The 60948-nt window shown below is 51.1% G+C and overlaps 1 protein-coding gene and 1 long non-coding RNA gene across 7 annotated transcripts; one reads left to right on the forward strand and one right to left on the reverse strand.

The window, feature by feature from the left end:
• Positions 1-3761: 3761 nt before the first annotated feature.
• ELF4 (E74 like ETS transcription factor 4) lies at positions 3762-60722 on the forward strand. 6 transcript variants are annotated; one of them, XM_074278210.1, is made up of 10 exons: positions 3762-3998; positions 23610-23714; positions 46294-46517; positions 47123-47294; positions 48736-48819; positions 50416-50604; positions 53611-53691; positions 54052-54244; positions 55753-56109; positions 57560-60722. In XM_074278210.1, the coding sequence occupies exons 3-10, from the start codon at positions 46446-46448 to the stop codon at positions 58218-58220; spliced, it is 1809 nt and encodes a 602-aa protein (XP_074134311.1). In that variant the 5' UTR covers positions 3762-3998; positions 23610-23714; positions 46294-46445; the 3' UTR covers positions 58221-60722. The 6 variants fall into 6 exon arrangements, with proteins under 6 accessions (XP_074134311.1, XP_074134312.1, XP_074134310.1 ...); XM_074278211.1 differs by lacking the exon at positions 23610-23714 and adding an exon at positions 33001-33191; XM_074278209.1 differs by lacking the exon at positions 23610-23714.
• On the reverse strand, positions 36979-38151 carry LOC141548913 (uncharacterized). The gene is made up of 2 exons (XR_012484151.1): positions 38077-38151; positions 36979-37513 (listed from the first exon to the last, which is right to left on the reverse strand). It is a non-coding gene; the product is annotated as an uncharacterized LOC141548913 (long non-coding RNA).
• Positions 60723-60948: the final 226 nt, after the last annotated feature.

A 60948-nucleotide genomic window follows, 5' to 3' on the forward strand; every position in this document is an offset into this window, starting at 1 on the left:
AATAGTAAGTTGACATTACTTGACATATATTATCTCATTGGAGTTTCAGAACAACTCTGAGGTAAAGTCGCTTGCTTGTGATCACTTCTCTATACTCTAACTGGACTCTCTCCACTAGTACAGGATCAATGTCTGGCTATAGCTCCTAACTCTATCAATGACCACTTTGTGACCTTGAACAAGTCATTGACAAGGAAATAGAGCTTCTTTCTCACTGTTACTCAGTTAGTAGGGGAATCTAGCTAACCCTTTTCCAAAATGAAGCCTTAAGAGCCTCTTTAGTGGGAATTCACTGAGTAAGATCTTCCCACCAAAATATAAGCCTTTCCTGTCTAGCTTAACTAAGCCTGAAATTTCATCACTAGACACTCACTCCTTTGGTCCTTATTAAAAAATACAGACTCTCATGACTATGAACCGCTACACAGAGTTCCCCATCCCTCTGTTTTTGTCCGCCTGCATTTTTGCTTTCCTTTACAGGCTAATTGTATGCTATTTCCAAGTCCAATTCTTTTTGTACAGCAAAAGAACTGTTTGGACATGTGTACATAGATTGTATTCAATTTATACTCTAACATGTTTAACATGTATTGGCCAATCTGCCATCTGGGTGGGGGGAAGGTGGGGAAAAATGAGAACAAAATGTTTGGCAATTGTCAGTGTTGTAAAATCATCCATGCATATATCTGCTAAATAAAAACTATTAAAATACAGACTCTCAGATAACTGTATAAACGTGTATACATATATTGGATTTAACATATAGTTTAACATATTTAACATGTATGGGACTGCTTGCCATCTAGGGGAGGAGCTGGGAGGAAGGAGGGGAAAAGTTGGAACAGAAGGCTTTGCAAGATCAGTGTTGAAAAATGACCCATGCATATGATTTGTGAATAAAATGCTATAATAATAACAATTGTAAAAAAAAATACAAACTCTCTATTGCCCTGAGAAAAATAATGTCAGGCGTGTGTACATCAGTCTGATGAGTTTCAGATCCTCTCCTGAGATGAGACTTTGATAGGAGAAGAAAGGGAAAGAACCCAAAAGCAATGCTTCTCTGCACAACAATACATGTGGGATACATGGGCGAAGAACAGCTGGGAGGCCCAGGGCTAATTTGAGTCAATAAGTGTTTACTAAATGGCCAGCCCCCTCAGACCTCCCAAATCACTTTCTTTAGCCCCTTCCCTGGTGCATTTATCTGTGCTATTTGTGATTACAGTAAGGGAGCCGGGTTTGTGGCCCTTCTGTGACTGTAAGCTCCCTGAGGGTAAGATCGGGCCTTATCTAAACTTCACTATGAGTGTCTGGAAGCCACTGGGAATCCAGCCGAAGAATTGATGGTTTATCAAGAAGCACTTAGTGCATTCTAGGCCCCAAAAGTGTGAAGCACCGGGGGTACCCAGAAAATAAAACAATGAAACCATCTCTGCCCCTGCAGAGCTTGGGTTCTGCTGGGCCAGACCACAGGGGCACATACCATGAGATAAATAGATACAAACCCGATTTTCTTTGTTTTTCATTTTTGGAGAGGACCAATAAGATCATGGAGGTGAGGGCTGGGCTTGTTTGTGTACTGCTTTTTAGTGTAACAGAGTTTCACTGAGTCTTAGGACTCACTTTCCGTCTTCCAGAGCTAAACTCACCAGCCACACAACACTCAGGTGACCGATTCTATGGCCAATATACAGAATGGATGAATCGAAGGAATTAGGAGGAACACAGTAGTAGTTGGAGAAGGGGTGGAGAGTTCATGTAGAAGTTGTCAACAGAGCATCAGCTCTGAAGTCAGGAGGACGTGAGTTCAAATCTTAACACTTCCTAGCTGTGTGATCCTGGGCAAGTCACTTACCCCCTCAGGGAAAAAAAAAAAAAAAAAAGTTGTCCTTTGAAATGGAGTCTGGAAGGAAACTGGGCAGAGGGAAAAAGGAATGCATTCAAAGCCTAGGGGAAAGAGTTAAAGCCCCGGAGATGGGAAATGAAGAGCCATGTGAGGATCTTGGAGGGTCTTTTTCCTATTTCCTATTAAGTATACTCAAGGTGCAGAAATGAAAATGACCCAGATGCTAACCACTAAGGAGCTTGCAATTAAGTAGGAGGGTCAGGACATATACACAAATGGGCAAGATACTGCCTGGAATATTAGTAGCTGTATTAGTAGTAGAATATTAGTAGCTATTTACAAAGCCCTTTAAGGTTTACACACACACGTTTCATTTGAAAATGTGAGATAATGTCAGAGAAGCAAAGATATCAGCCGGACAAGAAGCAAGAGAGTTGAAGAGATCCCTTTCTCCGATGAGGGAAATATATACACAAAGCTTTCCTAGGGGAGATAGATAGTGTTGGAACGACCCTGGAAGGTTTTTGGTTTGTTTTTTTTCCCCAGAGGAGGAAGGGCCTGTGTATGGAGGTGGGTGATGGAATGTCGAGTTGGGGAACCAGTAGAACAGTTTGGCTGGAACACGGCGTGCAGCGAAGGGGAGTCAAGCAAAATTGAACTGAAAAGGTAGATTGGAGCCAGAGATCCCGAGGCAGCCTTAAGGAGGGGTGGGGTGGGGAGGAGCCGGGGCTTCCATTTTTCCCGGTGGCTCCCCACCCTTTCCCCCCAGCCTAGCGAGCGGCCAGGAATAGATAGAATAGGTGCTAGAAGAACACCTGGGAATATCTGAGGGGGTCTGATTTCCGATGAGGTCAGGTGCTGGAGCTCATTTCAGAGGCTCCAAGGGGGCTTTTGCGGGGGTGGGGGGGAGGGGGGCTGATTTGGGGAGTCTGCTTGTTTGTTTTTTGAGAGGAGAGCTGGCTCCATTGGGCAAGTGAAGCTCTGGCTCTTCTCCCAGAGGGCCCAAGGCTGGCTTGGGGGGCAGGAACCTGTTCCTCTTCTGAGATAGGGGCAGGCCCAGAGGGTATATTTTTGGAAAGCCCTCCTTATTTTATAGGACAAAGCGAGGCTCAGAAAGGAGAAGGGACCTGCCCACAGTCACCCTGCGAGTGAGTGGAAGGAGGCGGCTGGCAGAACTTCCCGGCCCCATGACCAGGGCCGCTTCTCCCGCAGGCGGCCACCTCGGGGCCCCGCTCGCCCAGGGACCTAGAGCACGCTGAAGTCCGGGGACCCCGGAGCGAGCCCAGCTCAGGTGGGGACCGGGCATAGAAACAGCGGCTGCTCCAAGCCCAGACGGAGGGGAGCAGCGCGGCCGTGGAGGGCTCACTGGCCTCCGGGGCCCCTTGCCCCTCCGACCCCGGCCGCTGCTGCCCAGCAGATGCGCCAGGCCCCCTTGTTCCCCGGGCCGGTTTGCCAGAGAAGCTGCTGCTGGCTCTTGGGGACCGCCTCTGCTCTCTGCGTCCTCAGTCTCTCTAGGCTTTACTTTGTCTCACAGGATCTCCTTCCTCCCCCTGCTTGGCTTTGGGACTGCCGTCTGGGGCTCCTCCTCTCCGGCCTCCCTGTGCCTCTCTCAGTCTCCTCGTCCCGTCTCTGTCTCTCCCTATTTCTGCCTGCTGTATCTCGGGCTGTCTCTGCGTGTGCGTGTCTCTGTGTCTCTGTGTGTCGGTCTCTCGTCGCCGCCTCCCTCCCTCCACGTCTGTGCGGGTGTGAGTGTCTCCCCCGGTATCCGTCCCCTCCCCCCCCGTTTTCCCAGGCGGGGCGCCCCCGGCTCACCTGATATTTGCATACTGCCCTCCGAGTAGCCAGTGGCGGCCGGGCCGGTGGGAGAGGCGAAGCCGGAGGCCGAGCCTCACCCCGACCCGCCCGCCCGCCGGGGCCAGGAGGTGAGTCAGAGGGGGAGGAGGCTGAGGCTGCACACCACCGAGTTGTAGTTCTCCTTTTGGGCTGTCCCCAGTTTTCCTTGCTGTTCTCCTTTCTCGGCGGAGCCTCGGAGGGCGGGGGGAGGGGGCGAGCCCGGCCTTGCCCCGCAGCCCCCGCGGCCGAGCCCCCTCCCGCGCTGCCCATCCCGGGCCGGACCATGGTCCCGCGGCCGGAGCCGCAGCTGCCTGAGGTACGTCCCGGGCCGCCCATAGAGGAGAGAGGCGGGGAGGGGAAGAGGGAGCGGGAGACAGGCTGGGTGGGGGTGGGGGGGCAATTCCGTCCTCCGGAGGGAGCTGCCGGGCCGTCGGGGAGGGGAAGGTGGGCATCGGCCGCCCGCGGGCACCGTGCCCGCCCCGTCTCGTCGCTGCCCTGCCCTGCCGCTTCCCCGCCCGCCGCCGCCGCCGCCGCCGCCACGAGAGCTGGCTTTTCAGGGTAGAAGTCAGGCCAGCCCACCTGTGTTCGGGGGAGAGCCGGGGCTGGGCTCCAACCCCTCGGTCTGGGGCCGGGGACCCTCCGGGGAGCTGCAAGCCCGCCCCGGGTCATCTGGTCCGGCCCCCCGCTCCCGTACTCGGGGAAGCCGAGGGCTCCGCTCGCTGTAACTGACTTTCTCGGGGTCCCGGCAACAAGTAGCCGAAGAGGGAGCCTCGGGCGGGCGCTCAGGTACCCCCCCGCCTCGGCTGCGGGGGCCCCCCTCCCTCGGGGAGAGCCCTTCCCCGGAGCTGCCCCGGGGACCGGGGGCATTTCTCCCCGCCCCCACCCAGTGCCAGTGCGGCGGATCTAGTGCTCGCAAAATCCTAGTCCACGGAGTTGCATTGAATGGCTAACTGATCGCCGGGGCCGCAGGCCTGGGGCGGGGGCGGGGGCGGGGGGCAGGCCTGAAATGTGGGGAGAATCGGCCTGAGGGGGGGAAGCGGCCTGAAATGTGGGGTGGGCCCGAGCTGGGGGGGGCAGGTGTAAATGGGAAACAGTTGTGAGCTGGGAGGGGAGAAGGTCTGACTAGCTGATAGTGGTCCGTAACGGGGGTCCTTAGCCCCAGTCCTGAGCCGCGGAGGGAGCTGTCCCGAGGGGGGGGGGGGCAGTAGACCTGAACTTGTGGGGGAGGAACAGGGCACCTTGGCTAAGATAAGTTGGTCAGGTTCTCAATGGCCGGCTGACTTATCCCACACTATTTACACAACAGCCCTTCCCAGGGCCGAGAGCACACGCTCTTCCCGGGGGGCACGCTGCCATTCGTCCCCTTCCTCTCCCCCATTTGCCAGGCAGAAAATGAGGGTTTCCGAGCGAAGGGCCGCCGAGCCCGCTTAGCACTGGGGCCTTTCTGCCTCCTCTCCCGACAGTCCCCGGGGCTGGGCCGCCCAGCGCTGGGCTCTCGGGTCCGGGCTTCCAGACCCCCGCTCCGTGGCCTCAGGATGCGGGAGTCCGGCCTCTGCCCCACTTCCTGTCCCCGGGCCGCTTTTCCCACCAGCCTGGCCCACCTGGCAGCCACCTCCAGGGCGCCCCGTCCATGCCCCGCTGAGCACCCTTCCCACTTCCCAGCCTCCCCCAAGTCTGGCCGCGGCATTCTGTCCCTCTTCCCTCCGCTCAAGACAGAGGCCCGGCTCGTCCCGAGGCTTCTCCGGGTTAATGTTTGACAGCTCGCTGTGGCTAATCATTTTAATTAGCTCTTAAAGTGGGGAGGGACAGTTAACCTTGGACTCCTTGATTCCAGGTTGTAAGGGCCTCAGATGGGTGGGGGGGGGGGGGGGAAGAGACAGAAGCAGACTCGCAGGCGGCCAGAAGGAGGCACTCCCTCCCAGCTCCTCGTTCCTTGCCCCCGGCCCCACGCGTTCTGATCTCAGGCATCAGTAGCTGGGGAGGGCCAAGGGGGCTGCCCCCCAGTGCTGGGAGAGGAAAGGAGAGGGCAGCTGGGGGGGGGGGGGCAGGCCGAGAGAGGAGACAGGCCCGCCCACAATCGCTAGCCCGGGTCCTGGAGAATCCCGCTGGAGGGCCTGGGCGTCCGGACTGTGTTGTAGGAAACACCGGCCCTGCCCTCAGGAAGCCTCCCAGGATATGGAAGGCGGCCAGCTCGGCCCTCCCCTGGCGAAGAAGTAAATACAAAACCTTTGTCCTTAGAGAGGGCCTCCCCCCTCCCCCCCAGTCTGCTCTGGGGAGACTCGGGCCCTGCCCTCAGGAAGCCTCCCAGGATACTGGAAGGCCCCCAGCTCTGCCCTCCCCTGGTACAACAGAAGGTACAAAAACTTTGTCCTTGGAGAGCCCCCCCTCCCCCCCCCCCCCCCCCCCCGCCTCTTCCCCCCCAGTCTGTTCTGGGGAGACTGGGGCCCTGCCCTCAGGAAGCTGGCTGGGCAGACAGTAGAAAGAGAGCCACCCCCTGCTCTATCTCCCACACCGTGAGAACTCTTTCCAAAATCTCCAAGCGCCCCAGGGCCAAAGTGTCCTAGCCGCGGAGTGGAGTTCTATCCGGAGGGCTCCCGGCCTCCCTTCGGGAGGCCCGGGGGAGACTTCTCCTGCTTCAGGCTGCAGCTTCCAGGCCGCCCTGACCTGCTGGGAGCTGAAGGAGTGGCTTGTTTGCAGCTATGTCTGGCATTCCCCCCGTGAAGGCCTTGTGTTTGCTCGGCTGCTCCAGCAATTAGCATCCACCCCTGAGCAGGCAGGGGCCCAGCCCTGGGCCTCTCACCCCGGCTGGCTGAGTTGCCTGCTGGGACAAGGAACAAGGTCTGTCTGAAGCTCAGAAGGATCCTTAAGAGAACAGTTAGACTCAGTCCCTTATATTACAAAGGGGGAAACTGAGGCTGGGAGAGGCTCCAGCTCAACCTCCTGAGCTGGGAGCAAGAATAGATTTCTTAGAGACTCCTTCCTCCTCCTATCCCTCTCCCTGGGCTCCTCATCCCCCCCTCACTCCCCCCTCACTACCCAGATGAAAGATCAGGAAGGTACAGTGCAAACCCATTCTCACCCAGATAAACACAGAAGGCCTGTTATAGTGGCTTGCCCTTTCTCCTGAGACAGACACATCAAAGTGGAGGGAGGGGGCACTTCTGACACCTGGCTTGGGCTTTCAGGGATGGACAGTGGCCGGGCAGAAGCAGGAAAATGGCCTTCCCACTCCCGGGCTGTTTTAGGATCGGCTTCGATTTTATTTTCAAAAATTGCTATTTTTTGTTTTTGGCTGCCCCTTCCCCACCTCCTCGACCTTCCCCCTCCAGCCCCCCCCCCAGTCACCATCGCGGTACGTCGCCTGGCTCTGGCCATCCCCTTTCTCAGAGCAGGGCAATTAGGATGCTGGAGGGAAGAAGGGGCAGGGATCCAAACCCCAAAGAGAAGCCTCTTAGGCTTGCAAAGATGAAGACAAAAAGGGACGAGACCAATAGTCTGAAAAAAAAAAAAAAAAAAAAAAAAAATCCCAAGGTGCTTGGAGAGGGGAGTCCAGTTTGGGAGCCAATTAAAACCCAAAGCGGCCTACTTTTCTGAATAGGCAATTATAACATCTATGGAACTCTTTACCCATCTGTGGAACGCTTTACCTCCAAGAGACAATCCAGGCTAAAACCCAAAAACAGTTTCCTAAGAGGTCTTGATAAATTCCAGGAGGGCTAACGTAGTTGTGCGGGAGGGCGAGTGGGCCCGGCCAAGGACAGAATCCCGGGATGCTTAAGAGGCTCCCGCTTCCATCGCTTCTTTCCAGGCGATTCCCATCCCAGCCTCCTCACCCGTTCCCTGCATCTCGGGAAAAGTTTTTGTTCCTCAACTTCTTCCTCCATAAAATCAGGGGTTGAGACTGGATGCCTTCTGAAAGAATTCCCTCCCTGTAAATCCGGGATCCGAGGGGCTGGGGTTTTGGCACAGAAAAGGGAATGTTCTTCAGAGTTGAGTGATGTGGTTCCCAGAGCCCTGGGCTTAGAGGCAAAGGCCTTCCATTTGAACCCTGGCTTTGTACCTCACTGGCTGGGAGAGCTCAAGAGAGTCACTTCTCCTTGGGCCTCAGTTTCTTTCTCTGTCAAGTGAAGGGGTGGGACTACATGGCCTCCGGGGTCCCTCACAATTATGGGATCTAGGATCCTCTAGGCCAGGGCTTCTTGAACTTTTTCCACTGGCAACCTTTTTTTTGCCAGAGAACTTTTTATGTGACATAGGTCTATAAAATAGGAATACAAATCAAAACATTTACTGAGAAGAAATCGTAATTTTGTGACCCCCCCCCACGTTTAGTTATGAGGTCCCATATGGGTTCCCGACCCACAGTTTAAGAAGCCAGGTGATATGTGACCTTGGCAAAGTCACAAGCTCCTTGGGTCTCAATTTCCTTCTCTGTAATATTAGATCGGACAAGATGGCCTTGGAGGAAAGGGCAGCTAGATGGTGCACTGGGCCTGGAGTTAAGAAGACCTAAGTTCAAAGTTGGCCTCAGATACTTACTAGCTAGGCAAGTCACTCGACCCTATTTGCCTCAGTTTCCTCATTTGTAAAATGAGCCAGAGGAGAAAATGGTAAACCCCTCTATTGGTTTTTCCAAGAAAAGCTCCAGGGGGGCTCACAAAAAATGACTAAACGAACAAGTCTCTGAGGTCCCTTTCAGCTTTGACATGCTCTAAACTGAAGTCCCTTCCCCTCTAGGCCTCAGTTTCCCCCTTTGTAAACAGATGGGGGCTGGACTAAAAGACCTCTGAGGGCTTGGCTGGCTCTTAATCTTATGGTTGCCCACCTCAGGGATTGCATTCAGTGATCAAGGTTGTAAGCTTGTGGGACCCAGCACACGTGTCTAAGTAGGCTATTAGTTCAGACCTGGGGCTGCCCCCTCCAGTTCCCTCTTTATCCCCCTTCTGTGGGATCGGCACGTGGGGCCGGGTGCTTCATACGTATTTGTTGTCCTGACTTAAGAATATATCAGAGTCATCTTCCCTTCTCTCTACCCCAGTCATTGACATCTCTACCCTCTGCCCCTATCAACAAGAGAACCAGGAACCTCAGGGCATCCTCATCTACTCAGGGCATTCTGGGTAACACTGTGCAACTTAACCCTAAACTCTCTTCTTCCATACCTTGGAGGAGAGGCTTCTGAGAACAAGTGCCAGGTCCTGAGAGGACTGAATCCAGTGACTCTTGAAGAAGGACATTTCCTCCAGGACGCCAAGAAAGGTCAAAGGTTTAAAAAGCTCGAGTTGAAAGGGGCTGGTGAGGACACACAAGAAATGAGTGGCTAAATGAGGATTCGAATCCAAATTTTCTGAGCTTAAATCCAGTGCTTTCTTTTCCAATCCAGGAGAGCTCCCAGGGTCCTTCGTGTACCCATTTGTCCTTGACAATCATCACTGTGATCATATTATACTTGAAAAGCTTTTACGATTCAGAGAACCTTTGGTTTTGACAGCAAGTAGAGTGGATTTCCATCTTGGTCCTCAAATTTCCTATCCATGTGGCCCTGGGCAAAATGCCTTCCCCTTGATGCGCCTCAGTTTCCTTACCTGTAAAAAGAATGGTCAGCACCGAATCATGTCCCTTCAGAGGGATGTCGGGAAGAAAATGCTTTGTAAAGGGTAAAGCACTCAAAGTGGGAGCTGTTAATATCGCCTCTGTCTTTGGAGGGGAGAGGGAGACAGGAGAGGAGTGGAAGGAATATCTAATGGCTTATTGAACAGCAAAGCGGTTGTCTAGGGAAAAGTGGGACCCCGAGAGCTTCCATCTCTTTCCTCTTTCTCATCCTTTTTATTAATGCGTCCGTCTTCGTCCTCTCATCTTCTCCTCTGTTGTCGTTCTCATCATTGTCATCAAGTTATTATTAAATGAGCCAGACTCTCCGCAGGCATGCATTATTTTCCCAAGAATCAGTTACTCCTGGGAACCACTGAACAGAGCTAGAAGGCAACTGACATTTCATCCGCACCTCATTCCGCTCGGCTTCGGGCTTAGCCCTTGGAAGGCCCAGGGTCTGCTTGAATGGAAAAGAGCATTGGTCTGGGAGGCAGAATCCCGAGACCTTCCTCTCTCTGCCTCTCACTTCTCTCTTCCCTAAAATGAAGGGGTTAAGCCCAGTGATCTCAAAGATCTCTCACAACTTTGGCATTCCGTGCTCCTATGGTCTTGGCCCAGAGCGGCCCCAAGGGTAGACTTAGCTCAGTCAATTGTGTTATGTACTTGGAGCCAGAAAGGCCCGAATTCAACTCTAGTCTCCAATACTTATTAGCTGTAGAACCCCAGGCAAGTTATTTAACTTCCGTTTGCCTCAGTTTCCTCATTTGTAAGATCGGGATGTTAATAGCACCTAGCTGCCAGGGTTGTTATATGGATCAAATGAAGTAACAGATATAAAGTACCTTGCAAACCTTAGGGCTCCACGTACATGCTAGCTACGATTACTTGATGTATTATTATGACTGCAATTAATATGTCTGCGAGGAGAGGAGATACTTGGGCTTCCCCTATAGTCCCAACTCAACTTCCCAGAACAGACAGCTCAGGGTTTAGGGGACCGGAGAACAGGAGGCTGGGCAATTAATCTCCTGAATTCATGGTCTGGAGCATCTACCCAGGGTCTTAGGGGAAAACCTGCCCTTTTCCCAGAATGCCCTTGACCACTTCCCAAAGGGCTTGCTCAGTTGTCCAGCTGACTCGGAAGGGTCTGCCCATGGGATGACGCTACCTTATTGGGTGCCAACATGTACAGGGTTCCATTCTTTTGGGGAAAGCAGGATAGTCCCAGACTCTGCCCTCAAGGGTCAGAAACCAATGGCAGAAGCAGATCAAGAGGGAAACAATGCTTACCTCACTATGGAGGTTGGTGTTTGTGGTTTGGATGATGGTGAGGGTCAGGAGGGAGGAGGACTGGAGAAAGAATACTCCATCACCTATATTGTTTTCACTGGAGAATGCTTGCTGGAGTGGGTGGGTGGGTGTCTTTATGGTAAGACATGAGGACATTCCAGGTCAGAAACAAGAGAGTCTACAAGGGCATGTATTGAATTGATTTCACAAGCATTTATCGAGTGCCTATTATGTGCAAAACCTTGTGTCGGACCCTGGTTCACCTGCAACTTTGATAAGCAAGGGGTCCTACCCTGATGGAGTGTACAATCCATGGGGTCAGGGAGGAGAATTGGAAACACATGGGGAATATGGATATTTCAGTCTGTTATCTTATATATGTGGATATTTTTTCCAAAGGTATACATCATCACTCATCACTATGATTCTTGCCCAAGTCTTTGAGAAATGGACACTCCCCAACCCCCAACACTTGGTTCTTTTTTCCCCTGAAGCAACTGGGGTTAAGTGACTTGCCCAGGGTCACACAGCAAAGAAACTTAAATGTTTGAGCATCCACTGTACCACCTAACTGCCCCCACTCAGTTCTTTTAAGGGCCTTCTTTCCCTGTCCCACATCTGGATAATGATGGCTTTGGCACTGAATCTTGGGAGAAAGTAATGGCTGGTAATATGCTGCCACTCACTTTCATGACGAGTCTCACCATCGCCCTTTGGGTGACCCGATAATGTGGCTCTCCACGGATTGTGGTGTCCCCATGCTCCACAGCCTCAGGGCATCACTGGCAGAACGTTGGCGTTCAAGAAATGGGCATTTGTGACAAGAAGCAGTCTAGGAGTCACCAGTTCCAGATAACTATCACATAGTAGGTGGATGAGGAAGGCAGGAACCAAAACTCTTTACTCGATCTCTTCCAGGTTCATAGTCTTGGGGTCCTCTTTGATTCTTCCCCGGACCTGCCTCACTTCTATCGAACAATTATTGATTCTTTTCAATCACACCTTTGCAGTACCTTTTTCATCCATCCCATTCTCTCTAGTCCCACCTCCCCACTTACCTAATAGAGACTGTCTCCCTGAATCATTCAACAGATCTTCCTGCCTCTCTTCTTTTCATCCCCCAGAGTATCTTTTATCCTAGATAGACCCGGTCATGTCATTCACTTCTTTGCTCAAAAATTGCTAGTTGCTCCCTATTCCCTACCTAGTAAAAGTTCACCCCATCCCTACCTGGCATTCAAGGCTCTCCCCATCATCTGATACCATACACTTTCCAGCTTTCTTTCATGTTACATTCCTTCACACACTCTTTGCTTTCAGAAAGATCTACTTTCTTTCTTTTAGGTTATACATGTACAATCATAGTAAACATATTTCCACATTAGTCAGGTTGCAAAAGAAGAATCAGAACAGAAGGGAAAAACCACGAGAGGGAAAAGCCACGAGGAAAAAAACCAAACAAACAAACAGAAACAAGTGAAAGTAGTCTGCTTTGATCTATATTCACACTCCCTCATTTCTTTCTCTGGATGTGGATAGCATTTTCCATCATGAGTCTTTTGGAATTGTCTTAGATCACTGGACTGCTGAGAAGAGCCAAGTTGTATCATAAGTGATCATCATACACTGTTGCCATTATTGTATACAATATTCTCCTGGTTTTTCTTTATTATTCTTATTCTATAGTATTTTATTTTTCTAGATACATGTAAAGCTATTTTTCAACTTTCATTTTTGTAAAACTTTGTATTCTAAATTTTTCTCCCTTCTTTCCTTACCTCCCCCCTCCCATAGACTGCAAGCAATCCAAAATAGGTTAAACATGTGCAATCCTTTTAAACGTGTTTCCATATTTGTCGTGTTGTGCAAGAAAAATGCCAAAAGGGGGGAAAACAAACGACAAGAAAGAGAAAACAAACAAAAAGGTGAAAATCCTCTGCTTTGATCCCCATTCAGTTTCCATAGCTCTCTCTCTGGATACGGATGGCATTTTCTATCCCAAATCTGTTGGATTGGCTTGAATCACGGCATCGTGGAGAAGAGCCAAGTCCGTCACAGTTGATCCTCTTATACTCTTGTGGCTACCGTGTACAGTGTTCTGGTTCTGCCCGCTTCACTCGGCCTCGGTTCATGGAAGTCTCTCCAGGCTTTTCTGAAATCGGCCTGGTTATCATTTCTTATAGAAAACCAGTATGCCATCCCATAAATATGCCACAGTTTGTTCAGCCATTCTCCAGTTGAAGGGCACCCCCATGATTTCCAATTTTTTGCCACCACAAAAAGAGCTGCTATAAATATTTTTCTACGTATGGGAAGAATCTACTTTCTTTCCGCCAAACACACCCTGTACTTTCCCACCTCAGGACCCTTGCTCCGGCTATCTTTCCAACCACTTTTTGTAGGCTGAATTCCTCTCTACCCTTTCAGACCAACTTGAATGCCTCCTTCTACAGAGAGCCTCTGCTGCTTCCTACCCATGTGGGCTTAGCCAAGGCACTTTAAACTCTCCAGGTCTCCTAAAATGAGGGCTCTGGACTAGCTGGCCTCCAAGGTCTCTTACCACTCTAATGCTATGACCCTTTGCTGATTTCCCCCTGTCGGTAAGGTATGACCCAGGTCCCTCCGCCTGAGAATTTTGCTTAGACTTCATCAGAGAATACACTGAAAAGAACTGTGGAATCCTGTCCTCTCATTTTATGGAGAAAGTAGCTGAGGTCCCGAGATCATGTGACTTGCCTAAAGTTACACAGCTAGTAAACATCAGAGAGGAGATCTGAACCCGGGTCTTCTGCTTTCAGGGCCAGTGTCCTTTCCACTGTATCATGTTGCCTGTTGTGGGTGGGTTAATTTTATTTTATGCTCTCACTGGATTGTAAACTCTATGAAGGCAGGGTCCAGATCTTGTCCAAACATTGGCTCTCCCCCAGTATCCAGTGCAGGGCTGTGGACTTGGTTTAATAATTTAATAAATGAAGACAGGCAGACACAGAGAGATAGATGGATAGATCTATCCATTGATAGATAGATAAATGGATGGATGGATATCTAGATAGACACACAGAGATTAGATGGATGGATGGATGGATAGATAAATGGATGGATATCTAGACAGGTAGATGGATGTATGTATGTATGTATAGATGGATGCATGGACGCATGGGTGAATATCCAAGACAGATAGGTAGATGGATAGATGAATGGATAGATGGATAGATAGAAACAGATTAGATAGATAAATGAATGGATGATTGGATGGATGGATAAATAGACAAAGACTAGACAGATCAAATAGGTAAAGATCGATAGATGAATAAATAGGAAAGTGAACAGTTATTCAATGGTTGAATGTTACAAGAGGTTATTGGAGGGGATGGGAGAGAGATCCTCTCCCAGCCCCTCGAACTGCCTCCCCTGCTCCCCCCTTGTAGGCTCCCAGCTTCTCCAGCCTTGGCTTCTCTCTGTGGCTTTGGCTCTCCTAAGAGCATCCAGATATGACCCTGCAGGGGTCTGCTCATCCACCCAGATACCTCGATCCTCCCTGAATTTATCCACATTTTTGAGAAGCTACTTTAGTAGATCTTTCTTTCAGGAATGGAGTTCTCTGGATCTCTTACTTCCCATTCTCTAGAATATTAGCAATCTCCTGTTGGGCCACATGGTGGTCTTATAGATGTTGTTGGTCCAGCCCTCTCCCATCTTCGCCTTTGCAGGCCAAAGACACGTCTCTTTTGTGACTGTGTTCATAGGAAGCCGTACCCTGCTCCCTTCCCTGGAGCCTTGGGATTGACCTTCTCTGAGAACCATGGAATTCTAGAGCAGGAAAAGATCTTAGAATCCAGTCCGGCTCCTTCGTGTTTCAGATAGGGAAGTGAGCCCAGAAAGTGATGGAATGAAAGTTCCACAAGAGTCAAGACCAGCTCCTTTTTGTTATCCTTAGCCCATCTTAGATGCTTCTCGGTGACCGATTAAGGCTGTCCAACATCACAGCCCCTTGGTGCACTAGCAGCAGCTGATGCTTATTTAGCATTTTAGTGGTTGCAAGTCATGGTACATCTCCTGTGAGTTTCCTAAATGCTACTGACATTTTTATCCCCATTTTATAGATACAAGAGTCTCAGGGGGCAGTGACTTGCCCAGGGTCACACGCACCTAGGGGAGGGACATGCTTTCTGAGGGAAATTCGCCGCTTTTTGATTCTGCTCAGGAGAGATGCTGGGTGCTCTAGGGCCCAGCTTCTTAAACTGTGGGTCATGACCCCAATATGGGGTCTCATAACTGAATGTGAACGTCATGAAATTGTGATTTAGTATCAGTAAATGTTTAATTTGTATACCTCCTTTATATATCTATGTCCCCAGGGAGGGTCACAAAAATTTCTCAGGCCAAATGAACACATGCTACATTCACTTTTTTTTCTTTTTTCTCTTGGGGTTTCTCCCTTTTCTGATTTTTCTCTCCCAACATGATTCCTAAAGAAATGAGTATTTAAAAAAATTAAAATGAAAACATGAAAAAAAATTGTCTCGGGTGAAAAGGGTGGAGATGGAAAAAGTTTGAGAAGCCCTGCTCTAAATCACTGAGCAGGCAGGGCTGGAATCTTGTGGCCAGAGAGGAAGACCTGGCTCAATGGGGAGAACCATGGTGAGTCCTCTTTGGGACTTTTGACCACTTTCTCGCCTCTAGTCACCTTTAGCGTTGCCAAGAGAAATCCCCTGGTTTTTGGGACTGGGGTTAGAATAACTCATGGAAAGAGGGACTGGATCTATGATTTCACTGATGTAGGGGGAACTAGACCAGGAAACTCCCTTTAGTGATGCGGATCTGTGCCTTCTCTGTAATTTCTAGTCTTAGAGGGATTAAATGAGAGGCCAAGTGACTTGCCCAGGATCACACAATCAGTATTTGTCAAAGGTGGAACTTAGTCTCCGAGATCACTCTGCTGTACTGCCTCTCAGAATAGCTTCTGGGCTTATAGATTTAGAATTGAAAGGGATCTTAAAGGCCATTGAGTCCGACACCCTCTTTTCTATGAAGAAGAGAACTTATGTTAAGTGACTTGCCCACGATCACACAGTTAATACTCTAGATAAGACCTGGACCTAGGTGCTCCTGACTCCAGGTCCAAAGCCCTATGCACATGCTGCCTCTGAGAGAATGGCAGGATTAGGAGAGACCTTTAAGATCACATGTAGTACAAACCATTCATTTAACAGGAAGGGAAACTGAGATCCAGAGAGGTCACATAACCATTAAGTAGCAGAACCAGGACCACCGCTTGCCCTTATAACTGGACCATAACGCTACTCTGCTATAACACATTTATGGTGTATGGGAAAATTCAGCTCAAGATTACCCAGAAGGCTTTTGGCAGCAGGAACCATTGTTCACCAGGCGGGTGACCATCCTGGGTCCCTCTCACAGATTTTTTGAATTACCACCTCTCTGTGCTCCTTCCACCAGTGTCTCAGTGCCTTCAGATGACCACAGCTCAAGTCCTGCTTAGACCTCTTCCATGTGCCCAGCCCAGTCCCTTAGAGAGCCTCTGAGACCTGGGGTAGGGACGGGTACCAGTTGAAGGATATCAGACAAGGAGCCCTCGCTTCCTTATGGGGATATCGGCAAAGGTCCTCGAGGGGAGACGGCACTGGAGACCTTTTTTCTTTTCTTTTCTTTTTTAATTAATTAATTACTTTTTACAAAAATTTTATGCATAGGTAATTTTCCAGCATTGACAAGAGACCTTTTTTCTAAAAAGCTTGGAAGGAGTAGAGATGGTGTTCTGGCAGGGGGCAAAGATGGTATTGGGTGGGAGCAAACAAGGGACCCAACAGGGCCACCGTAGCATGGGAGATGAGGTTGGAAAGTCCAGGCAGAGCCAGGTCACGGGACCTATACATGGGCCCATTTGAGACCAGAATAAGAGATTCCTATCTTGGCTGGCTTTAAAGATCCGAAGGCCTCTCTTGAAAGAGATATTATATTTAAGATTACAGGGACTTGGCCCAAAGGTTAGAACAAGGATCTCTGCAAAAAAGTGATAAAGGCAGATTCAGACTTCCTCTAATCTAGAAAAACCCTTCTGAGTCATGACAACTGTCCTCAGGTACAGTGACCTCCCATAACCCCTCTCTAAAGGTCTTCTGGCAGAATGACTTATAATGTCTGTGGGGAAGATTCAAGATAGACATGGAGAAGTGACTAGGAGGTAGTTTGAGGCAGGAGGGAGCAACAACTTAGGGAGGGGAGAGAATTCAGAGTCTGCCCCCTGCAGGAGGTGGCCCATCTATTAATTGAGTTTTAAAAGACCTTCATAAGGTTTCTGAGCACAAGATAGGAATAAAATGTGTATTCCATATATAGAAGGACCACCTTTTGAAGTCATGGAGATGAGAGAAAATAGGAATAGCTGGCAGGTCGCTCTGGCTGGATGTGAAGAGGAACCATGAGAAAGAAATCGAAAGATAGCTTACAGCCAGATCGTGGAATGATTTCAATACCAAGCCCAGAGGGTTGTATTTTATTATAAAGGCCATAGGGAGTTACTGAAGACTTTTGAGCAGGGGAGTAACATGATCAGACCTGTCCCTTAGATCTATCCTAGCAAGTATGTGGAGGACATATTGGAGAAAGAGAAGAGCCTGAAAGAGATCCATCAGGATTAGTCCAGTAATAGCCCAGGTGAGAGGTGATAAGGACCTCCCGAATTTCATTTCGCAAGAGATCCCAAGATGTAATCTCAAGTACTAAAGGCAGCCAGGTGGTGCTGTAGTGGCTAGAGCACCAGCCCTCTGGTCAACAGGAGCCGAGTTCAAATAAGGCCTCAAACACTTACTAGCTGAATAAAACCATCGAGTCCCCCAACGCTCCTGTCTCCCCCCCAAAAAAATTAAAATAAGGTCTTGGATACCGAGTGGCTTTAGTGAGAGAGAGAGAACAACACTTAAATGGGAAACCTAGGCGAGCAGGAGTCGGTGCTACGTGTAACAGTGACAGAGAAGTTCAAAGGAAGGCCCTATCTAGCGGGGAGAAGAATGAATTCCATTAGGGACAGACCGAATTTGGGTCGCCAGTGAGACGTGCAGGTGGCAGTGTCTAGCAGCTTTGGCAAAGCGAGCCTGGAATTTGGGAGAGCCCCCGCGACTGGCTACAGAGATCTGGAAGGCATCTGTACAGAGGTGATGAGTGAACTCATGGGAACTGCGAAGGTCACGATGTGAGAATATTTTTAGAGCAGAAGTTCTTAACCTAGGGTTCATGGAGCAGAAAGGGTCCGCCAGCTTGGAAGAGGTGGGAAATGGCAGCTTGTTTTTCCACCAACCTGTAACTGAAATTTAGCATCTCCATCTTTGGTTAGTGACAAATGTGATTCTAAGAAGGAGTTTCCTCAGCCTACTAAAGGGTTCCATGACACAAGGAGAGACAGAGACAAAGAGACACACAGAGAGATAGACGGACACAGAGAGAGTGTGAGAGAGAGAGAGAGAGGGAGAGGGAGAAAAGAGAGAGAGAGAGAGAGAGAGAGAGAGAGAGAGAGAGAGAGAGAGAGAGAGAGAGAGAGAGAGAGAGAGAAGAAAGCACAGGACAGCTTTGAGAAGTACATGTGCTAAAGTGACAGGAACTCAGCGATAATAGACAAAGGAAAATGAGAAAGATTGGTCATATGGGAGTAGTGTCGTGAAAGTCTGGGTAGGAGGAGGCAGTTGACATGTCAGAAGATATAGAAAGGTAAAGGAAAATGAGGAATGAAAAAGAGGCCGTCTGATTTCCGCAGTTAAGAGATTGTTGGTAACCTTGGAGACAGCTATTGCAGTCCACTGCCTGGAATCTAGATTACAGGGGATTGAGAGGGAGTGCGAGGCGAGGAAACAGAGGCAGTAGCATTCTTTCTCCAGGGTTTGACAGTGAAAGGAATGAGAGATGGGCAAAGACGGTTTAAGAATGGTGTCAGGGTCAAGCTAAGGGGGCTTATTATTATTTTTTTTAAGGGTAAAAGAGCCAAGGGACTGTTTGCAGGCAGCAGGGAAAGAACCAGTAGATAAGGAGAGTAATGTTCAAAGAGGCAATTCCAGGAAGAGATGGGAGGGGACAGAATCAAGGGCACAAGCAGAGGGCTTGGCCTTTGGAAGCAAAAAGACCACCGCTTTTCAGAGAACAGATAAATGGAGAAAAGAATGGGGGAGGTCAAGACGTCTCGGGGTATGGAGCAAGGGAAAAGAAGGAGCTCATCATAGTTTGCCTTGATTTTTCTCCCCCAAAATAGAAGACATGATCTTCTTATTTTGTAATTTTATGTATTTATGTGTTTATTATTTAAAGGCATGGTCTTCTGCTGAGAGAGAGGGGGAGTGGTATAGCGTGATTGGAAAGAAAAGAAAAAATTTAGAATCATCTGGGAATGTCAGAATCAATAATAGGACTTGCCGGTCACTGGTGAGGACCCAGATAAGATTGGTGTGATTGTGGAACTTTTCCCAGAAGTCCTGGAATAGGTGTTAAGAAGGCAGGTGGTAGAAATAGCTGGTGTGTGTGGTAGTAAATGTTTAACAACCAACTTTCCAAAAAAAAAAATAATAATACACATGATATTTTTACATTTAACATGGGCATTTTGACATTTTCCATCACTTTTTTAAGTCTAGATGATCAACAAAACAATAAATCGAGCTGCGATTTGCCTATTCCCAAATGTTCAGGCTGAAAATGTAACAATTGGTCCTCAAGTTGGTTCAGGATGCCTCCAGCTTGCCCCTGGTAGTTGTAACCCAGAATTGAGGTTGACAGCAGAACAAGACACAAGAAATTCAAGGCTATGTGACAGCGTAGAGCCGAACTGAGCAACGTAGGGGCCAGGCTGCGAAGGCAAGAAATTGAGGCCAAAACACAAGATTGTGGAGAGGAGGATAGGTTTAGGATGAGAGACGGGGGTGGTGAAGAGAGGGCGATTCCGGAGCTCAGAACCCCCAAGAAACCTTGTTCCAGATGAGGTGAGAGCGGACTGGGATCCTCTTAGTGGAGGTGGACTGAGAAGATGGACCATGGAGGTTGAGAAGGTTTTTGATCTGAGGGGGCCTAGGTATCGTCTCCCCAAGACGTAGCAAGTACCAGAGATTGTGTGAGATGGGGATGGAGAGAAAGAGCGTCAAGTGGGGTCCTGAGCTCCTTACAGTAGAAGGGACGTGGACGTGGAGGGCAGTAGAGGACTACAACAAAAGGTCTGAATAACCTGGAGAATGAATGTAAATCAACACATGCTAATGTTCACTTTTTTTTCCCCTTTCTTGTGGTTTTTCCTTTAGTTCTGATTTTTCTCTCCCAACATGATTCATAAAGAAATGTGTATTTTAAAAATTAATGTATGTGTATAACCAGAAAAAAAAAACAACAATAAAAAAGTAAAAAAAAAAAAAAAAAAAATAGGGGAAGCAAGGTGGTACAGTGGCTAGAGCCCCAGCTCTGAAGTCAGGAGGACAATCAGCCAGCCCGAGCTTCTAGGAGGCAGTCAACTCTTGCCCAGAGCCCTGCCCGCCAGTGCTCTCCAGCCTGGGGCAGGGCTTGGGACCAAACCACAGGGCTGTGGGGAGGCTGTCAGCTGGGTGGGGCAGCAGGGTGAGGCAAAGATTTCCCCACAGATAAGTTAGTTGCTGGCAGTCTGTAAGTGCCCTGGTGGGGGAGGGAGGCATGGGGGCAGAGGCTAGGCCAGTGATGGGTGGGGAGGGGGAAACCCCACCAAGCAGCAGGAAGCTTAGCAGGATGGGGAAACATCCTGCCGTACAGGGGAGCTGGGGGGGGTTGGTGCAGCCGACCATCTGACCCTCAGTGTAGCAGAGCGGGATTCCGTGTGCCACGGGCCGCCGTCTGGGGGCACACACTCCCCGCTTTTCCAAAAGGAGATCCCTACAAGGTGAGGGGCTTTCCGAAGAGACACATTTACACGTGGGCTCACTGGAAAGGACCTTAGGACAGAGAATAGCAGGCCTGGGAGCAATCTCGGAACAGGGGATATCAGTGCTGAAAAGATCCCTGGAAGATAAAACCTCAGGACATAGAATAGAATGGCAGAGCCAGAAGGCTCTGTACAACATAGAACACAGAATGGCGGGGCTAGAAAGGTACCTTAGAACATTTGATACACAATGGCAGCTCAGAAAGGGATGACAGAACGTAGATCATAGAATGGGCAGAGCAGAACAGAAAACAGAAGATGGTGGAGCTGGGAGGAGACTTCGAACATAGGGCTATGGGGAAACGTAGAATTATAGAAAAGCAGAGCCGGGAGGAGTCTAAGAATGTATAGTTGGGAGGGGGAAGCTTAGAATATCAAATATAGAATATTAGAACTGGAAGGAGCCGTAGAACATAGAGATTGGGAGAGGAAAACTTTAGAATATAGAACATAGAATATCAGAGCTGGAAGGAGCCGTAGAACATAGAGATTGGGAGAGGAAAACTTTAGAATATAGAACATAGAATATCAGAGCTGGAAGGAGCCTTAGAACATAGAGCTGGGTAGATGAGGGAATTTGAGAATACAGAACATAGAATATCGGAGCTGGAAAGAATCCTGAAACAATGAACAGATAATTTCAGGGCTAGAAGGCTCCCAGAATATTGGGACTGGATAGGACTTTAGGATATAGAAAAGAGGAAAACCTCAGACAATGTAAAACATAGGCCATAGAATGTTGGGATTTTAGAATACAGAATTCCAGAGCTGGAGGGGAATTTAGATCACAGAATGCCTAAACTCAAAGGCTCTTTGAGTGGGGAGAAAAACTCACAATTATTTTGTCCAACCCCGCCATTGTACAGAGGAAATCGATATCCAGAGAAGGAAATGCATCTGGCCCAGGTCACTCAGCTACTAAGTGCTAGAGGCAGGAGCCAGACCTAGAGCTTTTTCTGTTCCCTAACACTGATTGAACTCGGAGGGTTGCGATCAAAGCAAGAACCTGTCTGGATACCAGCTTGTGGGTTCACTAGGTTTGCCATAGATACTTTTCAAGATTATTTTATTCTCAAAAAAAAAAAATCCTCTGCCTCACTGTCCCTGAGGAACACTGATTAAGCACCCAATTATATGTGTCAAAGGCTGCCAATAGCACTTGGACCATGCCTGTTCTAGGCAAATAGAACGCCACTGCCTTGTTTCCCAGGATCATAAATCTAGGGTTGAAAAAGGCCATTGTGTCCATTTTAAAGATGAAGAAACTGAAACTCAGATGTGAAATCACCCAGGTTCTCTGCCCCTAAATCCAACCCCCCCTTTTTTTCTATTGTGGTTTTTAATTAGTCATCAAAATCATTCATCATTTGAGGGAAGTAGGATGTAGTGGATAAAGTTGTTGGGTTTGCTATCAAGAAGACGTCTTCATACCTATCTCAGACATTACTAGCAGTATATCAATGGGCAAGTCGTTTAACCTCTCAGCCTCAGTTTCCTCATCTGTAAAATGAGAAGAACAAAAGCGCCTGCCCGACCAGGGTGTTAAAATCAAATGAAATGATACGTGTGAAATGTCTTGTGAACTAACTTGGAAGCACTGTACAAATGCCAACTGTGATTGTTAACTGAGCTAGAAGGGATTTTTTAAAAGGTCATTAAATCCAATCCGCTTAGTTTACAGAAGAAGAAACTGAGGTCCAGAGCAGTCAGATGACTTGCTTAAGACCACATAGCTAGTCTAAGTATTTCTCCATCCGTTTCTCTCATTTCTCAAACATCCTTCACCCCTAAGGAGTGAGTAGGATAAATATGATTCTCTTCGCATCCATTGTCTCATAAAAATTGGGGTTCAGAGAGGGATGATCACTCAGCCAAAATTACCCAGCCAGGAAGGGAAAGAGGTGGGATTTGAACTCGGGGCTTCTCATTTCAGCTCTTTCCACTCCACCATTCTCCAATTGTCCCAACCCCGTCAGTACCGTCTATCCACTTGGGTTTGTAATCTCCAGGGCTGGCCATCCGAACTACAGGGACTTGTTAAAGACTTCTTACAGGGATTTGGGGGAAGGAGAATGAAGACAGGAAAGAAACTTGCTTTCTCTCTCATAAGAACTCCTCCCTGTGCTGCCAGATATTTAACAACTGACTCTCTGGGGAGAAATATATGCTGGGCACACTCTGAAGTGGAATCTGCATTATTATTACCATTTTCTCCATCACTTTCCTAAGGCTAGATGTCAACAGGACAATAAATCACTCCCTGCTTTGTCATGCTTGCCGATTTCTGTGGTGTAAATGCTCATCGTGAAAATTTAACGATGGGCAGAACTGAGCTGGCTCCAGCACAGGCCTTCTCTCCCTCCACACTTGTTGGTAAGCCGGTGCCCTTCTCTGGGCCTCAGGAGACGTGAAATCGTCTCGGGAACCAAACCCAGATCCGGATTCGGCGGCTGTCGTTTCGACAAATGGGGCCCTCGGCCTGCTAGGGGCTTCCATTCAGGGCTGGGCGGAGGTGGCCGTGACCTGGAGGAGTCACCTGGGAAGGGCTGCTGACTGTAACACAGCTCTGGGCCTTGCACCACGGGTGCTTGGTAAATATTGAGTGAATGAATGAGCAAACACACACGCACATATTTACATTGTGTTCCAGTTCAAGTAAAGTGCGTTTGTGGGCCGTGGGCCATGATGGAACTGCCCCGAACTAGGATGGGAAAGCCCTCTAGAAGCCAGGGGAGCCTTGTTGAAAAAGAATGTGGGAGGTCGTCAACAGACGATCACAACTTCCCGAGACATCTGTGAAAACTAGGTTTATTACAAGAGAAATCCAAGTGCACGTGGACCCCAAAGAGTTCACCATCCCTACAGAAATTTGCACATTTGAGATCTCCGTAGGATTTGGCTTTAGCATTTGGCCACCTATGTAAACCCGGTAAATCAAAATAGGAGGAGCCTCTCTCATTAAGTAAGCCTCCCCTCGAATCCCACCCCGATCTTTACTACTACTTGGGTAACTGGGCATTTCCCCCTCCGTATACTCGAATACTCCAATGAAGAGGTTGAATTCCCAGATTGAGATTTTCAATCCCTTCGTTTCCCCATCAGTGAGAGATGAATCTCTGCCCTCCCGCCATCCTAGGATTGATCACGGAACACGCTCTGTAAAGCATAATTCACAAGGGAAATGAGCATGAAGTCACCTGCTGCATTGTAAGTTTGGTTCCGATCTCCTGTCTTCATTGTTTGTCTGTCTTTCAGACTCTTTTCTCCAATTCAACAGGCTGTTGCCTTTTGTTCTCTCGCCTATGATGTCAGTCCCCCTTTATTGGATGATTTAAACCATTCATGCCAAAAGTTAAGATTGGTAGGCCCGTGCTCTCCTCTCTTGATGGTTTTTGTACCACTTGCTTTGTCCCCTTCCTCTTGTAAGTCAGTACTTTGTCCCTTTGACAATGGAAAGGGACTTGGAGGCCACCTGCTCAGGCTCTCTCCTTTTACAGGTGAGGAAAATGAGATTCAGGGAAGGAAAGCCACTTACTCCCATCCTCTGCCTCTAATCACCCTCTGAGTGACAAAGGTCCTCAACTCTCTTTTGTGTCCCAGACCCCTGTGACAGTCTGGGGAAGCCTGTGGCCCTCTTCTCAGAATATGGTTTTTAAGTTCCTAAAATAAAATACATAATATTCTAAAGGAAACCAATTATCTTGGAAACCACTTATCAAAATATCTATTTTTTTAAAAAACCAAACTCACAGACCTCAAGTCCTAGTCTCTAACCCTTCAGGTTTTCGATGCTTCCTCGGCTCTTTTTCTTCTTTGAAACCTCCTGTGGAGTAGTTGGAGCAAATATTACTATCCTCATTTTCTCCCCCATGTCCTCCTCCTTTCTTTCTATCTGTAGCTACCTGGTCCTCTGCCTCAGAGATGGGAAATCTGGGCCTTCTTGGAGGGTGCAAGGAAGGAGCTAATAGAAAAGAAAATGATGCTTAAAGAGGAAAGGACCAGGAGAAGATAGGGGGTGGGCATCGAGGCAACAAGGAAAGGATTCACCTTGGCAAGGAGAAAGATTACCTCTTTCAGGGAAATGGGATCAGAGGAAGGAAGACTGAGGGGCAGGGTAGACAGGTTTGTGGGAGGGGGATGGAGCGAGGGGGGAAGGGACATTGTCAAGTTATTTTTGTTGAGCTGGCTAGGGCTTCCAAAGAAATCCCTGCCCACATCTGAAAAACTCGAGGCATTTGGCCTGTGGCCATGGTGTCCACACCCTCTCCACAGCCCCAGCCCAGCCCAGTGCCAAAGTTCTTTAGGTTTCCCCCCAGCCTCATCTGATCTCTTGTGTACCACCCCCCCACACATACACACACCCTGTTCTCACTCCCTGGGGCTAGCGCTTTTTTCCCAAACATTTGTCACCTGGATTTTAACCGTATTCCATCACCAAATGCTTGCTTGGAGGTTGCACTACAAACTGGGGGAAGGGCTGGCATGAGCCCAGGTGCACACCTGGCTAATATGGCCCCCAGGATTTTTGGGGCATCTGTCATTCAATTCCATTGAATTCCACCTGAATTTATAAAGCACCTATTAGGTACGAGAAACTGTGCTGGAGAATTGTGCCCATTTCCCTCACTTGGCAGATGGTACTCGACCCACAACAGGGAGGGTTATACCACTCTTAAAGCATGAATCCTGTCTGTTCTTTCAGGGAGGCAAATGCCTCCAGAATTTAGATTTGGAATTTCATGGGATGTTGATCGTATAAAACATTTGGGAGTCTACCTGCCGAGACAAAGTCAGGAACTATCCGAACGCTACAAAACACTTTACACAAAAAAAAAGTCAGACCTAATCAGTAGAGAAAATATCAAGTGCTCATGGGTAGGCCAAGCGAATATAAAAAAGATGACAGTACTACCTGAATGAATCTACTTATTTGGTGCCATACCAAACTCCCAAGAAATAATTTTACAGAGCTAGAAAAAATAATAACAAAGTTTATCTGGAATTTCACTGGAATTGTCCTGAAGGGAAATAATCAATCATAAGGTAGTGAGTTCCATGTCACTGGAGGTCTCCAAGTAGAGACAGAACGGCTACTTGTTGGGAATGTTGTGAAGGATTTCTGACTCGTCCTCAAGATACTCTTTGGTATCCTTCTTGATAGCTAGGTGGCGCTGCAGTGGATAGAGTGCCAGATCTGGAGTCAGGAAGACTCATCTTTCTGAGTTCAAACACTTACTAGCTGTATGACCCTGGGCAAGTCACTTAACATCTATAAAATGAGCTGGAAAAGGAAGCCACTCTAGCTTCTCTGCCAAGAAGACCCCAAACAGGATCACAAAAAGTTGGATGAGACTGAACAACTGATCCTTCCTGAAATGTTGTTCCTGGTTCGCCAAATGGAAGAGGATAGAGGCTACAAATCACTTCTCCCAGTATGTTATATGGGAGATTCCTTTGATGTACAGATTGGATTAGATAGCCTCTGAGGTCCCCTCCAACTCACAAATTTTGTGATTCCTGGGCAAACTCTAGAACAAAGATTCTTAGCCCGGGTTCCATGAAATATATTTGTGTAAAAATATCGCATCACTATATTTCAAGTAGAATTGGCTTCCTTTGTGATCCTTTGTATTTTAGACACTTAAAACCATTATTCTAAGAAGGAGTCTTCAGGCTTTACGAATCTGATGGTCAAAGGGGCCGTGGTACATACAGAAAAAATTCAAACCCTTCTTGATCACATTAGTATTGTGATGATGAGTTACCATCTAGAAAAGGGATTGGCGATCACATAGAACTGGATGCGACTTCATCAGGAGATGGAGCCAAACTAATTTTATTTCCTTTTTGGATGGGGTTACTAACTAGCCCGGCAGATGAGGGTAACACTGTAGGAATAATTTAATAATTTACCCAGATTTTCCCACAGCGTTGGTTTTTTTTTTTTTTTTTTTTTTTTTTTTTAGGCTGGGGTTATGACTTGCGCAGGGTCACACAGCTAGGAGGTGTTAAGTGTCTGAGACCAGATTTGAACTCCTGAATCCAAGGCTGGTGCTCTATCCACTGCGCCACCTAGCTGCCCCGGACAGAAGTCTCTTAAGCTATTCTAGTAATGGGGAGAAATGTGGACTAGATGACAGCAGAATTGGGTGGATTGAGAAGTCAATGGCACCATATCGTCTTGGGAGGAGGGCTCTAGTGGAGCACCCAGGGATCTGTGGTAGTTCTATGCTACTTAAAAAAAAAAAAAAGTTTTATCGGTGCCTTTTTTCAAATTTGAATTTTTATTGACATCTCTGCCATTTATATCACCTTTATTGTCCGATAGGTTTTTTCCTCTCTCTCCCTGTATAACGGGGGGGGGGGGGGGGGGGGGGGATAATGGCTCGGCAAAGCTTGTTGTGCAGTCATGTCTGAACATTCACGACCCCATTTGGGGTTTTCTTAGCAAAGATACAGGAATGGCTTGCTATTTCATTCCCTAGCTCATTTTACAGATGAAGACCCCAGAGAAAACAGGGTTAAGTTACTTGCCCAGGGTCACACAGTTATTACATGGCTGAGGCTAGATTTGAACTCAGATTTTCCTGACTCCAGACTCCAGTGCCTTATCCACTGCACCACCTCTCAGCAACACTAACCAGCCAAGACTGACACATGAAGTATTCTATAGTAATGGCTAGCATTTAGATAGCTATTTAAGGTTTGAAAAGACAATTTTTTCCCTTATTTGATCCTTGCAACAATCCCAGGAGACAGGTGCTATAATTTCTCCCCATTTTACAGATGAGGAAACTAAAACAATAACTTGCCTAGGATCACACAACTAGTGAGTGTGTCCAGTAGGATTTGAACTTAGGATTTCCTGATGGGCCCGGCGCTCTATCCACTCTGCCATCTGCCCCACTTTCGCCAAGAAGGAAGGTAAATGATTGCTCGTATTTCTTCATCAGGGCCAAGCTAGGGTCATTGTAATGTTCCGACACTCAGGTTCGACTTTTTAATTGTTGATCACGTTTACTTTGTTGTTCCTGCCTAGATTGAGATCCTAGTTCTGTTTCCTTCACTCTGCATCAGTTCATATAAGTCTTCCGGCTTTCTCTAAATGCCTCAGCTTATCATTCATAGAACATATTATATTCCTATAGTACAACTGGTTCACCCACCGAAGGGTGGACACCCACTGTGTTTCCAATTTTTGATTACCACAGTTCTGTTCTCGTGGACATGCCATCTTGGACCTCCTTGGGGGTATATGCAGAGCAGCCCTGGTGCTAATGACCATTTTTATGGACTCGAATAAAGCTCTAGATAATCCACTATTAGGTTTGCTGATGACCCAAAGCTGGAAGGGATAGTTATGTATCCCATTGATGAGAAGGATGGAATTGAATAGCCATAAATGTAAAATCTCAACACTTGGGTTCAAAATCATCCACTTTTTACACGCAAGATGGAGGAGAGGAGACTAGGCATCAGTGCATTTGAAAAAGAGCTACAGAGGGGCAGCTAGGTGGCACAATGGTTAGAGCACCAGCCCTGAAGTCAGGAGGACCCAAGTTCAAATCTTAACACTTCCTAGCTGTGTGACCCTGGGCAAGTCACTTAACCCCAATTGCCTCAGCCAAAAAAAAGAAAAGAAAAAGAGCTACAGGATTTTGCCCACACACTTAACACGCATGCTCTAGCAGCCCAGAGATCTAAGTGAATCTGGGCCTGTATAAGTGAGAAAGGGTGGGTGAAGGCAGGGGGTCATTGGGTAGAGGGCACGTTATCTATCCTCCACCCTCACAACTGGAATCTCCTAGTCAGTTCTGGGAGCTGTATTTTAAGGAGGAGGCCAGTGATTATTAGAGGAGAGAAAGTGAGATGTTAACAGTGCTTTGAGATCATTCAGGTGGGAAAGAACAGAGCACCACAGGAACTGGTTGTAACTATTAGAATCGGGAACAAAATTGGGGATTTAAGCCCCAGCCATTAGTGCCGCCCAGGGATGTCTCGGCAAATAGTTTCTAGTCCCTTTTGGCTAGAGGCAAAAGCTGGATGATCAGATCTGCTATTGTAGGGGAAGTGCCTCTAGTGACACTGGGGGAGGGGGACTAGGGTTCAATTCCCTTAGCCTCAGTTTCCCCTATAAAATGTAAAGATTGTCCCTTCCGGCTCTAGGTACCCCTGATGTCCCTTTCAATCCTGGGATTGAATGTCACTTCTGTTTCTGGGTTTATGAAGATAAATGTCTCTCCAGTGTGCTTCTTCACATGTATTCCTCCTTGGATTTCCTCATGAGTCATTTCAGTCATTTCTGTTAAATCTGATTCTTCATGACTCCATTTGGAGTTTTCTTGGCATCTGCCATTTCCTTTTCTAGCTCGTTTTGCAGAGGAGGAAACTGAGGCAAATAGAGTGAAGTGATTTGTCCAGGGTCACACAGCTAGGAAACATCTGAGACTAAATTTAATCCTCCTTTATATGCAATTATCATTTTGCCCCATGTCCTCCTTCCTTTTTTCTTTTTCTTTTTTTCGGAGGCAGTTGTTGCTCTATCCACTGCACTACCTAGCTGCCCCCCTCCCTCCTTTTTACAAAAACTATTCTGTTCCCTTTGAACATGGTATGGCCTTCCAAAGGCACATTTCAGTCACTGGCACTGCTAATCTCAGTGGTAACTACATTGTCAAATTTGCTACCTTGATAATAGAAATAATCCAGGGGCAGCTAGGGGGCGCAGTGGATAGAGCACCAGCCTTGAATTCAGGAGGACCCAAGTTCAAATCTGGTCTCAGACACTTAACACTTCCTAGCTGTGTGACCCTGGGCAAGTCACTTAACCCCAGCCTCCCCCCCCAAAAAAAAAATGGAACTAATCCAGTTCAGTTTTTCAGTCATATCTGACTGTGACTTGTCCAAGATACTAGAATAGTTTAATGTTTCCTTCTCTGCTCATTTTTTACAGATGGGGAAACTGAGGCAAGTGCTATTAAGAGTCTTGGTCAGGGGAGGGCAGCTAAGTGGATAGAGCACCAGCCCTGAAGTCAGGAGGACCTGAGTTCAAATCTGGCCTCAGACACTTAACACTTCCTGCCTATGTGACCCTGGGCAAGTCACTTAACCTCAATTGCCTCCCAAAAAAAAAAAAAAAAAAAAGTCTTGCCCGGAGTCACCCAGCTAGAAAATGTCTGAGGTCAGATTTGAGCTCAGGAAGATGAGTCTTCCTCTTTTGGGACCCAGTGCTCTATCTACTGTAGCACTACCGAGCTACCACAGTAATACTAATAGCTAATGTCACTGTACTGAGCACTTTGCAATTATTATCTCATTTTCTCCTCACAACCCTGGGAGGTAAAAATGCTGTTATTATCCCCATTTTCCAAGTGAGGAACCTAAGGCAGGCAGAGCTTGTCTGAGGCAGGATTTGAACTTAGGTTGTCCTGATTCCAGGCCTGTTCTATCTGCTCTAGTACCACCTAGATGTTCCCAAGCCTTGCCTGAAGATCCCTGGTTCACATCGTTCCACGTTATGCATTTGTATCACTGGCTGTTGATTCCTGGCTCCTTTCTTGGATTTTCTCTCCCTTGGGTTTCTGGGAGTCTCCACCATCATTTACCTTTCCACATTTATTTGGTGTCTGTCTTGGTAGATCCAGAAGCAGTTTTCTGCCTTCCCCTTTCACCTTAAATCCCTTTGGGGGAGATTTTCAAGACACCATCTGTCCACGTCTACACACACATGTATGTTTGTACACACCCAGGCGTGTATACGTCCCTGTGCTTTGGCGGCCTTTAGCCCCTGCCAAGAATTGTGCATTCCCCCATTGTATTAGAAGTAATGGTCCAGAAAGCCAAATCCCATTCACTCAGACCAGGTTCTTGAGCAACAGTTCGTTCCCCAGATTTGCCTTTCTCTTCCAAACCCCTTTCCTTCGGTCGGCAGTGGTGACAAAAACACCACCTGTACCCCTGAGTTACTTCTTGCCCCATCCCTTACAGTACCGTACAGCTTCCTTTTGGCAGTATCATTAGTGCCCACATAAATCATCAGAAACGGGTTGGAGTCATCAGGCTTGGCAAGTCTTGGAAGGCCTGACAAGTTTGGAGAGGTTCTCCATCTAGTGCCTCTTGGGCCCGTGCCCCGGAAAGATGGCGGGCCCTTACTGTTGTTCTCATCATGACAAATAGGCCCTCAGCAGGGAATGGCTCCTTCCCTTCTCTGACCTTTACTGAATGAACCGTCACCCACCCGTGCGTCCTGGGCCTCCGTGACATTATTCCCTGGAGAACAAGCAGCTGCTGCTTCTCAGAAGGGTCCAGCTCCTTTCTTTGGGGAAAGCAGTTCCTAGCGGTCTTCCCACTCCCACAGGCTAGCCGAGGTACTCCTGGGCATAGGCACGTACCCCCGCTGGCTTCCAGGGAACTCAGAAGGTGTTTCCAGGGCCCCGGGGGCTCCCTGCCAATTTGGCAGCTGCAGCATGGGTGATTCATAGGATTATAGGCTCATAGATTCAGAGCTAGAAGGGACCTTGGAAGCCATTGAGGCAGTCCTCCATCTTACGGATGAGGAAGCCGAAATGCAGGGAGATGGGAAAACTTGCCAACGGCCACGCAGCTTGTTAGTATTTCGTCTTGAACCTGAAGTCAGCCATGCTGCTTCCCTAATACCTGTACCGCCTGCCCGGCGTGGTCTTTAGCACCCAGAAGGTCCCTCGGTGGAAGCTCAGATCCTTAGGACACTCTTCTCCTCCCACTGCTGCCATTTTCTGGGGTCTCCGTCTGACTAGGCCTGCACCTACAGTGGTGCTGCCTAGGTCATCTCAGTATGGTTCCACTTGTGTTAGAGACAGGCCCAGAGGATGCACTTTCGGAGCCTCCTTCTCCCTTCCCAGGTTACAGAGGAGGCAGGGCCCGGGAGGTGGGCCCAAGCACAGACATAGGACGGAGAGGACGCAGGGGCCCCAACTACATCTTTCTTTTCCTGCAGACATCACACACACAGACACACACACACACACACACACACACACACACACACACTCTCTACTGGTCATTTCCTGCTAGCATCACACACACACACACACACACACACACACACACACACACACACACAGAGACACACACACTATTGATCCTTTCCTGCTGACATCACACACATCACACACACAGTACTGGTCATTTTCTTGCTGACATCACACACATATACACACACACATAGATCTCACACACACACTCTACTGGTCATTTCCTGCTAGCATCACACACACACACACACACACACACACACACACACACACACAGAGACACACACACTATTGATCCTTTCCTGCTGACATCACACACATCACACACACAGTACTGGTCATTTTCTTGCTGACATCACACACATATACACACACACACACATAGATCTCACACACACACAATTGATCCTTTCCTGCTGACATCACACACACACACACACACACACACACACACACACACACACACACACTCTCTCTCTCTTCTGTCCCTCTCTGTACCTGTGTGACCATTGCCAAGTCCCTTTGCCTCTGCCGACGGCGGGGAGCTTCACTTGGGAAGGCCCAGGCCTGGTAGCCCCGCCCCTGTCTGTTCTCTCTGACCGGGAGGGGGGACAGTCACCACAAGGGGGAACTTCTGAAAGGCCAGGAGCAGGAAGTGGCCCTGAGGGGGCCCCTTTCCTCTGGGGGAGCAGGCAGGGGTGCAGAGAGCAGGCTGCATGAGGAGAGGGCCCTGCCCTACCCTCCTAAGAGGGGCTTTGCCCACCTTGGGGGGGAAGGGGTGAGGACCTGTCTGGGCACAGAAGAGCAGGATGGGGGGGGGGGAGAGTCTCTTAAAGGAAGCCGTACACTTTTCACAGGGAGGAGCTCTCAGGAAAGTACAGAGGCCTGGGAGGGGAGGGGCGGGGGAGGTGGGGTGGGGGTGGGGGTGGGGATGGGAATGGAGAAAGAGTTAATTGAAGAAGGAGCGCCAGTGAGCACACCAGTTTCTAGGAGGCCGCTGGGGAGGGGCTGGAAGGCGGAGATAGCCTCCTTTAACAAAGTGCCCCTTCAGTAAAAGGGAATCTGACTTAATATCCTGTTGGGTCACGGTCACACATTACCCCATCTCCTTCAAAAAAAACAAGCCCAATGAATTGACATGGGCTCCCGTGAGCCTCCAGGATGGCCGGACCAGGACCTCCTGCAGGCTTCCCCTGGGCCACGGGTCTGGAGGCCAGACTGTACATCTGCCCCAGCAGGTAGGGCCTGGCCTGGCCAGCTGGGGCCAGGAGCCCTCCCTACCCCCCACCCGGCACCCTAGTACTTCTGGGGGGCCCAGGCCTACAGCTGTGCCTCCCACCCCAACATTGTAATTTCATCTTTGCGGGACCTCCCTTAAGAGATCTCCAGATTTAGAAATCGGCCAGGAGGCACCCCAACTTAGGGCTGGAAGCCCCCACTCCAGATTCAAATTCAGACTGTCACTTCCTCCTTAATTGCAGAAGCTGACCCTGGCTAGGCCCAGCACCTGGTACTGGGGGTGCAACGATAAGAAAGAAACAGGCCTTGCCCCCAAGGAACTGCTATTCCATTGAGGGGAGGAGCGGGCAGCCAGCCTACAGCTGGGCCCCAGGATCAGAACTCGGTCCCCCTCCCTCCTACACACAAATGGAAACCGTCTAGACACAGATAAGTAAATATAGAATGAATGTAAAGGCTCATCCTTTGCACTTACTGCCTCTGTGATCTTGGGCAAGTCACTTTCCTGCCCGGGGCCTCAGTTTCCCTCTCTGTAAAATGAGAGAATTAAATCAGATGGCCAAGGTACCTTCTAACCACAAAGCTATAATTCAACGTTCAGAATTAGCAGGCAGGAGAGAATCCTTTATTAAGGGCCTACTATGTGCCAGGCGCATTGGCTCCTGGCAACCACCCAGAAAGGTAGGTGGTGTCATCGTCCCCATTTTACTCTTCAGAAAACTGAAGCAGACGGGTTAAGTGACATGCCTAAGGTCCTCCAGCCCCTTGGGTCCTCCTGAGTCTCTCCTCTATTCACTTCACTAACAGCTGTAGGACATGGGGGTGGGGGCCTAAGGGGGAGCACTAACAATAGGACAAGCCACTTCCTCCCTTGGGGCCTCAGTTTCCTCCTCTGAAAAACAAAGGGGGGGGTGGACCTATCCTGAGGCCCGTTCTAGCTCTGACTTGCTATGATTCAAGGTCCCCAGGGTCCCCTCCTTTGAGTCACCTCTGACCCTTATTAGCTGGCTGAGCTGGAGCCCAGCTTCCTCAGTCAGAAAAGCAGGCTGCTGGCACCCTAAACCTGGTACCCGCCTCGCATCAGCTGTGGCCCCTGAGGGCCCCGAGGAGAGAAGAGCAAGGCAGGCTGGGCCACGGGGCTTTTCTGGGTGCTTTCATTAGCCTGTGTGGGGAGGGCCCTTTTTTTTTTTTTCCATCGCTCAGCCCCGCCCCTTCCTTCATGACCCTTCTGCATCGATATTGCCACATAACCACAACCCCAAGGGTGTTACGGGAGGGAGAGGAGCTGGGGGCTGGGGAGGGCTCTCCTTGACAACTGCACCCCACCCAGTCTCTCCTGCCAGGGCCCCAGGCCCTCCCAGCTGTTGCAACCTGGGACCCTCCCCCACCAGGGAGTGGGAGAATGAAGTCTCCCAGAGTCAGCTCCGAGTGCTTGGAGATTTCTGGGCTACAGAAGGGGCCAGCAAGGCTCTCCGGACGCCACCTCCCCCCCCCCCAACCTCTCCCTCTTGCACCAGTCTGGAAGAAACTTAGAAATGGACTCTCAGAGCTGGAGGAGACTTTAGCACACAGAGCAGGAAAGAACTTGGGATGAAAAATGACCAGGCCCCAGGAGGACCTCGGAAACCACAGGAGTGTACCCCCTTCATTGAACCAGAGAGGAAACTGAGGCACAGAAAGTCACACTGTTAGGGAGTGGAAGAACTGGATACAGGTGCCGGACCTTCAGGATCCTTTCTACCAGATGAGGGAGCTTGGTAGGGACTTTTAGAGGCCCTCCAACTCCTCATTTTACAGGGGAGGAAACTGAGGCCTACTGAAAGGGTCACCCACCTGGACACTGATTCGAGTCCTCTGACCCTTAAAGTACCCTGTGTCTCCACAGACCTCATTTGACAGAAGAGGAACTTCCCTCCAGAAGGGAAGTAAGTGGTCTGGGATCACACCCGGAGCAACTAAGTCTTAGAGGGCTCTTTCCCCCATACCAAAACAGTAGCAGCAATCCCTCCCGTTTCCGTAGTTTCGTTTTTCTCAAGACTTCTTGTCTACACTGCTACCCAGCCCAGGGATTATTTCTCCCATCACACACTCCGGATCCTCAGACAGTTGACAGCCTAAGGATTATTTGTCCCAGAATCCCTTTTTCACTCTGGAGAAACTAGATGGCCATCCCACGACTACAGAGTGAATGGAGGGGGTGAATCTGGGACTCAGGCAGACCCTTGAGGGTGGATAGGGGACTGCTGCTGCCCCTCGGTTAGCCACCGAGGAGAGGCCGGAGACTAATTCTAGTCCTGCCATTAATGGACTGTGTGAAGCCCCCTGGCTCTCAATTTCCCTATCTGGAACCTGGGCGGGTGGGGAATTGATCTAGATGTCCTCCAAAGTCCTTGTTGTTCTGGATTAAGATCAGGAGCTCTAACCAGATCAATCAGCTGTGGAAAGCAGGCCCCCAGGGCAGGAAGATGAAAGGAGAGAGAAGGACACTTGCCAAGTATTTCCTTGCTTGTTGATCATGACCCTGAGGGTTTGCTTTTGAACAGACCTGAGATTCATCTGATTATGGGCCTTACACCTAGAAGGAATTTGAGACCCAGACGGGGGTCTACCCCTCCCCCTTGCTCATTTTCCGACGAAGAAACCGAGGCCCCCAGTGGAGGGGACTTGGCTAAGATCCGATCGACTAGCAGAGCTGGCTTACAACGCCAGCCTTTTAACCACCAGTCCCTCTTGCTGGCTACCCCTTTGGGGGGGGGGGGTTTCTCGACCACTGTCTGCCATTTTCTTGAGGATGAGGCAACTGAGATGAGCTTAAGTGACTCGGCCAGGATCACACAGCTAGTATGTAGCCGATCTTCCTACAGGCCTGGCAACCTTTAGATTCAAAGCTGGCTGGGAGGCTTCTCTGAGATCTGCAGAGAGGAAACTGAGACCCAGAGCCAGGCAGACACTTTCTGGAGCTTTACAGTCTGGGAAGTAGAGCAACAGGGATTTGCTGGCTTCAGATCCGGGGCTTTCCCCACGCCACAAGGCTGGGCCACGTATTTCCTTGAGGAATGGTTTTACACAATCAGAGAACCCTTGAGACGGAGGGGGCCTTCACAGGCCGCTAGCCAGACCCTCAAACTCCCGAACTACACCACGGAAGGATCGCTGGATCTGCCCAGTTCTAGCCCACAACTTCCCCTCTCCTAATCTTGCCTGGGGGAGGGGAGGAAGGAGCTGCCACGGAAGACCTTTCCAAACTCTGGGGTGGGGGATGGAGAAGGGGCAGCGGCTCCTTTTCACTTCCCCCAATGCCTATGGAAGCTGACCCTTAAGTGCAGCCCCACTTCCCTCCCCGGGCCCCATGAACCTTCCCAGAAGGGAGCGGGAAAGCCCAGAGACAGTGGGTGACTTGTGCACACACAGTGGTCCCATTGGGAGCCAGGATGGGAGTAGAGTTGATTTACTCCCCTGCGCCCAGGACTTCTTTCCCGGGCCTTCCGGGCTGGGCACTGGGGCTCCCCAGAGCGACCTGAAGGCCGATCCCTGCCCGCCGGGGGCTTACATTCCCCCGGCACATTTTCACTGATAAACGATGACCGAACGAAAAATCTAAGGAAAGAGCCTTCATAAATAATTAATGGCAGCAGGTCAGGTTTCCTGTAAAAAGCGGCTCAGCCTTGAAGCAAACTCGGGATTCTGGGGCCCAGGTGAGGAGGGAGTGGATTCCTGGAACCGGGATGCGGGTGGAAAATCGGGGAGGTGGCAGGCGGAATGTGGGAAGGGAGCTCTTTGCAAATGGGCCAGACTGGCTACAAGGCACAAGGCATGAAGGGACCGAGGAAGGTGGGAGAAGTGTGGAGAGGGACGCTTGATCCACAGCGGGAGCCTCATGCTTGTGTCATGTGGGGAGCTTCCCGGGAAGCCTCGGGACCATCGCTGCCCTCCCCTCCCCACCCCCGGCCACCTCTGGGGCTCGAGATTCCCCCCCAGGGCCCCGAAATTTCAGGTGGAGGCCAGGGCCCCAAGCTGGCGGCTCCTGGACCCGGGTATCGGGTGGAGCCTGAGCTCTGCTAAGCCCAAAGCTGGAATATGCTGGGCCTGGAGCACAAGGAAGGAAGCAGGGCTTTCATGTAAATAAGCACACAGAGACCCCAGGCAGCCCAGCTCCCACTGCCTTTATCTTTGCCTCTCTCTTCCTGATCTCATCTCAAATGGAGGGGGTGGCAGAAAGGCACATGAAGGAGGAGCTTTATTAAAAAAAAAAAAAAAAATCCGCTTTGGGTCCCAGCCCCCGTGTGTGAGTGAGAGAGAGAGAGAGAGAGAGAGAGAGAGAGAGAGAGAGAAGGGAGAGAGCTAGCTAGAGAGCTCCAGCTCGAGAGCTGGCAAGGGAAGGAGAATGCTGTCCACGGGAGTTGGAGCTCAGGGCCGGAGAGGGAGAGACCACGACCGTGGGCTTGCTCCCCGCGACCACCTGTTTGCTCGCTCCCTCCCTTGCTGGGCTTAGCCCTGTGGCCCCGGGCCACACCCCTCACCCTGTCCGGCTCTCGAGTAAACGTCAATACCCGAGTTCATTGATCAGCAGCTAGAGTCTGCCGGAGCTGCTAGTGGATGGCTGTTGCTGGCTGCTGGGCTCATCCACGCGCGGGGTAAGCGTTCCGGGAGGGAAGCTTCTGCCCGGGGCTTGGGGAGGCTGTGGGGGCGAAGCCGGGACTTCTTTTGCCCGTTTTGGCCAAGCCCGTGTCTCTCGGGAGAGCTCAGTTTCCTCCTCTGTAAGATGGGGAAGAGGGAAACGTTGGACGACTTGGCTTGACAACAGGTTCCTTCCAGCTGGAGGATCCTGAGTGTTGCTGCCAGGCTTCTCGGAAGGGGGGTGTGCGTGTTTGTGTGTGCGTGTGAGTGTGCGCGTGTGGAGGCGGTCCTCGGGGGTCGGAGTGATGGGCGCCAAAGGGCCGCTGCCAGGGGGCGGGAAGGAGGCTTCGGGGGGCAGGCCCACCACTGTCCGGCTGGCCTCTGACGCCGTCGGGGCACGCGAGGGGGCCCGAACGGTACTAGCGGTGTGTAAGCTCCCCTGGGTCAGCTGAGGGAATTGTCACCAACGCACTCCGTGACTCACTCGCTCACTGACTCAGTCACTCACTCAGTCACTCAACTACCTGCCCACCCACTGGGGACCGGGTTCTGGCACCGAACCGGGGAGATCCTGAGCGGAGGGGGGCCGACCCTGCTGCTGCATGCAAACGGCTGTGCGTCTTGGCAAGAGTGAGGCTGCTTCCCGCCCCCCCCCCCCCGGTGAAGGACCCCCCCCCCCCCAGCCATGCTGTGTTCCATACCCGCGCCGGGTCACACACCGCTCGCCCATCCTCTCCGGCGGGGACGCCCGGACCGGGATTGGGGCTCTGTAGTCCTAGGAGTGCGGGGGGGGGGGGGGGGGGGGGCGGGAGGGGAAGGGGGAAAAGGTTCCCAGGGCTCAGCTCAACCCCGCCGGGAAGCAGAGGTGAGGACTGAGGCCCCGCCCGCGGGCCCTGGGGTTCCCAGGGCTGGAGGCCTATGGCCCCTCCCCCGCTCCTTCCCGCCGGTGCGCCCCCCCCCCCCCACTCTGGCCTCCGGGCCCCCGGCGGCGGTTTCCTGGGGGGCGGGGGGAGGGGCTGCGGCGCTTTGCGCTCCGGAGGCGGGGGAGGGGGCAGAGTCCGCATGCAAATGAGAGCCCCCTCTCCTCCCTCCCCCAGGGCCCTCCCCCTTCCCTCCGCACTCCTCCGACACCTGCGGGGACCGAGCCGGAGCGGGAACCGTTGGCTGCCGGGCTGGCGGCGGCCTACTGGGTCGGAACGTTCTCCTCCGGGGGCGGGGCCGGGTCGGGGGCGTGTCCGGGGCGGGCTCGCGGGCAAGGCGCGCCCCGCCCGTCCCAGAGCCCGCCCGCCGCGGCGGCGGCACGGGCACCGGCTCCGGCCCCGGCTCGGGCGCAGCGCTGGGAGGCGCGAGGTTCGCAGAGTTTGCAAAGTGCTTCAAGATGCTTCCGATAGAGAGCGGGGAGCCCATTGGCTCCCGTTTCCCCCCTCCTCCCCGGGGTGGCCGAGGGGGCTTAGGATGCCCTCCCGCCACTGGCTGGCGGCGTCGGCCGAGGGAGGGGGGCTCTCCCAGCCGGGACCGCCTCGGTGGCCTGAACCCCCGCGTACGCCCCCCTTTCGCTCCCCATCACCAGCACGGCTGGCGAGCTTGCCTCAGAAAACGGGACCCAGCATGACACGGCTGCTGTGGCCCATCACTGGGCTTTTCGGCCGCTCTGAGCCCCCCCATCCCCTTCATTGAGTCTCCCACTCCCTCACTGCCCCGCCATGTCCATTTCCTCAGGGATCCCCTCGCCTCCTCACTGACCCGCCCCATCTCATTGAATCTTCCACTACCTGACCGAGTCCCCGACCACTCATAGCTCTCCCCATCCCTTCCCTCCTCAGGTCCCCAGTCGCTCTCGACGAGTCCCCGTGGCTTCCCGAAGCCCCTCCCACTCCTCCCCACGTCCTCCCCCAACATTCCTTATCGCCTTGGGCCCCATCTCTCCGAGCTCCCATCGCCCTCGAGGAGGCCCTCCTCCCCTACTGAACTGCCACTCTCCCGTAGCCCTCCCTCCCACCGCCTTCCCCAAGCTTCAGCCCCTGCCCCTTGCGCCCCCCCCCCCCCCCCCCGCTGGAAAGCACGTTGTCCTCCCCTTGGCTTGTCAGGATCTCTAACTGGCTTCAAAGCAGGAGCCACCTCCTCCAGGGAGGCCTTTTCCTTGCTCCCCTTAGCGATCTCTCCCTCTTGGAATGTGAATTAGTCGGTAGTACACTTGGTATAAATGTGTCTTCTCAGTGGAACGTCGGCTCCTTGAGGGAAGGGCAGCCCCCGTGCATGTAGTAGGTGCTTAATAAATGTGTACCGGATTAAACTGGTCCCCCCCTCACTCATTCAATTCAGTTCAGCCCACATTTTCTAGAGTGCCCACTACTGAGCCGGCGGAGAGCTCACATGCTAGAATTTGAGACAACAAGAAAAAAGCAAACACTTCATTGCCCCTTCTGGCAGCTTTCCTCAGCCTCCTGGGAAGGCTAGCTTGGGCTGGACTGGAAGGGAGGACCAGACCACTGAACTGGCATGGGAGGCGGGGCAGCTCTGTCTCCCGGAGTCGCCCACACTTTACATGTAAACAGGCAGGATGGGCAGCCGTGCACGCATGGGTTAACAGTCCCCACACACCTCCACACCCCACAGCTCCTGGCACACAGTTTACAAGCAATAACGAGTTACCCATCCATGGGATGACCTAGACCAACACAAAGAACATAGCCACAGGGAAGGCTCGTTTATGTCTAGGTTTCTGCTAATCCACCTGGCAGAACTGATAGAGCAAGAGCATTCTGGATGGGCTGAGGGGGAAGCTGGCCAAAAAGCCACCTAGTTAGTGGGTGCCGGCGAGGGACAGAGGTCACCTTTTTTCTAATTATTCCAGAAGGGCCTCTAAATGGCTTAGGGAGGAAAGAAACAAGCATTTATTAAGCACTAACTGTATTCGAGGCACTGTGCTTGTTTAATCTTCTCATCAACTGAGGGTGGTTCTTACCATCTTACAGTTACCATCTTACAGTTCATTACAGTTATTACCAGTCTTACAGTTCAGAAAAGGAAGTCACAATAAGGTAAAGTGACTTACCAAAGGCTGGATTTGAGAGTTTTCCTGCCAGGCCCATGGCTTTTTCCTCTAGGACACCTCGTTGGGACAAATAAAAGCTTTTAGGTGAGAGGCATCTTGGAGATTAATTAGTCCGACCCTCTCATTTTACAGGCAGGGGAAATTGAGACTCAGGAAGGAGTGATTCGTTCCTCGAGATCCTGTGGTGATCTCCAACAAAGTCCTTTGGCCTCAACTTGGTTATCTAGGGCCATCTTTAAGGGCCTTCTCACTGCTAAACCCTATAAATAAGCTTTCTTACTTGAGCCTCCAATGAGGTAACAGGACCAGTCTGATAATAGGAGCAATTGAGATCCAGGAGGTCTCAATTAAGTGTCTAAGTAACTTAGATTCACAGTCAGAATCCAGGTGTGTGTTGTTTTTGTTTGTTTTTATCAGACCTGTATGTAGTGGTGACTGTTTCTAAGGCCCTGTGCTAAGTAGTGGGAATATAAAGAAACAAAATTAGCCAGTCTTCAGAGGCATTCTAATTTAATAGTAATAAACATCGGACCTCATTTCATTTGTTATGGGCAACTTCGAAGGTGGGGGAAGCTCCCTCTGCTCATTCAGATCCTCACCTTCTCTGAAATTTATGTTCTTATAGAGCTGTCAAACCCTGGCCTCTGGGGCAGCTTTGCAACCTGAACACTCCTAGGTGTACCCCCAGAAGCAGATAAAAATGGAATCGGGAAATGTTTAACAAAATTAATAAAAATACACTAGAACATAGATGTGGTTTTCTAAGTCAATGCGAGGATGCGTAGGTATGATTTACTGGCCTCTTGTTTCTATTTCTGCTGAATTAGGACATTAGGAGGTTAAGTAATTCGTCCAAGATCACACGGTGTTTATCAGACATAAGGGGACTTAAACCCAGCTGGGTCTTCCCAGCTCTGAGACCAGAATGCCTTTCTTTCTCACTTTTTTTTAAGTTGTCATTTTTGTTTGGGAACAGGCAAGGTGTGGATATGAAATGGGCCGAGACAAGTTGGTTCTAAGGGCGCTTGTGATGGGGACCCTGGAGAATCAGCCAGTGTTTTCTTAGGAAAATGGGAGGATGTTCCTTGCAAAGGAGTCACTTCTAGCTAGCCGGGAGGCCGGCTCAGGCCAATCCTAAGGAAGCAGCCTAGGTGCGCCAGGCCCGGCAGGTAAGGTGGGAAAGGGCAGGCCGAGGGCATCCCCTTTTGACAGTTGATTTTTCCCACGGAGGTGAAAGGGTCTGGGCCAGCCAGTACCTCTTCCCCTGTCCCCTCCCTTCTCCGGCTTCTGGCGGGGGAGGGAGATGGGGGCTTTCTTGGCCTTTCTGCTGTGGTGGTAGCTTACCCCCAAAGGATGTGGTCACTGGCTGGCTGATTTGGGGGCGGAGCTACAGGCCTGCTGCTATCTCCACAGTGAGCGAGGAGTGTTAAATAGAGCTGGGAATCGGGTCAACGAGAGAAATCAATTTTAAGCTTTACTGAGCCAGTCCTAACTCAGCCTTAGGCATTGTATGTGGGGGAAGATACACAGGAAGTCTGTGACTATGGTCCCTCCCTGGTTTAAGGAAGCTTAGCTGGGTAGGTAAGACCCCTGGGACTTTAAAGAACAACAAAACAAATCTGGAGACACACAATGGAGCCGAGATTTCAGGCTGGAAAGGACCTCAAAGGTCATATCGCCCGGTCCACCCCTCCCCGTTTTAGAGCTGGAGAAACTGAGGTTCTGAGAGCAGAAGGGACACATGGGGGTCAGGTCAGTTCTGTCTAACAGGCAACAGGTCCCTCCCCATGGTCTCCCCCAGCCAAATCTTAAACAGTTTCAGTATTAGTGTGTACCTTGTATTGTAGTATTGTGGCCTTCCAGGCCTTTTGGGGGAAGCAGTGCATGGTGGGAAGCAGCTAGGTGGGGCGCTTGGATGACTGTGGAGTCAGGAAGATCAAGAGTTCAAATCCAGCCTCCAATACTAGATGAATAAATCCTTTAACTTGTGGCTACCCCTGTTTGCTCAAATTGGAAAGGGGGAGGCAGCTAGAAGGCACAGTGGATAAAGCACCAGCCCTGAAGTCAGGGGGACCAGTTCAGATTTGGACACAGATATTAGCTAGAATAAGAGACAGAGATACAGAGAGACACAGAGACACAGAGAGAGACAGAGACACAGAGGGAGAGAGGAAAAGAGGGAGGAGGAGGGAGAGGGGGAGAGAGGGAGGGGGGGAGTGGAGCTAATAATAGTACCTACCTCCCAGGGTGGTTGTGAGGGTCACATGAGATATTTGTAACATGCTCATTAGCAAACCTTTATAAATGGGAGCTATTATTGTTAGGAAAAGGAATAGTATTCGTACTATTAACAGAAGGAGTTCTTTTCATTATTTTTAGGATCCAAAAGAGAGAGGCTGTGGTCACCCAGACCTATTGCTTCCATGTCCAGTAGGTAATCCCTACTGGGCCTATTAGGTGCAGGTTCAAATCCTGCCCTGAATAAAGGCCACATTATAGAGAATGCCGGAGTCAAGATTTTGGACTTTATTATGGGAAAGATTCAAATCAATCAGCCAGTGTTTAAGACCTGTGAAGCCCAAGACCCTGGGCAGGTATAAAAAAGACAAATAAGACCCAACCTGGGAAATTGATACAGATCTCAGCAGCTTCTTGTGAGGTGGTAATGTAGATAAACCTTACATATCATAAAAATAGCTCACGTTTCTGTAGCATCTTAAAGCCGGTAAAGTGCTTTACGATACATGTCAGCTGCTCAGTACAACCCCTCAGCTGAGGGGTAATCATACTACTAATAAATAACCTTTTTTGTTTGTTTCTGAGAGCCAATTGGGGTTAAGTGACTTGCCCAGGGTCACACAGCTAGGAAGGGTTAAGTGTCTGAGTCCAGATTTGAACTCGGGTCCTCCTGACTTCAGGGCTGTTGTTCTACTCACTGAACACCTGATGTCTGTAATAACCCACACTTACACAGCACTGCCAGGCCCCGTGCAGCTACAATTCCACTTTATAATTCACACAATAACCCTTGAGGCAAAGAAGTGACTTGCCTAGGGTCACACCACTTGTGAAAATGTCCAACTGCCTCCTTTTATAAATGAGAAAAACTGCCCGATGCCACATAAGTAGATTGGGTGAACGAAAATTAGAATTCAAACTCGGCTCCTTTTATTCCAAATCTCCATCTCTTTCCTTTGGGCTCAACGAAAGCTCCTAGTGGAAGCTCCCCGGGGACAGGGAATGATTTTGGACTTGGCTTTTACACCCTCACCACCCAGAACAATCATTTAGGACTCATTTAATCAGTGAATCAACAATTGTGAAGTTGAATTTCGGTGAGGGAACGATGGAAAATAAACATTATATATATATATACACACACACACACACACACACACACACACTCATATATCTGTATGTATACTCTATGGCTCCACCAACCTGTAAATGCTCTATAAATATTAACACAAATAAATATTAGGGATTGTTGGAAAATTGAAGGATGGCTTCCTTTCCCCAGGTGGAAGGACAATTTCAAGGAAGATAAATGGCCTTGAGTCTTAAATGAAAGGAGGGTTGGTTTGAGATGGGGGGGGACTGGAGGGGAGAATTCCAAGCATGGGGAACCAAGGGCAGGATAAAACCCAGGGAGGAGGAAAGTACTGTTTGGCCAGAACACAAGGGGGGATCATGGGAAGCATGGTCACTTAGGATCAAAGAGGGTCTTGAATGACAGGTCAAGATTTTAGGCTCTGTCCAATGGGTGAGCCCCTCACGGGGTTTTAAATAGAGAAGGGCCTCGGCCAGGCACGAGCCTTAGGAAGATCATTTCAGCAGCTGTGTGGTAGATGGACTGAGGAGAGAGACTGGAAGCAGGGAGACTTAATTTGCTGTTGCAGTAGTCCTGGGGAGAGGTGATCAGGGTCTGAAGTAGGTGAGAGGAGCGGGAGCGCAAAGAAAGCAACGGATGGAAAAGGTTTCCGAGGTACAATCGACCGGGTTTGTCAAGTGCTTGGATGCTGGAGAGGGTGGTGAGAATGAGTTGGAGGGTTTCTGAGGGTGGGGGATGATGAGCTGGGCTTGGGTCACTTTGTACATTTGAGATGCTGACGGGGAGCATCCTGGGAGAGCTGTCCGGCGGGGAAGGGGAGGGGAAGCACTGCGGGTCCGTCTGAGCGTGCAGATTTGGGAAGCCTCTGGACACGGGGAGAGCGGAAGCCGGAGTCCCGAATAAGATCTCCAAGCACCTGGGTCTACCTCTGGGTCAGAGACCGTGGGAGACCACGGGAGAGACAAACCCAAGGTACGGGTTTACTCCCTCGCTTTTCAGAAGCTGGGAGTGGGGGCGTGGGGAGGGCACCGTGCCCCCGGACACACCTGAAACAGAGACAATAAGCTGGGGTGCAGGCTGTTGTTAGTCTTTGTGGCATGGGGGTAGGGACAGCAGCGCAGGGCTGGGAGCAGGCTTTCTGGAGCACAGACCCGGCGGGATCCCTCCTCCCCATCCCCATCCCCCAAGCTGTTGCTATCTTCACCAGTTCCCAGGGGAGAGGCCGATCCGTGCCTCTTGGGGGAGGCAGGTCCCCAGGCTTTCCCAGGGTGACATTTCAGTCCTGAAAGCGGAACGACTGCCAACGGTCGGGGGGCTCTGGGCCAGGGCATCTCGTCTCCCTGTTTGCCAACCCTCTCTGGGCAAGCTTTAGAGAAGTGCCGGAGGGGGGGCCGTGGGGGTGGGCGCCAGGCTTTTAGTACAGTCCCTGGCCAGCACAGATCTTTCCTCCGCTGGAGTCTGGGGGCAAATTCTGACCGACTCTGCCAGCTGGCTTCCAGAGGGTCCGCTGTGCAGGCCTTCCCAGCTCTCACAGAATCCCAATTTCTCTAACTTGTGTCTTATGTTGGCCCAGAGTGCCCGCGGGTTGGGGGAGGGGGAGTGCCCTGCTCCAGCTGGGTTGGGGGGATGGAGGCTGACCGCAAAGGGGGCCGGGGCTTTCTCCAGAGAAAGGAAAGTGGGAGGCAGCAGGAGGAGAGAAGAAGGGAGAGGGAAGGAAAAGGAGAAGATGGGAAAGGAGGAGAGGAGCAAGGAGAGAGAAGGAAAAGGAGAAGAGGAAGGAAAGGAGGAGAGAAGGGAGAGAAGAAAAAGGAGAAGAGGAAGGAAAGGAGGAGAGAAGGGAGAGAAGAAAAAGGAGAAAAGAAGGGAAAGGAGAATTGAAGGAAAATGGAGAGAACAAAAGAAAGAGGAAGGGGGTGCTGGAAACAAGAGGAAGAAGATGGGAAGAGGAGAGGGGAGAGGAAGGGGAGAAGGAACGGAAGCAGCTAAAGCGACTTAGCCTCCCGTCAGGGAGGAGGCCGGGCCTTCTAAAGGGTCTTCTTTATTTCTCTGGCCAGATCAGTGCTGCTCTCAATAAACATTCATTAAATGGAAGCATTTGCCCCTTTTCCTTTTCTGCCATCCTCTCGGCTAGTCTGCCTTTACCTACCCCTCCGGTCCCATCTTCCATAGGCTCTTTCCATGTTTCTGCTTCTTGATTCCCACCCCAGCTCGTTTCCTCCTTCTTTGTTGCTCCTGATCCGTCTCTATCTCTTATGTGGTAGGGAGCAAGGGAGGGATTCTAGAGCTCAGAGTTCAAAACCCAGCTCTGCAGCCACGTGACCTTGGTCAATTAAGACCAATTGAGACCTTGGTCTCAGTTTCCTCTTCTGTCAAATCGAGGAAGCAGACCAGCCCATCTCTTCAGAGCCTCCCAGCTCCGCCATTCTGATTCCTTTCCTTTCCTCCCGCCTCCCGTTGGTGGGCCTCAGAACTAACAGGCTGAACCCAGGGAGAGGTAGATTCACAGCCTTGTATCCTTTCTGTTCTACCCAGGTCTCTCCAGCCAGCTGAGCCCTGCCCAGCATGCTGCCCTGACTCCAGGGCTCGTTTTCATACAGCTCGGAGTGTTCCTGTGTGACTCTCTCAGCCCAGAAGATCTGAAGGCCCCAGAGGTCCCCTTCTCACTGGCTTCGGAAGGAGCCAGCATGGCCACTGCTGTACAGAGCGGTGAACTGGTATTTGAGTTTGCCAACGGCGGGATGGAGGAAATCCAGCAGGTACATGGGTGCAGCTCCGTGGAGCGTCAGAGATAGCACCCCCAGCAAACACTCTGTGGTCATGGAGAGCGCCCCACCTTGGCTTAGCCAAACTTTAGGACAGAACACCCAGGATCTTGGGCCTCTGAGGAAGGATCCCCTGTCTCCTCCCTCTCTGCCCCATCCCCAGCTCTATCTTTTGGGTCCCATGAGCCCGACCTGGGCCCCATAAGCCTGACCTGGGCCCCGTAAGCCTGACCTGGGCCTAGCTCACTGATCAAGCATAACTTCTCCCCCCACGCCAGGTGATACCCACGTAAGCTCCTCTTCCAGCACCCACTCCCGTCGGGATGTGGAGGACTAGTGTGAGTTCTAGTGTGGGACGAGCCATGCAGGGAAGTAGAAAGGAGAGGAGACTAGGTGGCCTCCTTGAAGCCAAAGGCCGATGTAGATGTGGTTCACCTTTTGGAGGCCTCCCCTTCCTCGCAGGATGGACATTTTTTTTCGAAGAGCCAGTGAGATACAGGGAGAGCAGCCCTGAGCTGGAAGGGGATTCAGGAAAGACTTCCTGGAGAAGGTGGTGTGTGTGTTGGGGGGATACCTTCAGCTGTCCCTTCCCTTCACAGCTGGACGATCCCTCCGTGTTTCCAGCGGTGATTGTGGAGCACCTGCCCTGCCCAGAGCTACTCCATCTCTACTCCGGGCTGGACCGCGATGAAGTTTCCAATGGCATCATGGCAGACCGGGACCTGGGGGAAGCCGAAGGGCAGATGCTGGAGGGAGGCCTTGTGGTGTCAGGTCCATCCTCTTTGGGGCTGGGACTGGGCAGGTTTGGGGAGGGAGAAGAGGGAGGGAGCTGGAGGAGGGGGGAGAAGCTGTTCTGCACAAAGAAAAGCTTTAGCGGGACAGCACAAGCTGGCTCTGGGTGCCAGGGGGATGGCGGCTTCCCACTGGCTTCTTTTGGTTTCCGGGTTGGGCAGGAGATGAGCCATTGGATAGAGGACTATTAGGGAGTGACTCAAATCAAGGAAGACTTCTTGGGGGAAGCTGGCAATTCTTTAAGCTAAGCTCCCAAAGCCTAGAAGAACTAGCGCCTCCTAAGATGGAGAGAAGAGGAGGGGCTATATGTACAGTTATATGTCACCCTCCCCTTCCCAACCATAGCACCACCATCGCTCTGGGAGCTGGGCGAGAGTAGTTTTAGACAGGGGGCGCTCATCACCTTCCAAAGGGGGTGCAGCTGGAAAGCTCCCCCGGTTTATGAGCTGTGGAAATGAACAGGAGGCCTGGCCCCGCCACTAAGCCTCCTGGGACTTGTTTAAGGAAGGAGATGAGGGAGCATCATGGCAACAAAGATGCACCTGAGGGGGAGGTGTGGCCAGTCCTGTGCTCATCCTGGTGGGGAATACAAAAGCATCATGAGATGGTCAGGCCCTCAGGGAGCGGACCCTCTAACTGAGGAGACAAGACTCATGACACAGAACGCTGTCTGTCAGTAGCGATTGCTTTAGCGGGGTGAAAAGAGCACTGGATTGGGCATTGGAGGACCTGGGTGGAGCCTCAGCTCTGCTGCTGTGTAACCCCATCACATCCCTGCGCCTCAGTTGCCTCATTTGTAGAACGAGGCCCTTAGCTGGCCTCTGAGGCCACTTTCAGCTCTGACATTTTGTGATCCGGTAGAAGAGTCAGGATGGGGCCGGTAGGGCGAGATTCACGAGGGGGGCTGGCAGATGGAGCTTAAAAAAGGGAAGGAGAAAGAATGTGAACCAGGACAGAAATGGGAACAAGCATTGGGCACGTGGAGCCTTTGAACAGAGCTGGGAGTGATGAGGAGGTAACGTTGGAAAGATGGGCTCTTAGGGTGATCTAGGGTAAGCCCCTCTTTCTCAGAGGAGGAAATTTTGAGATGCAGGGAAGGTAAGTGACTAGTTCTGACATTAGGTGGGAGCTGCAGAGCTGGGATTAGAACTCAGGACCTCTGATTCCAAGGGCTCTCCCTGCTATTCCACTAGGATGACTACAGCACCTGCCCTAAGAGCAACCCTCAGGGCTCTGGTGGAGACTGGGGGGGGGGGGGGTTGACGCTCTGCCACCAGGCTTCCCCGGCTCCCCTCCCCAGCATGCCCTTAGCTCCCAGGATTCTTCTCAGCCACCACGGTTTCTGCCTCTGGCCAGGCCATGCCCCTGATCCGCATCTCCCGTGCCCGTCTCTCACCTCCTTCCTCTTTCCTCACACCAGACGAGAACAACCGGACCGTGATGGCCAGCGAGGTCCTGCTGGACGTGGAGGCCCCCAACAACATCCTGGATGAAAGCCGTATGTGTGAGTAGAAGTCTTCCTGCTCCTGGAAGCCCCAAAAGGCCATAGAGAGAAGCACTGGACTGGGAAGCAGGAGGTCCCAGAGGCAGATCCCACATCTGCTGCCTCCCGGGCCCCCACATGAGCTCAGCCTAGTCTTTTCTCTTTGGGTTTCTGTGTCCCTTCTGTAAATCGAGGAGAACAGATTTTCCAGACCCTCCTTTGGCTGGCAGGGCTGGAGAGGATGCCCACATGTTGCCTGGGAAGCCGGGGTCAGGAGGTGCGGCCGGGGGGGGGGGTGCAGGCCGGCAGTAGGAGACAGATTGTAGCACTGGGGGAATTCTTCCCCTGGACATCCAGAAATGGCCACCATGGGGAAAACTCTCCCAGGCTTTGAGTCCAGCCCAGGGCACTGGTGTGTCGAGGGCTTCAGCCCCTGCAGAAACTCATTGAATTTGGGGGTCAAAGTGCCCAGCCGGGGTCCAAGGCAGGATTCTAAGCTAGATCTTCTCTGTGTCTAAGCCTGGTATTGTTTCCTCCCCGACCTCAGGAGTGGGCCTGTAGCCCCAGCCCTATTTGTAGCCCCATGCTCCATAACCCTTGGTGGGACACTTCCCTCTGTGGGGAGTGAGCCTGCTGCCCCAAAGCAGGATGGGAGAAGCAGCTTCTAGACTGAGCTCTGCCCCTCACCTAGTGATCCTGGACGGGCCCCCTCTCCTCTGGCCTAGATGCACTTCCAAAAGTGCCCTCCCTTTCCTCGAAGCTCTAAATCGAATCAGGAGGCCATTTTCCCAGCTAAGGGCAGTGCAGTCCTCCTGAGGCTATAGAGGCAGTGGTGGAAGGCACTTGTCTTCCATCATCGCAACCTCAGCTTAATTAGGGCCTCTGTAGCCGGCTCAGAATTCAGGCACTTATTAAGCACTTACTATGTGCCAGGCACAACCATACAAAATTCCTTTTGAAAATGCAAAGGAAGGCAATGCGTCAAAATGTTCACAGGTCAAAGGTAGAAATGACCTCATTCATATAGAATGTATGGAGTGGGCAGAAAGGGCGATCTTAGAGGAAAAGAATTAATGGGGGGAGGAGAGGAAAGTTCAATTCCTTCATGTTATAGAGGAGAGAAAGGGACCCAGAGAGGACAAGGAATTTGCCTGAGTTCCCACAGCTAATGGATAGCAGAGCTAAAATTTAAACTCAGGTCCTCTCATATCCAGGCAGTTAAGGGGCGCTACAGCATCGGGCCTAAAGTCAAGAAGACTCCTCTTTCTGAGTTCAAATCTGACCTCAGATACTTCTTAGCTGTGTGTCCGTGGCCAAGTCACTTCACCCTGTTTGCCTCAGTTTCCTCATCTGTCAAATGAGCTGGAGAAGGAAATGGCAACCCCCTGCAGTCTCTGCCAAGAAACCCCTCCCCAAAAGGGGTCAGACAGGACTGAACAATCACCACCACCACCTTTAATACCTCATCCTGAGCTCGCTGTGCTCTATGGACGTCTCCCTTGCTTGAGAGACTTTCGAAGGCCGTGGTTGTATGTCCAGACCTTGAGACTCCTGAGGGAGGGGTCCTCTCCCTGTTCTGGCTCCCAACTCAGGCCTCCTGGGCCTTTCCTCTTGCAGTCAGTAGTTCCGGGCTGTTCACCGAGCAGGACTCTGCTGGGGCCTTTACCAACTATGTGCTTTCTACCTCCTCCGGAGCAGACATCCCGACCGATGGAAGCGTGACTGCCGAGGGATTCTCCATGCTGGAGGAAAGCTCCATGGACAAAGGCCTTGGGAGGCCTCTGCCAGTAAGGTCAAAGAAGAAAGGTAAGGACTTTTGTTTTTGCTCCCAGATGGTTGTACGCTCCAGGCCTGCCATGATGCCTGAAATGCCCCCATCAGCACCACTTTCTGACTTTCTTGACATGCTGAACTTTAGCCGGAGAGGGGTCCCAAGAAGGACAGCCTAAAAGCTTTGTTGGCACCCATGAAATAAAAAGAACCAGAAAAAGCTCTCTTATCACTTCAAAATTGTTTCCCGGGTTTGAGTCGTCCTAGCTCTTGGTCTAATCTCTTGTCTCTTCCCTCTCATCTAGCCAATTGCCAAGTCTCATCAATTCTACCTCCAAAATGTCTTGCTCATCTGGGCCCTTCGCTCTCTTCCCACAGTTGCCGTCTATTTGAGGGCCTCCTCACTATCACCAGACCATTGCAGTAGCCTCCCTGCCTCCGGCCTCTCCCCTCTCCAATTCATCCTTTGCACAGCCGCCCAGAATATTTTTCACAGGTCTGGCCATGGTCAGTGGCTCAGGAAAAGTTTTTAAATGCTCAGGGCATTTAGAGGCCTGAGCACTCTGGCCACAGCTTAGTCCCTGGATGCAATAATAAACCGGCTGCCATGCCTTTGCCTGGATTGCTCTCACTCCTCATCTCCCTTCCGGGCTCAGCTCCCCTGTTACCTCTCCCTTCCCAGGGCCAGAGCTTGCCTAGCCTGGAACTCACTTTCTATTCCTTTATTTGGATGTGGATTCAAACGGCCTCTACGGGCAGGAGCTTTCTGAAAGCAGGGATGGCCTGTGTTGTATTCCCATCCTGGCCAAGTACTAAATGCTCTTTGAACTCTGTGCTCTTAGAGAAGTAAGTCACTTAACCTCTCTAGGCCTCAGTTTCCTCCTCCGCAAAGTAGAAATAATAGCCTGCCCCATCTTCCTCACTGGGTTCCTGGAATCACTTTATAATGGATAAAATAGTCAACCGGTCAGGCAGTCGGTTAGTGAGGGTCCTGAGCGGCGGCTGGGGGCAGACCCGAGTTCAAGCTCCGGAACTTGAAAGACGTAGGTCCCTACTCTTAGCTTAGACTTCATATATTTGTCTTGGGGGAGGGAGGATTCCGTTTCCTCCTACTTGCAATGTTAGGGTTGAAAGGACCTCGGGGGTCCTTTTCAGTTTCACAGCCATGGTTGCTTATAATGTCCATGGTCCTCGGTTTCGGTGCTAGAACAAGGGTGGGAAAAGATTTCTGGAACATTTGAGCTGGCAGGTGCTTAGAGATCGTAGCTGAGGGCAGAGTTTAAAGAGACCTGAGTTCAAACCCTAATGGAAATTCAACTGGCCTCTATGGTAGGGGTTCTTAACCGGGAGTCCAGACTCAGCAAGGGCTCAGCAGACGGATGGATTGCGGGGGATCCCCGAATTTGGCTGAGAAAAACGACATCCTTCTTTTCATGAAGCTTTTTCTCCAGGATAGCATTTCGTTCAATTATTTGCAAAGCCGCTTCAGAGAACGAGGATGTGGGTTTTGCCAGACTCAGACTGCCATAAGGCTCCAAGACACTCAGAGGGGTCCCGGATCACCACATTTACCCAGGCTGCTCTCCAGAGTCACCAATTGTTGCAGGGATTCCCAGGCTTGTGGTCCTCGGAGCCCTCGGCTTTTGTTGAACTTTCCCCCTATCCCCTATTTCATCTGGAAGGCAAGAAATTCTCGAGCTTATGGATGCAGCTGAACATAAGAAGAAAAAAAAAATGCTAGCTGTGTGATCCTGGGCAAGTCACTTAACCCCCATTGCCTGAGCAAAAAAAAGAAAAAAAAGAAAACATAAACCAGAGATGAATTTGGGGAGCGGGGTTTCCTTTTTGGAGCCAATTGGGTTGTGACTTGTCCAGGGTCACACAGCTAATAAGCATCTGAGACTGCATTTGAACTCCAAGGCCAAGTAGCTGCCCCAAATTTGACTTGGAATTTTAGTAGGTGAGCAGATTTGCCAGCTCTTCCCCACCCAATTTGACAAAGTTCTGCCCCCTGGGGGTTCCTCTGAGAGCCCACATTCAGTAGGTCCCCAGCAGAATTCACCCCCCACCTCCCCTTCCTTTGAACGTTTCCCTTCCTAAGGCATCACTGTCCTTCTAGTCACTCAGGTTCAAAATGTCTGAGTCATCTTCAATACTTCAATACTTTCTCTCACCCCCTCATAGCCAATTAGTTGCCAAGCATTGTCAATTCTGCCTCCACAGCGGGAGCCCCTCCCCCTCCCCTGTCTCTTCCCCCTCCCCGCCTCCCTCCCCCCCTCCAAGCCCTCATCACCTCTCCTCTCCACTATTGTAGAGACTTCTAATTGGTCTCCCTCCCTGCCTCCCTCCCTCTCTCCTTCTCTCCCTCCCACAAATCCCTTCTCTCTCCAATCCATTTTACGCACAGCTGCCAAATTGATATTCCTAAGGCAGGGCTCTCCCCAGTCACTCCTCAGCTCCGGAAAGTCTCATGGCTTTTTTTGCCTTCAGGAGAAGGTATAAACCCGTGGCCCTTTTCAGGATGTCTTTCCGGGCTCTCTCCCTCTCTCGCACACACGCCGTGTTCCGGAACACCGGCCATTCCCTGTGGCCGCTCCTCTCGTCCCAACGCCGCCTCCCTGCCCCACCTTCGAACCCCCTTGTTTCTCCCCTGTTTCATAGGACACACATATATATGTGTGTGTGTACACACATTTATAGAACATATGGATCCACATACACATAGATATCGACACATGCATGTACACGCACATATATGCAGAGAGAATGGCTTTGAGCCTGAGCCAGCCAGGTACTGCTAATGTGTTTACAAAGCAGCCCTGAGGGCGGTCGGTATGGATCCCCAAGCTCCCCAAGACTGGCCTTTTGCTGCCCATCTTCTGGGTCCCCAGATTGGGACCAAGGTGTGGTGGGGAAAGCTGCCACCTGTGCCTCAGAGACCTCTCCGGAGCAGGGTCGTCACTTGGTGTCTGAGACCCTGCTAGGCTCGGGGGCACCGAGGCACACTACTCATCCTGCTCCGCCCTCCTCTCCCCTCTATAGCCCAGAAGAAAGCTTCCCGTTGTACCTCCCCAGTGAGTGAGCCCAACTTTCCCATCCGGAAGAAATCTAAGGATGGCAAAGGTACCGACTGCTCTCTACTTTGTTCGCTTTCTGGCTTCTGGAGGCGGGGCTGGGGGGAGGATGGAGACATGGCTGAGTTATTGGAGAGGCCCTGGTCTGCTGGGGGGGAGCACTCTCCCCACTCTCAGGGAGCTTCCAGTGTGCTGGGGGGGAGCACTGTGCCCTCCTTCAGGGAGCCTCCAGTGTGCTGGGGGGGAGCACTCTCCCCACTCTCAGGAAGCCTCCAGTGTGCTGGGGGGGAGCACTCTCCCCAGTCTCAGGGAGCCTCCAGTGTGCTGGGGGGAGCACTCCTCAGGGAGCCTCCAGTCCCACTGGGGAACAGAGGATCTTTTCCGTGACTGCTAACGCTCCTCCTTCCAGGGAACACCATCTACCTTTGGGAGTTCTTGCTGGCTCTGCTTCAGGACAAGAACACGTGCCCCAAGTACATCAAGTGGACCCAGCGGGAGAAGGGCATCTTCAAGCTCGTGGACTCCAAGGCCGTGTCAAAGCTGTGGGGGAAGCAGAAGAACAAGCCGGACATGAACTACGAGACCATGGGGCGAGCACTGAGGTGAACCCACGGGGGCCGCGCCCGGGGACTTCTCCCTCCGGTCTTCCCAGGGCCTTTCCTGCTTTGGGCCTCTTGTCCTGCCCTCCAGGCACATGGGAGGCTGATGGCCTTCACCCAAGCTATTTCCCGGACCAAGGCTGCCCTCACCCCTCACTGGGGAAGCTCTTTCCAGCTCCAGCTCACCTCACCTGTCTCCCCTCTTTTCTGATTTGGCTCCGCCCCCGCCCCTGCCCCAGCCCCAGGCCCTTCTCTCTACCCTCTCTTCAGGCCCCTTGGGAGTTTCCTAGGTGAGAGAAAGGAACTCCATCATCAGCCTCTAACCTTCTTTAAAGGGAATAAGAATCCATGCAAAGTGCTCTGTAAATTTCAAAGCGATGGCAATGTGAGCGAGCTATTACATTTATTTTATTTGATCAGGTTGGTGATTTCTTTTGGAAAGTTACAGTGAGAAAGTCTCCTCTGCCAATCCAGACTGGCATCTGCTCTACAACTTAGAGCTCTAGGGCCCCCTTGGGCAGTCGGGCTGCTGAACCCTACGGGCCCCTTCTCAAAATCAGATTTTTAAGTGCATAGATTAAAACACGTAAAATCACAAAGGAAACAAAGGGTAGTGGAAGTGAAGATGCATTTTTTTCATCCAAGATCACACAGACCCTTTGAAATTTAGCCACTGACCCCGCGGTGGTAGTGGGTTACCCCTAACCCCAGTTAGAAAATCTAGAATTGCCTGTGGCACAACTGAGACATGAAGGTACTTGCCCAGAGTCACACAGCCAGGACTTGTCAGAGGAGGGAGCTGTGGATTACAACATGTGCTCCAGATTATCTCAGAGCAGAATTAGTTGGAGAGTAGTAACAATACTAATAGTAGTAGTAGTAGTAGTGGTAGTATAGTAGTAATAGTAATAGTACTAGTAACAATAATAGTAGCAGTAGCAACAGTAATAATAGCAGCAGTAGTAGTAATAGCAGTAGCAGGAGTAATAGTAGTAGTAGTAATAGTACTGTTAATAGTAACAATAATAGTAGCAGTAGCAATAGTAATAGTAGCAGCAGTAGTCGTAATAGCAGTAGCAGGAGTAATAGTAGTAGTAGTAATAGTAATAGTAGTGTTAATAGTAACAATAATAGTAGCAGTAGCAACAGTAATAGTAGCAGCAGTAGTCGTAATAGCAGTAGCAGTAATAGTAGCAGTAGTAATAGTAATAGTAGTGTTAATAGTAATAGCAGTAGTAGTAGTAATAGTAGCAATAGTGGTAATAGTAATAGCAGTAGCAGTAGTAATAGTAGTAGTAATAATGATGATGATAATGACAATTTTTCTTATGCTGATGAATATATTTGGGAAATCTCTGCCGGCTCAGTTTCCAAAGACTTTGGAATTGCGATTATGATTATTTCCAAGATCTTTGGAAGTCACGCCAGCAAAGGGCTTTCCTGATCACTGCCAGGGCAGCTCAGGCATCCGAGATTTGGGGTTCCCACCAACTGTGCCCTGTTACCCCTAGGTATTATTATCAGAGGGGCATCCTCTCCAAAGTAGAAGGGCAGAGACTGGTATACCAGTTCAAGGAGATGCCCAAAGACCTGGTGATAATCGAAGATGAAGAGGGAGAGGAGGCCAGTGCTGGACTCCAACAGGCCCCACCTCCGCGCCGAGCTGCTGCTAAAGGTTCAACCCGGCCTTCAGCTCAGCAGAAGAAGGATCCCTCTGGGGAGACTCTGCAAGCAGGCCCGCAGGCGACATTGAGCCTGCAGGCTCTGACCAAGGAGAGCTCGGCTGCTGCCACTGCCGCCGTCACCGCCACTGCTGCTGCAGGGACCCCTCCCGGTGAGGTTCAGGGAGCTCTGGCTCACACAGTCAGGTAAGATCCTCGGTGCTCGCCGCCTCCCTGCTTCCAGGAGGAAGCTGCCTCGGACCTCTCTGCCGAGTGACTTCATGGCCTCCATCTCGGGTGCCCGTTGAGACGGCCTGGTGAGGTCAGGGAGCCGGGTGTTAGTATCCAGAAGCCGAGGCACCGAGAGAGTACATCTAGGCCGAAATCAAGTAGTTAGCTGATGGGGCGGCTGGGATGGAGGCCAAAGTGCTGGTCTATGGTCTGCTGCTTCAAGAGCAGGGGTGGCCTGGGATCCAAGATGAGAGACCCTTTCTTGCCCTGGAGCTCTCCTCCAAAGGCTGCTCAGGCAAAACCCATCTTGGGTGCTCAGGGATCTTGGGAGGCTCCCTCGCTCTCCCTGGCTGACTTGCATGAGTTATTACTTAATTATTAGTTATTACTATTACTTTTGTAAATTCGAACTCTGTTCCTAGAGAACCACCCAGAACATTGAGACACAAAGTGACTTGCTCAGGGTGTGCCCGGATGTGTCAGGGGGTAGGACTTGAACCCAGATGTTTCTGACTCTGAGATCCATGTACTCCACACGGTTACGCCGTAGCTTCTCGTACTTGGATAATCTCATTCACCAAACGTCCATTAAGCACCTCCTCAATATAGAACCTTGTGCTAGGCTCTGAAGACCATACCACATTTGGAGAGGCCCCAGTCCCTGTCCCCAAGCAGGTGACATTCTAGTAGGAGTTTAAGACCCATACACAGAGAACCCGTAGAGAAAGTGAGAAGTTTAAAATCGAATGCAATCCAGTGTAATGTAACATAACATGATATAAGATAATATAATGTCAAATAATGTAGCTTTGATGGTGTCACGTGGTATTAATGTAACGTCATATAATGTGATAGAATATAAAATAACATCGTGTACCATCACTTAGTAGAACATAATGTAGTGTAACGTAACAGAATATAACGGAATATAACAGACCCTAAGGTAAGGTAATGCAATCTAATGTAACATGATGTAATATAACACAAGATAACATAATGTAGCACAACACATGACAAGGGCTGAACAAAAGGGGATGCAGTGCCTGGAAAGACCCCGGGCTCTAGAGTCAGAGCACCTATATAACCTTGCATGAGTCATTCCCTGTTTCTGGGCCTCAGTTTCCCCATCTGTAAAGTGAGAGTTGGAGTGAGAGACTTCAGATGACTCTTTGATATATGAGGACGTAATGCCTTCCAACCCATAGCTAATAATAATAAGCATGAAAATGCTCCAAGGAGCAAGGGCTGGCCTTCCTGGGGAAGGTGCACCCAGTTACTTAGGCTAAAAGACATTGGTGATTGGACAGGTGAAGAGAGGGAGCACGCTTGAGGCGGAGGGGCTGTGATAAGCAAAGACTTAGAGGCAGGAGAGCGTAGTGTCCGGGGCTGCCCTCGCCTTACCTGGATTTTTTTTTTTTCTCCTCAGTGCATCTTTGGTTTCTAATCACAGCGGCGTGTCTACAGCAGGAGCCGGCGCAGGCCTGGGAGCCCTGACCCTTCAGACCATCCCGTTGGCCACGGTGCTGGCCGGCGGCTCCTCGGCCACCTCGGCTGCCTCGCCCCAAATCGTCCTCCAGGGGGTCCCTTCGGCCTCGGCCTTCAAGGACATCGTCACCCTGCAGGCCGCCTTCCCTCTGGGGTCTAGCTTCCAGGAGGGCCCCGCCGCAGCAGGGCGTCCCTTCGTCCTTAGCGGCCTCTCGTCGGCAGCGCTCGGGCCCGCTTCCAGGCCCCCGGGGACCCTGGTCGCTACCATCATTAGGACTCCGGGAGTGAAGGAGGCTCTCCCCGGGCCCCCTTCCTACCTGCAGGGTGTCGTGGCCGATGAGGTCCTGAGGCAACCTCAGCCGCTTCAGGTGCAAGGGCTCCTGGGTAACTCCCAGGCCCAGGAAGCCCCGGGGATTCCCAGCAGCTGCCCTTCTGTCGGCCTGACCCCTGTGGCCGAACTGGAACTTACCACCAGCCCAGGGGCCCTGCTGATAGCTGAGCCCAACCTGACCCAGTCGGCGGTGGTGCTAGCCGAAGGCCTGGGCCCTTTCCAGGAGCCCAGGACTGGAGCTGAGGGAGGTAGGGGAGAAGGGGAGCTTTGAAGAGAGGGACTTCTGGCCCTCTTTGGACAAGGACTCCTCAAGGGAGCTTCACCCACCAGTCAAGTGCCAGGGCCATCTTTAGGTGAATCTTTTGGCTGCCATCTTGAATGGAACTCTCCCCTCCCGTCTCCCCGGTGCTTGCTTTGGTGTCACCCAGAGTGTGGCAGAGTCAGGGGTGCCACCATAGGGTCAGGGAGAGCTCTCCACCATCAGCCTTATTGTTCATGCCCAAAGCCCCCTCTGAATCTTCTGCGTTAAAGAACCTGCCCTTTGACCTTGCTGCATCTGGGAGAGGCCCGGCCAGTTTGGCCAACCGGGGCCTGCCTAGAAGCAGCAAGGGGCAGTGGCTTTGAATCTCTGCTCTGCTGCTCCTTAACTCTGTGACTTTGGACAAGCCCCTCACCTTACTGAGCCTCGGTTTCCCTATCTTTAAAATATGGGGCTGGACTAGATCACTTCCTCGACCCTCTCTGACAATAGAGATCCTCTGATCTTCTAATGCTGGCGAGAAGCCAATGAAACTGCCACCAGACCTCTGCCCTTTTTGACCATGATTAGGCGGGCATCCCTGGCTTTGGGGACGTTGAGACACGCACCTTCAGAGCAAAATGCCTGGAGCTGGGGTGGCCCCCCCAAAAGCCCCCACCGAAGCTGGGCAGTGCTAACTTTTTGGTGCTGTTTCTGTTGCCCTGACTAGACTGTGAGTTCCTGGGGGAGGGGAGAGGGGGTAGCGAAGGGTGTCCAGGTCCACCACCGTGGCCAGTCATTGGGGAGTCCACCTGGCTCACAGCCGAGCGACTCGCCCGATTCAGTTTCTCCATTGCCATTCCCTGCACTGAGGGACGCCCCCCCGGGGTGGCTCGGGGGCTCTGTTCGTGGGTGCTTGTGTGTGTGCCCGCCCACACGCGTACACGGAGGTGCTCGAGTCTGTCGAAACCAGCATGGCCCTAGTGGCCAAAGCCCTGAGTTGGGAATCCCAATCCAGGCTCTCCCACTTCCTCTGTGATCTGGGCCAGTCACTGCCCTTTCTTGGGCTTCAGTTTCCCCCATGAAATGGAGGAAATAACACTTACACTACCTATCTCCCAGAGGTGTTTTGTAAGGAGAGCCCTTTGTACGCTTATAAAGGGCTCTAGAAATGAGTCAGGACACCTGAGCCGCGAGGCCTCTCCGGGGACCCCAAGCTCACCTGCCAGGAACGTTCCCATCCCGGGTCCGTCAAGCTTTTGGGAAGTGTCTTAAGCCAGAACGACATTTTTGGCGATCAGTGCTGTCCGAGGTCTCCCACCGTGGGCGAGAATAGCTTTGGACTTGAGTCAAACCTGTCTTGGTCAGGCCGAAGAAGGCCGGACAGGGCCCTGGCTCTCCAGGGTCTCGTGAATGAGTCAGTGCTCGTTCCCCTCGGCCCTTTCTCGATTGTATGTGTTCTTTGGGTCCCCCCTCCCCACCAGTTTGCCTCTCTAAGCCGAAGAGGCCTCCTGTTCTTGGCTTGGTCTCCTGCGGCCAGCCCTCTCCTCTCAGCACCGTGGAGGAGCTGGGAGAAGGAAGGGAGGCAGATCGGAGCCGTCCCGGGATCTCCTGGGCAGAGGAACCTTGCTAAGTGGGGAAGAAGGGAATAGTCATTTTCCCATCTGCTTACAGAGATGGCAGGCCCTGCCCCTGGGGGGGCCATAGAAGTACCCACAGCCCTGCAGCCCGAATAGATCTAGCCATAGAATCAAAAGATTTAGAACTGGGAGAGGTCTTAGAGACATCGGCTCCCCACCCCCTCACTGAGGCTGAAACCGGGACTTTGAACCCATATCCCGAGGACTGCCAGCCTGGACTCTCTGGCCCCCTCCCTAATTGGCCAGACAGCCTCAGGGTGGAGGGGCCCTACAATGGGTTCTGCTGGAACCCAGGTCTCTCCCCGTAGTCCTCCAACATCCCGGCCAGTCGCCCCATTGACGAGTACTTCTCAAGCACCTATCGCATAGCGGGTGCTGTGAGCCACTGGGGAAGCAGACCAAAACCAATCCCTGGGTTTGAAGACTTAGTGAGGAAATGTTCAAACAGAAGTAAAAACTGTGTACAAAGTAGAGGGGGCGATTGGAAGGGGAGGGGGCTGGCAAGCGAGGGACCTGGGAAAGGCCTCTTATAAAAGAGGCTAGAGATTAACTTAAATGAGCAAGAGTATTCCAGACTCACATACGGAGAGCAAGTCTGGGTAAGGTCTGTGTCGGGTGACAGCTTCATGGGGCCCATCACAGCGTCCCCAGGGGCCAAACTGAATGTGTCTGTACCCAGGGCCTGAGATTGTCACACAAACTCAGCCCGAGTCAGAAATAGCATAGAGACCGCTTCCTCTTGTGCCAGCTTTCGGTATTGGGGACCCTTCCCCACCATTGCGGGAACCCCCAGGGAACCGTGCTCACTCTCGGCCTGATAGCCCCAGCGGTGACTTGCATAAAGGGATAGATTTTGGTGCTTATTAAGTCTGCAGGTGACACCTGAAATGAAAAAGATTAAAAATTAACTCACATGAAATACAAAGTCGGGTTCTCAGTTCTAGATGAGAGGTCGGTCAGCCCTTTGTCTGAAAGTGATGGAGGCTGAGTGCACAGTGGCGTCCAGGGGAGTCCGTAGTGGGATGTGGTGGTTGACCGGCAAAAAGCCCAGAGTTTAGGCTTAGGGAACGAGCTTCCCCTTCAGGTGCGGCCCAGCCCCATCAGGTCTGGGCCCTTTGTGG

This window comes from Sminthopsis crassicaudata, chromosome X, assembly GCF_048593235.1.
Source record: "Sminthopsis crassicaudata isolate SCR6 chromosome X, ASM4859323v1, whole genome shotgun sequence".
Lineage (NCBI taxonomy): Eukaryota > Metazoa > Chordata > Mammalia > Dasyuromorphia > Dasyuridae > Sminthopsis > Sminthopsis crassicaudata.

Excerpts from the sequence above, each read along its gene's own strand:
- ELF4 (XM_074278210.1), top strand. The coding sequence starts at position 46,446 with ATGGCCACTGCTGTACAGAGCGGTGAACTGGTATTTGAGTTTGCCAAC. Across the intron at positions 47,295-48,735 it reads GGGAGGCCTTGTGGTGTCAG|ACGAGAACAACCGGACCGTG; the intron begins GTCCATCCTCTT and ends TCCTCACACCAG. Across the intron at positions 54,245-55,752 it reads ACCATGGGGCGAGCACTGAG|GTATTATTATCAGAGGGGCA; the intron begins GTGAACCCACGG and ends TGTTACCCCTAG.